The sequence below is a fragment of the Phyllobates terribilis genome, unplaced genomic scaffold (genome assembly GCF_046119375.1).
Source record: "Phyllobates terribilis strain yellow unplaced genomic scaffold, ASM4611937v1 Scaffold_197__1_contigs__length_3575590, whole genome shotgun sequence".
Lineage (NCBI taxonomy): Eukaryota > Metazoa > Chordata > Amphibia > Anura > Dendrobatidae > Phyllobates > Phyllobates terribilis.
Window position 1 is genome coordinate 3,120,185 of NW_027362957.1, and position 72,089 is coordinate 3,192,273.

Consider the following 72,089-nt stretch of genomic DNA (forward strand, 5'->3'; position numbering starts at 1 on the left):
TACTCTTCCATTGTTCTTGGGAATTCTGCTGAAGTTTAAAAATGTTACGGATCATTTCCATTGTTCTTCGGAATTCTGCTGAAGATTAAAAATGCTACGGAACTCTTCCATTGTTCTTCGGAATTCTGCTGAAGTTTAAAAATGCTACGGAACTCTTCGATTTTTCTTCGGAATTCTGCTGAAGTTTAAAAATGCTACGGAACTCTTCCATTGCTTTGCAGAATTCTGCTGAAGTTTAAAAATGCTACAGAACTCTTCCATTGTTATTCTTAATTCTACTGAAGTTTAAAAATGCTACGGAACTCTTCCATTGTTCTTCGGAATTCTGCTGAAGTTTAAAAATGCTACGGAACTCTTCCATTGTTCTTCTGAGTTCTGCTGAAGTTTAAAAATGCTACGGAACTCTTACATTGTTCTTCTGAATTCTGCTGAAGTTTAAAAATGCTACGGAACTCTTCCATTGTTCTTCGGAATTCTGATGAAGCCTAAAACTGCAACGCAACTCTTCCATTGTTCTTCGGAATTCTGCTGAAGTTTAAAAATGCTACGGAACTCTTCCATTGTTCTTCGGAATTCTGCTGAAGTTTAAAAATGCTACGGAACTCTTACATTGTTCTTCTGAATTCTGCTGAAGTTTAAAAATGCTACGGAACTCTTCCATTGTTCTTCGGAATTCTGATGAAGCCTAAAACTGCAACGCAACTCTTCCATTTTTCTTCGGAATTCTGCTGAAGTTTAAAAATGCTTCGGAACTCTTCCATTGTTCTTCGGAATTCTGCTGCAGTTTAAAAATGCTACGGAACTCTTCCATTGTTCTCGGAATTCTGCTGAAGTTTAAAAATCCTACGGAACTCTTCCATTGTTCTCGGAATTCTGGTGAAGTTTAAAAATGCTACGGAACCTTCCAATGTTCTCGGAATTCTGCTGAAGTTTAAAAATGCTACGGAACTCTTCCATTGTTCTTCGGAATTCTGCTGAAGTTTAAAAATGCTACGGAACTCTTCCATTGTTCTTCGGAATTCTGCTGAAGTTTAAAAATACTATGGAACTCTTCCATTGTTCTCGGAATTCTGCTGAAGTATAAAAATGGTACGGAACTTTTCCATTGTTCTTCGGAATTCTGACGAAGTTTAAAAAGGCTACGGAACTCTTCCATTGTTCTTCGGAATTCTGCTGAAGTTTAAAAATGCTACGGAACTCTTCCATTGTTCTTCGGAATTCTGCAGAAGTTTAAAAATGCTACGGAACTCTTCGATTGTTCTTCGGAATTCTGCTGAAGTTTAAAAATGTTACGGAACTCTTCCATTGCTTTGCAGAATTCTGCTTAAGTTTAAAAATGCTACGGAACTCTTCCATTGTTCTTCGGAAATCTGCTGAAGTTTAAAAATGCTACGGAACACTTTCTTTGTTCTTCGGAATTCTGCTGAAGTTTAAAAATGCTACGGAACTCTTCCATTGTTCACGGAATTCTGGTGAAGTTTAAAAATGCTACGGAACTCTTCCATTGTTATTCTTAATTCTACTGAAGTTTAAAAATGCTACGGAACTCTTCCATTGTTCTTCGGAATTCTGCTGAAGTTTAAAAATGCTACGGAACTCTTCCATTGTTCTTCTGAGTTCTGCTGAAGTATAAAAATGCTACGGAACTCTTCCATTGTTCTTCGGAATTCTGATGAAGTTTAAAACTGCAACGAAACTCTTCCATTGTTCTTCGGAATTCTGCTGAAGTTTAAAAATGCAACGGAACTCTTCCATTGTTCTTCGGAATTCTGCTGAAGTTTAAAAATGCTACGGAACTCTTCCATTGTTCTTCGGAATTCTGCTGAAGTTTAAAAATGCTACGGAACTCTTCCATTGTTCTTCTGAGTTCTGCTGAAGTTTAAAAATGCTACGGAACTCTTACATTGTTCTTCTGAATTCTGCTGAAGTTTAAAAATGCTACGGAACTCTTCCATTGTTCTTCGGAATTCTGATGAAGCCTAAAACTGCAACGCAACTCTTCCATTGTTCTTCGGAATTCTGCTGAAGTTTAAAAATGCTACGGAACTCTTCCATTGTTATTCTTAATTCTACTGAAGTTTAAAAATGCTACGGAACTCTTCCATTGTTCTTCGGAATTCTGCTGAAGTTTAAAAATGCTTCGGAACTCTTCCATTGTTCTTCTGAGTTCTGCTGAAGTTTAAAAATGCTACGGAACTCTTACATTGTTCTTCTGAATTCTGCTGAAGTTTAAAAATGCTACGGAACTCTTCCATTGTTCTTCGGAATTCTGATGAAGCCTAAAACTGCAACGCAACTCTTCCATTGTTCTTCGGAATTCTGCTGAAGTTTAAAAATGCTACGGAACTCTTCCATTGTTCTTCGGAATTCTGCTGAAGTTTAAAAATGCTACGGAACTCTTACATTGTTCTTCTGAATTCTGCTGAAGTTTAAAAATGCTACGGAACTCTTCCATTGTTCTTCGGAATTCTGATGAAGCCTAAAACTGCAACACAACTCTTCCATTGTTCTTCGGAATTCTGCTGAAGTTTAAAAATGCTTCGGAACTCTTCCATTGTTCTTCGGAATTCTGCTGCAGTTTAAAAATGCTACGGAACTCTTCCATTGTTCTTGGAATTCTGCTGAAGTTTAAAAATGCTACGGAACTCTTCCATTGTTCTGGGAATTCTGGTGAAGTTTAAAAATGGTACGGAAGTCTTCCATTGTTCTCGGAATTCTGGTGAAGTTTAAAAATGGTACGGAACTCTTCCATTGTTCTTCGGAATTCTGCTGAAGTTTAAAAATGCTACGGAACTTTTCCATTGTTCTTTGGATTTCTGATGAATTTTAAAAATGCTACGGAACTCTTCCATTGTTCTTCGGAATTCTGCTGAAGTTTAAAAATGCTACGGAACTCTTCCATTGTTCTTCGGAATTCTGCAGAAGTTAAAAAATGCTACGGAACTCTTCCATTGTTCGTGGAATTCTGGTGAAGTTTAAAAATGCTACGGAACTCTTCCATTGTTCTCAGAATTCTTCTGAAGTTTATAAATTCTATGGTACTCTTCCATTGTTCTTGGGAATTCTGCTGAAGTTTAAAAATGTTACGGATCATTTCCATTGTTCTTCGGAATTCTGCTGAAGATTAAAAATGCTACGGAACTCTTCCATTGTTCTTCGGAATTCTGCTGAAGTTTAAAAATGCTACGGAACTCTTCGATTTTTCTTCGGAATTCTGCTGAAGTTTAAAAATGCTACGGAACTCTTCCATTGCTTTGCAGAATTCTGCTGAAGTTTAAAAATGCTACAGAACTCTTCCATTGTTATTCTTAATTCTACTGAAGTTTAAAAATGCTACGGAACTCTTCCATTGTTCTTCGGAATTCTGCTGAAGTTTAAAAATGCTACGGAACTCTTCCATTGTTCTTCTGAGTTCTGCTGAAGTTTAAAAATGCTACGGAACTCTTACATTGTTCTTCTGAATTCTGCTGAAGTTTAAAAATGCTACGGAACTCTTCCATTGTTCTTCGGAATTCTGATGAAGCCTAAAACTGCAACGCAACTCTTCCATTGTTCTTCGGAATTCTGCTGAAGTTTAAAAATGCTACGGAACTCTTCCATTGTTCTTCGGAATTCTGCTGAAGTTTAAAAATGCTACGGAACTCTTACATTGTTCTTCTGAATTCTGCTGAAGTTTAAAAATGCTACGGAACTCTTCCATTGTTCTTCGGAATTCTGATGAAGCCTAAAACTGCAACGCAACTCTTCCATTTTTCTTCGGAATTCTGCTGAAGTTTAAAAATGCTTCGGAACTCTTCCATTGTTCTTCGGAATTCTGCTGCAGTTTAAAAATGCTACGGAACTCTTCCATTGTTCTCGGAATTCTGCTGAAGTTTAAAAATCCTACGGAACTCTTCCATTGTTCTCGGAATTCTGGTGAAGTTTAAAAATGCTACGGAACCTTCCAATGTTCTCGGAATTCTGCTGAAGTTTAAAAATGCTACGGAACTCTTCCATTGTTCTTCGGAATTCTGCTGAAGTTTAAAAATGCTACGGAACTCTTCCATTGTTCTTCGGAATTCTGCTGAAGTTTAAAAATACTATGGAACTCTTCCATTGTTCTCGGAATTCTGCTGAAGTATAAAAATGGTACGGAACTTTTCCATTGTTCTTCGGAATTCTGACGAAGTTTAAAAAGGCTACGGAACTCTTCCATTGTTCTTCGGAATTCTGCTGAAGTTTAAAAATGCTACGGAACTCTTCCATTGTTCTTCGGAATTCTGCAGAAGTTTAAAAATGCTACGGAACTCTTCGATTGTTCTTCGGAATTCTGCTGAAGTTTAAAAATGTTACGGAACTCTTCCATTGCTTTGCAGAATTCTGCTTAAGTTTAAAAATGCTACGGAACTCTTCCATTGTTCTTCGGAAATCTGCTGAAGTTTAAAAATGCTACGGAACACTTTCTTTGTTCTTCGGAATTCTGCTGAAGTTTAAAAATGCTACGGAACTCTTCCATTGTTCACGGAATTCTGGTGAAGTTTAAAAATGCTACGGAACTCTTCCATTGTTATTCTTAATTCTACTGAAGTTTAAAAATGCTACGGAACTCTTCCATTGTTCTTCGGAATTCTGCTGAAGTTTAAAAATGCTACGGAACTCTTCCATTGTTCTTCTGAGTTCTGCTGAAGTATAAAAATGCTACGGAACTCTTCCATTGTTCTTCGGAATTCTGATGAAGTTTAAAACTGCAACGAAACTCTTCCATTGTTCTTCGGAATTCTGCTGAAGTTTAAAAATGCAACGGAACTCTTCCATTGTTCTTCGGAATTCTGCTGAAGTTTAAAAATGCTACGGAACTCTTCCATTGTTCTTCGGAATTCTGCTGAAGTTTAAAAATGCTACGGAACTCTTCCATTGTTCTTCTGAGTTCTGCTGAAGTTTAAAAATGCTACGGAACTCTTACATTGTTCTTCTGAATTCTGCTGAAGTTTAAAAATGCTACGGAACTCTTCCATTGTTCTTCGGAATTCTGATGAAGCCTAAAACTGCAACGCAACTCTTCCATTGTTCTTCGGAATTCTGCTGAAGTTTAAAAATGCTACGGAACTCTTCCATTGTTATTCTTAATTCTACTGAAGTTTAAAAATGCTACGGAACTCTTCCATTGTTCTTCGGAATTCTGCTGAAGTTTAAAAATGCTTCGGAACTCTTCCATTGTTCTTCTGAGTTCTGCTGAAGTTTAAAAATGCTACGGAACTCTTACATTGTTCTTCTGAATTCTGCTGAAGTTTAAAAATGCTACGGAACTCTTCCATTGTTCTTCGGAATTCTGATGAAGCCTAAAACTGCAACGCAACTCTTCCATTGTTCTTCGGAATTCTGCTGAAGTTTAAAAATGCTACGGAACTCTTCCATTGTTCTTCGGAATTCTGCTGAAGTTTAAAAATGCTACGGAACTCTTACATTGTTCTTCTGAATTCTGCTGAAGTTTAAAAATGCTACGGAACTCTTCCATTGTTCTTCGGAATTCTGATGAAGCCTAAAACTGCAACACAACTCTTCCATTGTTCTTCGGAATTCTGCTGAAGTTTAAAAATGCTTCGGAACTCTTCCATTGTTCTTCGGAATTCTGCTGCAGTTTAAAAATGCTACGGAACTCTTCCATTGTTCTCGGAATTCTGCTGAAGTTTAAAAATCCTACGGAACTCTTCCATTGTTCTCGGAATTCTGGTGAAGTTTAAAAATGCTACGGAACCTTCCAATGTTCTCGGAATTCTGCTGAAGTTTAAAAATGCTACGGAACTCTTCCATTGTTCTTCGGAATTCTGCTGAAGTTTAAAAATGCTACGGAACTCTTCCATTGTTCTTCGGAATTCTGCTGAAGTTTAAAAATACTATGGAACTCTTCCATTGTTCTCGGAATTCTGCTGAAGTATAAAAATGGTACGGAACTTTTCCATTGTTCTTCGGAATTCTGACGAAGTTTAAAAAGGCTACGGAACTCTTCCATTGTTCTTCGGAATTCTGCTGAAGTTTAAAAATGCTACGGAACTCTTCCATTGTTCTTCGGAATTCTGCAGAAGTTTAAAAATGCTACGGAACTCTTCGATTGTTCTTCGGAATTCTGCTGAAGTTTAAAAATGTTACGGAACTCTTCCATTGCTTTGCAGAATTCTGCTTAAGTTTAAAAATGCTACGGAACTCTTCCATTGTTCTTCGGAAATCTGCTGAAGTTTAAAAATGCTACGGAACACTTTCTTTGTTCTTCGGAATTCTGCTGAAGTTTAAAAATGCTACGGAACTCTTCCATTGTTCACGGAATTCTGGTGAAGTTTAAAAATGCTACGGAACTCTTCCATTGTTATTCTTAATTCTACTGAAGTTTAAAAATGCTACGGAACTCTTCCATTGTTCTTCGGAATTCTGCTGAAGTTTAAAAATGCTACGGAACTCTTCCATTGTTCTTCTGAGTTCTGCTGAAGTATAAAAATGCTACGGAACTCTTCCATTGTTCTTCGGAATTCTGATGAAGTTTAAAACTGCAACGAAACTCTTCCATTGTTCTTCGGAATTCTGCTGAAGTTTAAAAATGCAACGGAACTCTTCCATTGTTCTTCGGAATTCTGCTGAAGTTTAAAAATGCTATGGAACTCTTCCATTGTTCTTCTGAATTCTGCTGAAGTTTAAAAATGCTACGGAACTCTTCCATTGTTCTTCGGAATTCTGATGAAGCCTAAAACTGCTACGGAACTCTTCCTTTGTTCTTCAGAATTCTGCAGAAGTTTAAAAATGCTACGGAACTCTTCCATTGTTCTTGGAATTCTGGTGAAGTTTAAAAATGCTACGGAACTCTTCCATTGTTCTCAGAATTCTGCTGAAGCTTATAATTTCTACGGTGCTCTTCCATTGTTCTTGGGAATTCTGCTGAAGTTTAAAAATGTTACGGATCAATTCCATTGTTCTTCGGAATTCTGCTGAAGTTTAAAAATGCTATGGAACTCTTCCATTGTTCTTCGGAATTCTGCTGAAGTTTAAAAATGCTACGGAACTCTTCCATTGTTCTTCGGAATTCTGCTGAAGTTCAAAAATGTTACGGATCTTTTCCATTTTTCTTCAGAATTCTGCTGAAGTTTAAAACTGCAACGGAACTCTTCCACTGTTCTCGGAATTCTGGTGAAGTTTAAAAATGGTACGGAACTCTTCCATTGTTCTCGGAATTCTGGTGAAGTTTAAAACTGCTGCGGAACTCTTCCATTGTTCTCGGATTTGTGCTGAAGTTTAAAAATGCTACGGAACTCTTCCATTGTTCGTGGAATTCTGTTGAAGTTTAAAATGCTACGGAACTCTTCCATTGTTCTCAGAATTCTGCTGAAGTTTATAAATGCTACGGTACTCTTCCATTGTTCTTCGGTATTCTGCTGAAGTTTAAAAATGTTACGGATCACTTCCATTGTTCTTCAGAATTCTGATGAAGTTTAAAAATGCTATGGAACTCTTCCATTGTTCTCGGAATTCTGGTGAAGTTTAAAAATGCTACGGAACTCTTCCATTGTTCTCGGAATTCTGGTGAAGTTTAAAAATGCTACTGAACTCATCCATTGTTCTCGGAATTCTGCTGAAGTTTATAAATGCTACGGAACTCTTCCATTGTTCTTCAGAATTCTGCTGAAATATAAAAATGGTACGGAACTTTTCCATTGTTCTTCGGAATTCTGACAAAGTTTAAAAAGGCTACGGAACTCTTCCATTGTTCTTCGGAATTCTGCTGAAGTTTAAAAATGCTACGGAACTCTTACATTGTTCTTCGGAATTCTGCAGAAGTTTAAAAATGCTACGGAACACTTCCATTGTTCTTGGAATTCTGGTGAAGTTTAAAAATGCTACGGAACTCTTCCATTGTTCTCAGAATTCTGCTGAAGCTTATAAATTCTACGGTGCTCTTCCATTGCTTTTGGGAATTCTGCTGAAGTTTAAAAATGTTACGGATCAATTCCATTGTTCTTCGGAATTCTGCTGAAGTTTAAAAATGCAACGGAACTCTTCCATTGTTCTTCGGAATTCTGATGAAGTTTAAAAATGCTACGGAACTCTTCCATTGTTCTTCGGAATTCTTCTGAAGTTTAAAGATGTTACGGATCATTTCCATTGTTCTTCAGAATTGTGCTGAAGTTTCAATATGCTACGGAACTCATCCATTGTTCTTCGGAATTCTGCTGAAGTTTAAAAATGCTACGGAACTCTTCGATTGTTCTTCGGAATTCTGCTGAAGTTTAAAAATCCTACGGAACTCTTCCATTTTTCTTCTGAGTTCTGCTGAAGTTTAAAAATGCTGCGGAACTCTTCCTTTGTTCTTCGGAATTCTGATGAAGTTTAAAACTGCAACGGAACTCTTCCATTGTTCTCGGAATTCTGGTGAAGTTTAAAAATGGTACGGAACTCTTCCATTGTTCTCGGAATTCTGGTGAAGTTTAAAACTGCTGCGGAACTCTTCCATTGTTCTCGGATTTCTGCTGAAGTTTAAAAATGCTACGGAAATCTTCCATTGTTCTTGGAATTCTGTTGAAGTTTAAAATGCTACGGAACTCTTCCATTGTTCTCAGAATTCTGCTGAAGTTTATAAATGCTACGGTACTCTTCCATTGTTCTTGGGTATTCTGCTGAAGTTTAAAAATGTTACGGATCACTTCCATTGTTCTTCAGAATTCTGATGAAGTTTAAAAATGCTATGGAACTCTTCCATTGTTCTCGGAATTCTGGTGAAGTTTAAAAATGCTACGGAACTCTTCCATTGTTCTCGGAATTCTGGTGAAGTTTAAAACTGCTGCGGAACTCTTCCATTGTTCTCGGATTTCTGCTGAAGTTTAAAAATGCTACGGAACTCTTCCATTGTTCTTCGGAATTCTGCTGAAGTATAAAAATGGTACGGAACTTTTCCATTGTTCTTCGGAATTCTGACAAAGTTTAAAAAGGCTACGGAACTCTTCCATTGTTCTTCGGAATTCTGCTGAAGTTTAAAAATGCTACGGAACTCTTCCATTGTTCTTCGGAATTCTCCAGAAGTTTAAAAATGCTACGGAACTCTTCCATTGTTCTTGGAATTCTGGTGAAGTTTAAAAATGCTACGGAACACTTTCATTGTTCTCGGAATTCTGCTGAAGTTTAAAAATGCTACGGAACTCTTCCATTGTTCTTCGGAATTCTGCTGAAGTTTAAAAATGCTACGGAACTCTTCCATTGTTCTTCAGAATTCTGCTGAAGTTTAAAAATGCTATGGAACTCTTCCATTGTTCTTGGAATTCTGGTGAAGTTTAAAAATGCTACGGAACTCTTCCATTGTTCTCGGAATTCTGGTGAAGTTTAAAAATGCTACGGAACTCATCCATTGTTCTCGGAATTCTGCTGAAGTTTAAAAATGCTACGGAACTCTTCCATTGTTCTTCGGAATTCTGCTGAAGTATAAAAATGGTACGGAACTTTTCCATTGTTCTTCGGAATTCTGACGAAGTTTAAAAAGGCTACGGAACTCTTCCATTGTTCTTCGGAATTCTGCTGAAGTTTAAAAATGCTACGGAACTCTTCCATTGTTCTTCGGAATTCTGACGAAGTTTAAAAAGGCTACGGAACTCTTCCATTGTTCTTCGGAATTCTGCTGAAGTTTAAAAATGCTACGGAACTCTTCCATTGTTCTTCGGAATTCTGCAGAAGTTTAAAAATGCTACGTAACTCTTACATTGTTCTTGGAATTCTGGTGAAGTTTAAAAATGCTACGGAACTCTTCCATTGTTCTCAGAATTCTGCTGAAGCTTATAAATTCTACGGTGCTCTTCCATTGTTCTTGGGAATTCTGCTGAAGTTTAAAAATGTTACGGATCAATTCCATTGTTCTTCGGAATTCTGCTGAAGTTTAGAAATGCTACGGAACTCTTCCATTGTTCTTCGGAATTCTGCTGAAGTTTAAAAATGCTACGGAACTCTTCCATTGTTCTTCTGAGTTCTGCTGAAGTTTAAAAATGCTGCGGAACTCTTCCTTTGTTCTTCGGAATTCTGATGAAGTTTAAAACTGCTACGGAACTCTTCCATTGTTCTCGGAATTCTGGTGAAGTTTAAAAATGGTACGGAACTCTTCCATTGTTCTCGGAATTCTGGTGAAGTTTAAAACTGCTGCGGAACTCTTCCATTGTTTTCGGATTTCTGCTGAAGTTTAAAAATGCTACGGAACTCTTCCATTGTTCTTGGAATTCTGCTGAAGTTTATAAATGCTACGGTACTCTTCCATTGTTCTTGGGTATTCTGCTGAAGTTTAAAAATGTTACGGATCACTTCCATTGTTCTTCAGAATTCTGATGTAGTTTAAAAATGCTATGGAACACTTCCATTGTTCTTCGGAATTCTGCTGAAGTTTAAAAATGCTACGGAACTCTTCCATTGTTCTTCGGAATTTTGCTGAAGTTTAAAAATGCTACGGAACTTTTCCATTGTTCTTTGGAATTCTGATGAATTTTAAAAATGCTACGGAACTCTTCCATTGTTCTTCGGAATTCTGCTGAAGTTTAAAAATGCTACAGAACTCTTCCATTGTTCTTCGAAATTCTGCAGAAGTTAAAAAATGCTACGGAACTCTTCCATTGTTCGTGGAATTCTGGTGAAGTTTAAAAATGCTACGGAACTCTTCCATTGTTCTCAGAATTCTTCTGACGTTTATAAATTCTATGGTACTCTTCCATTGTTCTTGGGAATTCTGCTGAAGTTTAAAAATGTTACGGATCATTTCCATTGTTCTTCGGAATTCTGCTGAAGTTTAAAAATGCTACGGAACTCTTCCATTGTTCTTCGGAATTCTGCTGAAGTTTAAAAATGCTACGGAACTCTTCCATTGTTCTTCGGAATTCTGCTGAAGTTTAAAAATGCTACGGAACTCTTCCATTGTTTTGCAGAATTCTGCTGAAGTTTAAAAATGCTACGGAACTCTTCCATTGTTCACGGAATTCTAGTGAAGTTTAAAAATGCTACGGAACTCTTCCATTGTCATACTTAATTCTACTGAAGCTTAAAAATGCTACGGAACTCTTCCATTGTTCTTCGGAATTCTGCTGAAGTTTAAAAATGCTACGGAACGCTTCCATTGTTCTCGGAATTCTGGAGAAGTTTAAAAATGCTACGGAACTCTTCCATTGTTCTCGGAATTCTGGTGAAGTTTAAAAATGGTACGGAACTCTTCCATTGTTTTCGGAATTCTGGTGAAGTTTAAAACTGCTGCGGAACTCTTCCATTGTTCTCAGATTTCTGCTGAAGTTTAAAAATGCTACGGAACTCTTCCATTGTTCTTGGAATTCTGTTGAAGTTTAAAATGCTACGGAACTCTTCCATTGTTCTAAGAATTCTGCTGAAGTTTATAAATGCTACGGTACTCTTCCATTGTTCTTGGGTATTCTGCTGAAGTTTAAAAATGTTACGGATGACTTCCATTGTTCTTCAGAATTCTGATGAAGTTTAAAAATGCTATGGAACACTTCCATTGTTCTTCGCAATTCTGCTGAAGTTTAAAAATGCTACGGAACTCTTCCATTTTTCTTCGGAATTCTGCTGAAGTTTAAAAATGCTACGGAACTCTTCCATTGTTCTTCGGAATTCTGATGAAGTTTAAAAATGCTACGGAACTCTTCCATTGTTCTTCGGAATTCTGCTGAAGTTTAAAAATGCTACGGAACTCTTCCATTGTTCTCGGAATTCTGTTGAAGTTTAAAAATGCTACGGAACTCTTCCATTGTTCTCGTAATTCTGGTGAAGTTTAAAAATGCTACGGAACTCTTCCATTGTTCTCGGAATTCTGCTGAAGTTTAAAAATGCTACGGAACTCTTCCATTGTTCTCGGAATTCTGGTGAAGTTTAAAAATGCTGCGGAACTCATCCATTGCTCTCGGAATTCTGCTGAAGTTTAAAAATGCTACGAAACTCTTCCATTGTTCTTCGGAATTCTGCTGTAATTTAAAAATGCTACGGAACTCTTCCATTGTTCTTCGGAATTCTGACGAAGTTTAAAAATGCTACGGAACTCTTCCATTGTTCTTCGGAATTCTGCTGAAGTTTAAAAATGCTACGGAACTCTTCCATTGTTTTTTGGAATTCTGTTGAAGTTTAAAAATGCTGTGGAACTCTTCCATTGTTCTCGGAATTCTTCTGAAGTTTGAAAATGCTACGGAACTCTTCCATTGTTCTTCAGAATACTGCTGAAGTTTAAAAATGCTACGGAACACTTCCTTTGTTCTTCGGAATTCTGCTGAAGTTTAAAAATGCTACGGAACTCTTCCATTGTTCACGGAATTCTGGTGAAGTTTAAAAATGCTACGGAACTCTTCCATTGTTATTCTTAATTCTGCTGAAGTTTAAAAATGCTACGGAACTCTTCCATTGTTCTTCGGAATTCTGCTGAAGTTTAAAAATGCTACGGAACTCTTCCATTGTTCTTCTGAATTCTGCTGAAGTTTAAAAATGCTACGAAACTCTTCCATTGTTCTTCGGAATTCTGATGAAGCCTAGAACTGCAAAGGAACTCTTCCATTGTTCTTCGGAATTCTGCTGAAGTTTAAAAATGCTACGGAACTCTTCCATTGTTCTTCAGAATTCTGCTGAAGTTTAAAAATGCTACGGAACTCTTCCATTGTTCTCGGAATTCTGTTGAAGTTTAAAAATGCTACGGAACTCTTCCATTGTTCTCGTAATTCTGGTGAAGTTTAAAAATGCTACGGAACTCTTCCATTGTTCTCGTTATTCTGCTGAAGTTTAAAAATGCTACGGACCTCTTCCATTGTTCTTCGGAATTCTGCTGAAGTTTAAAAATGCTACGGAACTTTTCCATTGTTCTTTGGAATTCTGATGAATTTTAAAAATGCTACGGAACTCTTCCATTGTTCTTCGGAATTCTGCTGAAGTTTAAAAATGCTACGGAACTCTTCCATTGTTCTTCGGAATTCTGCAGAAGTTAAAAAATGCTACAGAACTCTTCCATTGTTCGTGGAATTCTGGTGAAGTTTAAAAATGCTACGGAACTCTTCCATTGTTCTCAGAATTCTTCTGAAGTTTATAAATTCTATGGTACTCTTCCATTGTTCTTGGGAATTCTGCTGAAGTTTAAAAATGTTACGGATCATTTCCATTGTTCTTCGGAATTCTGCTGAAGTTTAAAAATGCTACGGAACTCTTCCATTGTTCTTCGGAATTCTGCTAAAGTTTAAAAATGCTACGGAACTCTTCGATTGTTCTTCGGAATTCTGCTGAAGTTTAAAAATGCTACGGAACTCTTCCATTGTTTTGCAGAATTCTGCTGAAGTTTAAAAATGCTACGGAACTCTTCCATTGTTCTTCGGAAATCTGCTGAAGTTTAAAAATTCTACGGAACACTTTCTTTGTTCTTCGGAATTCTGCTGAAGTTTAAAAATGCTACGGAACTCTTCCATTGTTCACGGAATTCTGGTGAAGTTTAAAAATGCTACGGAACTCTTCCATTGTTATTCTTAATTCTACTGAAGTTTAAAAATGCTACGGCACTCTTCCATTGTTCTTCGGAATTCTGCTGAAGTTTAAAAATGCTACGGAACTCTTCCATTGTTCTCGGAATTCTGGTGAAGTTTAAAAATGCTATGGAACTCTTCCATTGTTCTCGGAATTCTGGTGAAGTTTAAAAATGGTACGGAACTCTTCCATTGTTCTCGGAATTCTGGTGAAGTTTAAAACTGCTGCGGAACTCTTCCATTGTTCTCGGATTTCTGCTGAAGTTTAAAAATGCTACGGAACTCTTCCATTGTTCTTGGAATTCTGTTGAAGTTTAAAATGCTACGGAACTCTTCCATTGTTCTCAGAATTCTGCTGAAGTTTATAAATGCTACGGTACTCTTCCATTGTTCTTGGGTAATCTGCTGAAGTTTAAAAATGCTACGGATCACTTCCATTGTTCTTCAGAATTCTGATGAAGTTTAAAAATGCTATGGAACACTTCCATTCTTCTTCGTAATTCTGCTGAAGTTTAAAAATGCTACGGAACTCTTCCATTGTTCTTCGGAATTCTGCTGAAGTTTAAAAATGCTCTATGTGCAGACTCATATTGTATCTAAGTAACTATGTAGGGGCTCATACTGTATGTAGGTGGCAGTGTGTGGGCTCATACTGTATGTACAGGGCTATGCGGGGGCTCATACTGTATGTAGGTGGCAGTGTGTGGGCTCATACTGTATGTACAGGGCTATGTGGGGGCTCATACTGTATGTAGGTGGCAGTGTGTGGGCTCATACTGTATGTACAGGGCTCTCTGCGGGGGCTCATACTGTATCTAGACCGCTATGTGCGGGCTCATACTGTATATAGGGAGCTATGTGCGGGCTCATACTGTATATAGGGAGCTATGTGCGGGCTCATACTGTATATAGGGAGCTATGTGCGTGTTCACACTGTATATAGGGAGCTATGTGCGGGCTCATACTGTATATAGCGAGCTATGTGCGGGCTCATACTGTATATAGGGAGCTATGTGCGGGCTCATATTGTATATAAGGAGCTATGTGCGGGCTCATACTTTATATAGGGAGCTATGTGCGGGCTCATATTGTATATAGGAAGCTATGTGCGGGCTCATACTGTACATAGGGGCTATGTGCAGACTCATATTGTATCTAAGTAACTATGTAGGGGCTCATACTGTATGTAGGTGGCAGTGTGTGGGCTCATACTGTATGTACAGGGCTATGTGATAAAAGCCTTTCTCTATCCAGCATTTTTGCAGCAGGCTGGAGAATTACTTTCTGGATGATAACTTGCCTTAGTCTCAGGTGCCCATACACTAGTTAGCTTTACACCGGACGCTTGTCCACACAACACATCCCGACTCCCCCATATATATGAATGTGGTTATATGTGTGGGGGAGATGGCCCCATACACAGCACATGGTCGGCTGCTCCAGCAAAAATCCTTGGGTTTGACCTACCTTCCTGTAATATATATGGGGGGCCATTAGTTGGATGTTTGCAGGACCCCTCTTTGTCCGACAGCTTCCCTCCCCCACACATAGCAAGCAGTGTACATACAAGCTCCCTTCCCACACATACAGTATATATAGCATATAAAGAAAAAACCTAGAAGTCTGAACTGAAACATAAATTGATGTGCATGCAAAATGTAAATGCATGTTCACACAAGGCCACTAGACAAAGAAAAACCAAAGACAAGCAAAATACCCAAGTAACCGGAAGTGAATGGGTAAATCGCAAAGTGCAAAAATAATAAATAATGAAGGGTATTTAGTTAACATAATTTTGATAAAAATAATGCAAAAGCTATCCCGCCACATCACGGCAACCCTTATGGGACAGTCCTAACTCTAATATTAAAACCTTACCATTTGTCAAGTGACGTACATATGGATAAGGGCAGAGAGACTGACCCCCTAGTAGAAGCATAGACCTGAGGCAGAATAAACATTTCAGCTCAGACAAAGGGTGGCCACACCCTAATATGCACTAAAGCACACTGCACTACAAAGAAAAAACCTAGAAGTCTGAACTGAAACATAAATTGCAGGCAAAATGTAAATGCATGTTCACATAAGGCCACTAGACAAAGAAAAACCAAAGGCAAGCAAAATACCCAAGCAACCGGAAGTAAATGGGTAAATCGCAAAGTGCAAAAATAATAAATAATGAAGGGTATTTAGTAGTGAAGAGCGAGCACTAAAATGCTCGGGTGCTCGAAGTTCGGGCCGAACTCGACATGATACTCGGATGCTCGACCTGAGCCACGAGCCCAATGTTAGTCTATGGGAGACCCCAGCATTCTCGCGGCGGCATCCCCGGATGTCTTTTAAAAGACTAACAAGTGCCCAAAACGATAGTGACAGTGCTCAAATGACATGGGGACAGCATGGGGATCGCCCCAGGAAGCATTTCTGACCCCCAGGTCACTGCTGTCAACAATGTGGTCAGAGGTATTAAGCCACTTTTAAGGGCTCACAATAAAACGTTCAAAAACTAAACTGAAACTGCTTTCCTGTGAAATATGTTAAGGAAGTTCCTTTCCAGGGTAAAGACTTGTGTATAAGGTAAAATAAATAACCAAAAAAAAAATACTCCTCCACACCTTGGGCTATGTTCACAAGTAGCATTTTTAATGCGTTTTTGCACTTTTGTATTGCTTCAATCGTGACAAATGCATTCACTGGGAAATGTAATTTTAACATTTTACAACCTTATCTGGCCATGTGCTGTATGACACATGCATACAGTGCTGAAAAGACATGGGGACAGCATGGGAAAGACCCCTGGAAGCATCTCTGACTCCCCAGTCACTGCCTAAAAGTGTGCCCATCAGAAGTCATCCTTGCCGCATCAGAAGATGCAGACTTGCAACTATCCCCGTGCAAGTTCTTGTCCCAGGGCAGGGTTCAATTGTACCTCCCCCATTCCTTGCAATGCAAGCGCAAATATGCAGCCAACCACCCACCCACCCCCAGGCTGCAATACCATACTGCTTGCTTGCACTTGAACTTGGGCCTTTTAGGCATGTGGAGGTGGAATCTGGCCACCATGTCATGGCAGCGTTGGCGGCCTGGTATCCATACTCAGTCCCCAGCCGCCCGGCGGCGGGGTGTCCACACTCGGTCCCCAACCGCCAGGTGGCGGCCGGGTGTCCATACTCAGTCCCCAGCCGCCTGGGGGCAGCCGGGTGTCCATAAACGGTCCCCATCCGCCCCTATTTCTCCTTGGAACATCCCCTCACACACTTTTCTTAGCCCGGCCTGCATTAGGGCAGCATTGGACGAGCCCACCAGAGAACCAGACTCCTCCGGTGGGCCCTGGCTTCTCCATCAGGGGAGTTGAGAGTGACAAGGTGAGGACCATGATGATGATGATACAAGTTAGCATCTGCTTTGTTTTCTTGGAATGCAAGCGTAAGTGTGCAGCCTGCCACCCACCCACCGCCAGGCTGCATTACCATACTGCTTGCTTGCTTGCACTTGAAATTGGGCCTTCTTAGGCACGTGGAGGCGGAATCTGACCACCGAGTCATGGCAGCATTGGCGGCCTGTAATCCATACTCAGTCCCCAGCCGCCCGGCTGCCAGGTGTTCACACTCGGTCCCCAGCCGCCAGGGGGCGGCCGGGTGTCCATACTCGGTCCCCAGCCGCCCCGCGGCCGGGTGTTCACACACGGTCCCCAGCCCCCTGGGGGCAGCCGGGTGTCCATAAACGGTCCCCAGGGGCCCCTATTTCTCCTTGGAACATCCCCCCACACACTTTTCTTAGCCTGGCCTGCTTTAGGGCAGCATTGGACGAGCCCACCAGAGAACCAGACTCCTCCGGTGGGCCCTGGCTTCTCCATCAGGGGAGTTGAGAGTGCCAAGGTGAGGACCATGATGATGATGATACAAGTTAGCATCTGCTTTGTTTTCTTGGAATGCAAGCGCATGTATGTAGTAGCGACTAGGCCTGAGGTGGTCAGCGTTTTGGCGCATATCCTACCTCCTCCGAGGATTGCTGGATGTTTTCCTGCTACTATCCCAGTTCTATGACTCCCATTAAAACAAAGCTTCAGGTGATGAATGATGGATGAGGTGGTGGCAAAGGAGAAAGAGCAGGAGGAACAGGGACCATTCACATCAATATCAGGCCAGTCAACCACATATGTCTTGTAGGATATGTTTCTGTAACAAAAGGAGCGGTTTGGCTACACAGTTATAGGGCATACAGTGAGTGCAATGCCTACCAAAAATTTTGAGGCACTCGAATGTACCTTGGAAATGACATGGAGGTCAGAGGGCCTTAACTAAACCGTTTTTTCCATTTATATCAACTGGGTCTCCTGTACACTGTTGGCCTAAACAGTGAATGGAAGGCTTTCCAAAAATTATGAGGAACTGCAATGCCCCTTGAAACAGACGTGGATTACAGCATACTAAAAACCTTCTACCCACTATTGGGGAGTGGGTCTCCCTTAGTTTTCGCCTTTGCATTGAAAAGCAAAAGCTGACTAAAATTAGGAGGAAATGCAATGTCCGTTGGAAGAGTCGTGGAGGTTAGAGGTAATTAAAAACAACATTTCAATGCCCCTAGGAAGAGCTGTGGAGTTCAGAGTGGCTTAAGAAGACTTTTGATGTCCCTTTGAACAGACGTGGAGGTCACAGTAGCTTAACAAGATGGTTTTAATGCCCCTCGGAAAAGACGTGGAGGTCCCAGTAGCTTAACCAGACGTTTTGAATGCCCCTCGGAAAAGGGGCTTTTAATGCCCCTTCCAAGAGCCATACAGTACAGCATAGTACAAACATTATTCCCATTATTGGGGAGTGTGTATCCCATAGTCATAGCTTATGCCTTCCACGCAAAAGCTGCCAAAAATTAGGATGGAGAAACTTGCAATGCCCCTTACAAGAGCCATGCAGTACAGCATATTCCAAACATTATTCCCATTATTGGGGAGTGGGTCTCCCATAGTCTTTGCTTATGCCTTCCAAGCAAAAGCTGCCAAAAATTAGGACGAAGGAGCTTGCAATGCCCCTTACAAGAGCCATGCAGTACAGCATATTACAAACATTATTCCCATTACTGGGGAGTGGGTCTCCCATAGTATTTGCTTATGCCTTCCAAGAAAAAGAAGCCAAAAATTAAGAGGAAATGAAATGCCCGTTCGAAGAGTCGTGGAGGTTAGAGTTAATTAACAACAACATATCAATGCCCCTTGGAAGAGTTGTGGAGTTCAGAGTGGTTTAACAAGACACTTTTAATGCCCCTCAAAAGAGATGTGGAGGTCCCAGTAGCTTAACAAGACGGTTTTAATGCCCCTCAGAAAAGTGGTGGAGGTCACAGTAGCTTAAGAAGACGCTTTTAATGCCCCTCAGAAGAAACGTGGAGATCCTAGTAGCTTAACAAGATGGTTTTAATGCCCCTTGGAAAAGTGGTGGAGGTCGCAGTAGCTTAACAAGACGGTTTGAATGATCCTTGGAAGAGACGTGGAGGTCACAGTACCTTAACAAGACGGTTTGAATGCCCCTTGGAAGAGACGTGGAGGTCGCAGTAGCTTAACAAGACGCTATTAATGCCCCTCAGAAGAGACGTGGACGTCCCAGCAGCTTAACAAGACGGTTTTAATGCTCCTCAGAAAAGTGGTGGAGGTACCAGTAGCTTAACAAGATGATTTTAATGCCCCTCAGAAACGTGGTAGAGGTCCCAGTAGCTTAACAAGACTGTTTGAATGCTCCTTGGAAGAGACGTGGAGGTCCCAGTAGCTTAACTGGCCGGTTTAAATGCCCCTCGGAAAAGTGGTGGAGGTCACAGTAGCTTAACAAGACACTATTAATGCCCCTCAGAAGAGAAGTGGAGGTCCCAGTAGCTTAACAAGACAGTTTGAATGCCCCTTGGAAGAGACGAGGAGGTCCCAGTAGCTTAACAAGACTGTTTTAATGCTCCTCGGAAAAGTGGTGGAGGTCACAGTAGCTTAACAAGACGCTTTTAATGCCCCTCGGAAGAGACGTGGAGGTCCAAGTAGCTTAACAAGACGGTTTGAGTGCCCCTTGGAAGAGACGTGGAGGTTCCAGTAGCTTAACAAGACGGTTTGAATGCCCCTCGGAAGAGACGTGGAGGTCCCAGTATCTTAGCAAGGTGGTTTTAATGCCCCTCGAAAAAGTGGTGGAGGTCACAGTAGCTTAACAAGACGCTTTTAATGTCCCTCAGAAGAGACGTGGAGGTCCCAGTAGCTTAACAAGACGGTTTGAATGCCCCTTGGAAGAGACGTGGAGGTCCCAGTAGCTTAACAAGACGGTTTTCATGCTCCTCAGAAAAGTGGTGGAGGTCCCAGTAGCTTAACAAGATGCTTTTAATGCCCATCGGAAAAGTGGTGGAGGTCCCAGAAGCTTAACAAGACGGTTTTAATGCCCCTTGGAAAAGTGGTGGAGGTCGCAGTAGCTTAACAAGACGGTTTGAATGCCCCTTGGAAGAGACGTGGAGGTCCCAGTAGCTTAACAAGACGGTTTGAATGCCCCTCGGAAGAGACGTGGAGGTCCCAGTAGCTTAACAAGACGGTTTTATTGCCCCTTGAAAAAGTGGTGGAGGTCACAGCAGCTTAACAAGACACTTTTAGTGCCCCTCAGATAAGTGGTGGAGGTCCCAGTAGCTTAACAAGACGGTTTGAATGCCCCTTGGAAGAGACGTGGAGGTCCCAATAGCTTAACAAGATGGTTTTAATGCCCCTCGGAAAAGTTGTGGAGGTCACAGTAGCTTAACAAGATGCTTTTAATGCCTATCAGAAGAGACGTGGAGGTCCCAGTAGCTTAACAAGATGGTTTGAATGCCCCTTGGAAGAGACGTGGAGGTCCCAGTAGCTTAACAAGACGGTTTGAATGCCCCTTGGAAGAGACGTGGAGGTCCCAGTAGCTTAACAAGACGGTTTTAATGCTTCTCGGAAAAGTGGTGGAGGTCCCAGTAGCTTAATAAGACGCTTTTATTGCCCCTCAAAAAAGTGGTGGTCGCAGTAGCTTAACAAGACGGTTTGAATGCCCCTTGGTGGAGACGTGGAGGTCCCAGTAGCTTAACAAGACGGTTTGAATGCCCCTTGGAAGAGACGTGGAGGTCCCAGTAGCTTAACAAGACGGTTTTAATGCCCCTCGGAAAAGTGGTGGAGGTCACAGTAGCTTAACAAGTCGCTTTTAATGCCCCTGAGAAGAGAAGTGGAGGTCGCAGTAGCTTAACAAGACGGTTTGAATGCCCCTTGGAAGAGACGTGGAGGTCCCAGTAGCTTAACAAGACGGTTTTAATGCTTCTCAGAAAAGTGGTGGAGGTCCCAGTAGCTTAATAAGACGCTTTTACTGCCCCTCGAAAAAGTGGCGGAGGTCGCAGTAGCTTAACAAGACGGTTTGAATGCCCCTTGGTAGAGACGTGGAGGTCGCAGTAGCTTAACAAAACGGTTTGAATGCCCCTTGGAAGAGACGTGGAGGTCCCAGTAGCTTAACAAGACAGTTTGAATGCCCCTCGGAAGAGACGTGGAGGTCCCAGTAGCTTAACAAGACGGTTTTATTGCCCCTCGAAAAAGTGGTGGAGGTCACAGCAGCTTAACAAGAAGCTTTTAATGCCCCTCAGATAAGTGGTGGAGGTCCCAGTAGCTTAACAAGACGGTTTGAATGCCCCTTGGAAGAGACGTGACATGCTAATGGTAAAGGTGTGCTCCAGTGGCATGCTAACGGGAATAGGTGTGCTGCGATGTCATGCTAACGGGAATAGGTGTGCCCGGTGGCATACTAACGGGAAAAGGTGTACTACGGTGGCATGCTAGCGGGAAATGGTGTGCTTCTGGGGCATGATAATGAGAAAAGGGGTACTCCATTGGCACCACAATGGTAAAGGGACTTGGAAATGTCACATGTGAAGTCATACTCGCATAGTGTCTGTTGTTGCAGGGATCAAAAGAGCGACCCGGTGGAACAAGATGTGGACACTGTGCGGCAGATGGTGGTTTAAGGACAGCAAACAGCAAAATAAGACCAAGTAACAGCAAGAAAACAATCCAAGAATTACAGCAGCAGACAAGTGAGTGTGATTCTTTTAAACGGTGATGTATGATCAGATGAAGTGGAATGCAGTAAGTTTAGAAATATGATTAACATGTTAATAAAGTGTCTGAAATGTATGAGCGAGAAAGAGAAAAAGGTGGATTGTTACAGGGGGACAGCTGAGAGTAGGGAGTTGCAGAGAAAGTCCTTGTGACAGGTTTAGGATGTATATGGCTGTTTATTGTCTCCTCCACATACAAAGGCAGGAGATGAGACTATCAAACTATTGAACTTGGAGTTGTCAGTAATGTTGGAGGAGAAATTAATAAAGGAAGTAAAATGGGAAAGAAAATAAGGGGTTGTATGTTTGCCTGGTCAGAGGGATGTTTGCCTGGTCAGGGGGATGTTTGCCTGGTCAGGGGGATGTTTGCCTGGTCAGGGGGATGTTTGTCTGGTCAGGGGGATGTTTGTCTGGTCAGGGGGATGTTTGCCTGGTCAGGGGGATGTTTGCCTGGTCAGGGGGATGTTTGCCTGGTCAGGGGGATGTTTGTCTGGTCAGGGGGATGTTTGTCTGGTCAGGGGGATGTTTGTCTGGTCAGAGGGATGTTTGCTTCACGTTGGGGAAGAGGGATAGGACTGAATGATCCGGCACCTGTACTATCCACAGGATGGTCAGCTAGTGCCGCCATAGGGAAAGAGCTGACCTAGTGTCACTATCAATCATCAGAGTCTGCAGTACAACTGATTAGGGGTCCAGCAGGGGGGCGCTGATGACACAGGTGGACCTTGGGCGGTTTTCTGGTTGCCGACGCTGCACCTAGAGGGTTTTCTTCATGTAATTATCCTCCTCACATTGCAGACTTGTGAACTTTATAAATATTCTTCATTTGCTTATTTTCTTCCTTCTCTCCCAAACACGTTGCTGAAGTGCTGTCTCACCCCCACTGCCCCCATCCAGAAGCTTCTTGTAGCTGCTGTTCAGCGAGATTTGTCCTCTATATACCAGCAGTCTGTGTATGGGCCTGTCCCTGTCTGATCCTCTCTGCTCTCCACCCCTGCACTCAGACATGGGAAACCCTGTACTCGGATTACTTCACATCTTGGTGAACAACAGCTGAAAGGACCCTATAAAGGAGCCTGTACCAGGCAGGTGACAGCGGTGCAGCATTGTGCTTGTGAGGGCAATCGGGCGGTGGAGTCAGAAATTGGGGAATACTTGGGTGCTCTCTGGACGGACAATATTAGTGCTGCAGTAATTTCCCACAAGTTTTTGCACAGAGCGGCCACTAATATAGAATAAAGTAAAACAATTGTGCTCTGTAAATAATGGCTGTGCTTTGCTACAAATGCTTCATGTTTGCAGGAGGTTTTTTTTCTTTAATAAATTTTATTTAGTTTATAATTGATTTTTTCTCTTTCTGCTAGATATCAGCACATGATAGAGGCCGTACGGGACTGGTATAAGAAGTTCTTGGCTGAGAAGGAAAGAAGCTTCATTCCTCCATGAGCTGCAGTTCTTTGTGTCCAGTCGGGAGCTCTATTAGTAAGTAGATTTTATCACCGGCGCAGACATTTCCAGGAAGGTTCCAATTGGCCGAATACAAGACGTTCATTAAACTCTTCATTTGAAATAAACGTCTGGTTATCATCCACAATACTTAATACCGATCACTTGTCACAAATTTGTACATTTTTTACCTGTTATAAAATGCTGCTGATCCCTTGAATCTTTTCTTTTTTTTTGTCATTTTAGACAAAACATTACATATTTCTGACAAGTCCCAGGTCTTTTCACACCACTCGTTTTGCAGGTTCTTTAATACTACAGCACTTACGTTATTGGGGTCATTTTTGTGCAGTTTGCAGTTACATGATTTTTTATACATGTTTTTTTTTAGGTTTGTCTTGTTATTACATCACATTCATCTTTTTCCTCTCTTGCTTTCCTGGACTGAAGGAAACATATCTCCAAGTCATTCTGAGCTGCCGGCAGGAGAGATGGACCCTCAGGAGCCTCCTAGTCTTCAGAATCCACATGAAGGAGAAGTCCAAGAACAAGAAAGGCCTCCGACAGCAGAGCAACCTGTCCGCCAAAAAGTCCCAGAAGAAGAAGCGATGGTCCCGCAGCTCATCTGTGTTTTTCCTAAATGTGGATTATACTTTTACTGATTGTAATTTTCTTGGTCGATACCAGATAAAGTTTTGGATGACAACTGTCTGGACTTGTGTCTTATTTTACATTTCTCCTTTTTTCTTCTTGCTTCCCCTCCTGTGAGATCTGGCTTAGGTGATAAAAGCCTTTCTCTATCCGGCATTTTTTCAGCAGGCTGGAGAAAGACTTTCTGGATGATAACTTGCCTTAGTCTCAGATGCCCATACACTAGTTAGCTTTAGACCGGACGCTTGTCCACACAACACATCCCGACTCCCCCATATACATGAATGTGGTTATATGTGTGGGGGAGATGGCCCCATACACAGCACATGGTCGGCTGCTCCAGCAAAAATCCTTGGGTTTGACCTACCTTCCTGTAATATATATGGGGGGCCATTAGTTGGATGTTTGCAGGACCCCTCTTTGTCCAACAGCTTCCCTCCCCCATACATAGCAAGCAGTGTACATACAAGCTCCCTTCCCGCACATACAGCATATATAGCATATAAAGAAAAAACCTAGAAGTCTGAACTGAAACATAAATTGATGTGCATGCAAAATGTAAATGCATGTTCACACAAGGCCACTAGACAAAGAAAAACCAAAGACAAGCAAAATACCCAAGTAACCGGAAGTGAATGGGTAAATCGCAAAGTGCAAAAATAATAAATAATGAAGGGTATTTAGTTAACATAATTTTGATAAAAATAATGCAAAAGCTATACCGCACATCACGGCAACCCTTATGGGACAGTCCTAACTCTAATATTAAAACCTTACCATTTGTCAAGTGACGTACATATGGATAAGGGCAGAGAGACTGACCCCCTAGTAGAAGCATAGACCTGAGGCAGAATAAACATTTCAGCTCAGACAAAGGGCGGCCACACCCTTATATGTACTAAAGCACACTGAACTACAAAGAAAAAACCTAGAAGTCTGAACTGAAACATAAATTGATGTGCATGCAAAATGTAAATGTATGTTCACACAAGGCCACTAGACAAAGAAAAACCAAAGACAAGCAAAATACCCAAGTAACCGGAAGTGAATGGGTAAATCGCAAAGTGCAAAAATAATAAATAATGAAGGGTATTTAGTAGTGAAGAGCGAGCACTAAAATGCTCGGGGGCTCGAAGCTCGGGCCGAGCTCGCCATGATACTCGGTTGCTCGACCTGAGCCACGAGCCCAATGTTAGTCAATGGGAGACCCGAGAATTTTCGCGGCGGCATCCCCGGCTGTCTGTTAAAAGCCTAACAAGTGCCCAAAACGATAGTGACAGTGCTAAAATGACATGGGGACAGCATGGGGATCGCCCCAGGAAGCATTTCTGACCCCCAGGTCACTGCTGTCAACAACGTGGTCAGAGGTATTAAGCCACTTTTAAGGGCTCACAATAAAATGTTCAAAAACGAAACTGAAACTGCTTTCAGTTAAGGAAGTTCCTTTCCAGGGTAAAGACTCGTGTATAAGGTAAAATAAATAACAAAAAAAAAAATACTCCTCCACACCTTGGGCTATGTTCACAAGTGGCATTTTTTATGCGTTTTTGCACTTTTGTATTGCTTCAACCGTGACAAATGCATTCACCGGGAAATGTCATTTTAACATTTTACAACCTTATCTGGCCATGTGCTGTGTGCCACATGCATACAGTGCTGAAAAGACATGGGGTCAGCATGGGGAAGACCCCTGGAAGCATCTCTGACTCCCCGGTCACTGCCTAAAAGTGTGCCCATCAGAAGTCATCCTTGAAGCATCAGAAGATGCAGACTTGCAATTATCCCCGTGCAAGTTCTTGTCCCAGGGCAGGGTTCAATTGTACCTCTCCCATTCCTTGCAATGCAAGCACAAATATGCAGCCAACCACCCACCCACCCCCAGGCTGCAATACCATACTGCTTGCTTGCACTTGAAATTGGGCCTTTTAGGCATGTGGAGGCGGAATCTGGCCACCATGTCATGGCAGCGTTGGCGGCCTGGTATCCATACTCAGTCCCCAGCCGCCCGGCGGCGGGGTGTCCACACTCGGTCCCCAACCGCCAGGGGGCGGCCGGGTGTCCATACTCGGTCCCCAGCCGCCTGGGGGCAGCCGGGTGTCCATAAACGGCCCCCAGCCGCCCCTATTTCTCCTTGAAACATCCCCCCACACACTTTTCTTAGCCCGGCCTGCTTTAGGGCAGCATTGGACGAGCCCACCAGAGAACCAGACTCCTCCGGTGGGCCCTGGCTTCTCCATCAGGGGAGTTGAGAGTGACAAGGTGAGGACCATGATGATGATGATACAAGTTAGCATCTGCTTTGTTTTCTTGGAATGCAAGCAAAGTGTGCAGCCTGCCATCCACCCACCCACCGCCAGGCTGCAATACCATACTGCTTGCTTTCTTGCACTTGAAATTGGACCTTTTTAGGCACGTGGAGGCGGAATCTGACCACCGCGTCAAGGCAGCATTGGCGGCCTGTAATCCATACTCAGTCCCCAGCCGCCCGGCTGCCAGGTGTCCACACTCGGTCCCCAGCCGCCAGGGGGCGGCCGGGAGTCCATACTCGGTCCCCAGCCGCCCCGCGGCCGGGTGTTCACACACGGTCCCCAGCCGCCTGGGGGCAGCCGGGTGTCCATAAACGGTCCCCAGTCGCCCCTATTTCTCCTTGGAACATCCCCCCACACACTTTTCTTAGCCTGGCCTGCTTTAGGGCAGCATTGGATGAGCCCACCAGAGAACCAGACTCCTCCGGTGGGCCCTGGCTTCTCCATCAGGGGAGTTGAGAGTGACAAGGTGAGGACCATGATGATAATGATACAAGTTAGCATCTGCTTTGTTTTGTTGGAATGCAAGCACATGTATGTAGTAGCGGCTAGGCCTGAGGTGGTCAGCGTTTTCGCGCATTTCCTACCTCCTCCGAGGATTGCTGGATGTTTTCCTGCTACTATCCCAGTTCTATGACTCCCGTTAAAACAAAGCTTCAGGTGATGAATGATGGATGAGGTGGTGGCAAAGGAGAAAGAGCAGGAGGAACAGGGACCATTCACATCAATATCAGGCCAGTCAACCACATATGTCTTGTAGGATATGTTTCTGTAACAAAAGGAGCAGTTTGGCTACACAGTTATAGGGCATACAGTGAGTGCAATGCCTACCAAAAATTTCGAGGCACTCCAATGTACCTTGGAAATGACATGGAGGTCAGAGGGCCTTAACTAAACCGTTTTTTTCCATTTATAGCAACTGGGTCTCCTGTACACTGTTGGCCTAAGCAGTGAATGGAAGGCTTTCCAAAAATTATGAGGAACTGCAATGCCCCTTGAAACAGACATGGATTACAGCGTACTAAAAACCTTCTACCCACTATTGGGGAGTGGGTCTCCCTTAGTTTTCGCCTTTGCATTGAAAAGCAAAAGCTGACTAAAATTAGGAGGAAATGCAATGTCCGTTGGAAGAGTCGTGGAGGTAAGAGGTAATTAAAAACAACATTTCAATGCCCCTAGGAAGAGCTGTGGAGTTCAGAGTGGCTTAAGAAGACTTTTGATGTCCCTTTGAACAGACGTGGAGGTCACAGTAGCTTAACAAGATGGTTTTAATGCCCCTCGGAAAAGACGTGGAGGTCCCAGTAGCTTAACCAGACGATTTGAATGCCCCTTCCAAGAGCCATACAGTACAGCATAGTACAAACATTATTCCCATTATTGGGGAGTGGGTCTCCCATAGTATTTGCTTATGCCTTCCAAGCAAAAGCTGCCAAAAATTAGGACGGAGGAACTAGCAATGCCCATTACACGAGCCATGCAGTACAGCATATTACAAACATTATTCCCATTATTGGGAATGTGTCTCCCATAGTGTTTCCTTATGCCTTCCAAGCAAAGCTGCCAAAAATTAGGACGGAGGAACTTGCAATGCCCCTTACAAGAGCCATGCAGTACAGCATATTACAAACATTATTCCCATTATTGGGGAGTGGGTCTCCCATAGTCTTTGCTTATGCCTTCCAAGCAAAAGATGCCAAAAATTAGGACGGAGGAACTTGCAGTGCCCCTTACAAGAGCCATGCAGTACAGCATATTACAAACATTATATTAAGAGGAAATGCAATGCCCGTTCGAAGAGTCGTGGACGTTAGAGTTAATTAAAAACAACATATCAATGAGCTGTGGAGTTCAGAGTGGTTTAAGAAGACACTTTTAATGCCCCTCAAAAGAGATGTGGAGGTCCCAGTAGCTTAACAAGATGGTGTTAATACCCCTTGGTAAAGTGGTGGAGGTCCCAGTAGCTTAACAAGACGGTTTTAATGCCCCTCGGAAAAGTGGTGGAGGTCACAGTAGCTTAAGAAAAAGCTTTTAATGCCCCTCAGAAGAAAAGTGGAGATCCCAGTAGCTTAACAAGACGGTTTTAATGCCCCTTGGAAAAGTGGTGGCGGTCACAGTAGCTCAACAAGACGCTATTAATGCCCCTCAGAAGAGACGTGGAGGTCCCAGTAGCTTAACAAGACGGTTTGAATGCCCCTTGGAAGAGACGTGGAGGTCCCAGTAGCTTAACAAGACGGTTTTAATGCTCCTGAGAAAAGTGGTGGAGGTCCCAGTAGCTTAACAAGACGGTTTTAATGCCCCTCGGAAAAGTGGTGGAGGTCACAGTAGCTTAACAAGACGCTTTTAATGCCCCTCGGAAGAGACGTGGAGGTCCAAGTAGCTTAACAAGACGGTTTGAATGCCCCTCGGAAGAGATGTGGAGGTCCCAGTATCTTAACAAGACGGTTTTAATGCCCCTCGGAAAAGTGGTGGAGGTCACAGTAGCTTAACAAGACGCTTTTAATGCCCCTCAGAAGAGACATGGAGGTCCCAGTAGCTTAACAAGACGGTTTGAATGCCCCTTGGAAGAGACGTGGAGGTCCCAGTAGCTTAACAAGATGGTTTAAATGCTCCTCAGAAAAGTGGTGGAGGTCCCAGTAGCTTAACAAGATGCTTTCAATGCCCCTCGGAAAAGTTGTGGAGGTCCCAGTAGCTTAACAAGACGGTTTTAATGCCCCTTGGAAAAGTGGTGGAGGTTGCAGTATCTTAACAAGATGGTTTGAATGCCCCTTGGAAGAGACGTGGAGGTCCCAGTAGCTTAACAAGACAGTTTGAATGCCCCTCGGAAGAGACGTGGAGGTCCCAGTAGCTTAACAAGACGGTTTTAATGCCCCTCGAAAAAGTGGTGGAGGTCACAGTAGCTTAACAAGACGCTTTTAATGCCCCGCAGATAAGTGGTGGAGGTCCCAGTAGCTTAACAACACGGTTTGAATGCCCCTTGGAAGAGACATGGAGGTCCCAGTAGCTTAACAAGACGGTTTTAATGCCCCTCGGAAAAGTGGTGGAGGTCACAGTAGCTTAACAAGACGCTTTTAATGCCTCTCAGAAGAGACGTGGAGGTCCCAGTAGCTTAACAAGATGGTTTGAATGCCCCTTGGAAGAGACGTGGAGGTCCCAGGAGCTTAACAAGACGGCTTGAATGCCCCTTGGAAGAGACGTGGAGGTCCCAGTAGCTTAACAAGACGGTTTTAATGCTTCTCGGAAAAGTGGTGGAGGACCCAGTAGCTAAATAAGACGCTTTTACTGCCCCTTGAAAAAGTGGTGGAGGATGCAGTAGCTTAACAAGACGGTTTGAATGCCCCTTGGTAGAGACGTGGAGGTCCCAGTAGCTTAACAAGACAGTTTGAATGCCCCTTGGAAGAGACGTTGAGGTCCCAGTAGCTTAAAAAGACGGTTTTAATGCCCCTCGGAAAAGTGGTGGAGGTCACAGTAGCTTAACACGTCGCTTTTAATGCCCCTCAGAAGAGAAGTGGAGGTCCAAGTAGCTTAACAAGACGGTTTGAATGCCCCTTGGAAGAGACGTGGAGGTCCCAGTAGCTTAACAAGACTGTTTTAATGCCCCTCGGAAAAGTGGTGGAGGTCCCAGTAGCTTAACAAGACGGTTTTAATGCCCCTTTGAATAGTGGTGGAGGTCGCAGTAGCTTAACAAGACGGTTTGAATGCCCCTTGGAAGAGACGTTTAGGTCCCAGTAGCTTAACAAGACGGTTTGAATGCCCCTTTGAAGAGACGTGGAGGTCCCAGTAGCTTAACAAGTCGGTTTTAATGCCCCTCGCGAAAGTGGTGGAGGTCGCAGTAGCTTAGCAAGACGGTCAGAATGCCCCTTAGAAGAGACGTGGAGGTCACAGTAGCTTAACAAGATGGTTTTAATGCTCCTCGGAAAAGTGGTGGAGGTCCCAGTAGCTTAACAAGATGGTTTTAATGCTCCTCGGAAAAGTGGTGGAGGTCTCAGTAGCTTAACAAGATGCTTTTAATGCCCATCGGAAAAGTGGTGGAGGTCCCAGAAGCTTAACAAGACGGTTTTAATGCCCCTTGGAAAAGTGGTGGAGGTCGCAGTAGCTTAACAAGACGGTTTGAATGCCCCTTGGAAGAGACGTGGAGGTCCCAGTAGCTTAACAAGATGGTTTGAATGCCCCTTGGAAGAGACGTGGAGGTCCCAGTAGCTTAACAAGACGGTTTTATTGCCCCTTGAAAAAGTGGTGGAGGTCACAGCAGCTTAACAAGACACTTTTAGTGCCCCTCAGATAAGTGGTGGAGGTCCCAGTAGCTTAACAAGACGGTTTGAATGCCCCTTGGAAGAGACGTGGAGGTCCCAATAGCTTAACAAGATGGTTTTAATGCCCCTCGGAAAAGTTGTGGAGGTCACAGTAGCTTAACAAGATGCTTTTAATGCCTATCAGAAGAGACGTGGAGGTCCCAGTAGCTTAACAAGATGGTTTGAATGCCCCTTGGATGAGACGTGGAGGTCCCAGTAGCTTAACAAGACGGTTTGAATGCCCCTTGGAAGAGACGTGGAGGTCCCAGTAGCTTAACAAGACGGTTTTAATGCTTCTCGGAAAAGTGGTGGAGGTCCCAGTAGCTTAATAAGACGCTTTTACTGCCCCTCGAAAAAGTGGTGGTCGCAGTAGCTTAACAAGACGGTTTGAATGCCCCTTGGTGGAGACGTGGAGGTCCCAGTAGCTTAACAAGACGGTTTGAATGCCCCTTGGAAGAGACGTGGAGGTCCCAGTAGCTTAACAAGACGGTTTTAATGCCCCTCGGAAAAGTGGTGGAGGTCACAGTAGCTTAACAAGTCGCTTTTAATGCCCCTGAGAAGAGAAGTGGAGGTCGCAGTAGCTTAACAAGACGGTTTGAATGCCCCTTGGAAGAGACGTGGAGGTCCCAGTAGCTTAACAAGACGGTTTTAATGCTTCTCAGAAAAGTGGTGGAGGTCCCAGTAGCTTAATAAGACGCTTTTACTGCCCCTCGAAAAAGTGGCGGAGGTCGCAGTAGCTTAACAAGACGGTTTGAATGCCCCTTGGTAGAGATGTGGAGGTCGCAGTAGCTTAACAAAACGGTTTGAATGCCCCTTGGAAGAGACGTGGAGGTCCCAGTAGCTTAACAAGACAGTTTGAATGCCCCTCGGAAGAGACGTGGAGGTCCCAGTAGCTTAACAAGACGATTTTATTGCCCCTCGAAAAAGTGGTGGAGGTCACAGCAGCTTAACAAGAAGCTTTTAATGCCCCTCAGATAAGTGGTGGAGGTCCCAGTAGCTTAACAAGACGGTTTGAATGCCCCTTGGAAGAGACGTGGAGACGTGACATGCTAATGGTAAAGGTGTGCTCCGGTGGCATGCTAACGGGAATAGGTGTGCTGCGATGTCATGCTAACGGGAATAGGTGTGCCCGGTGGCATACTAACGGGAAAAGGTGTGCTACGGTGGCATGCTAGCGGGAAATGGTGTGCTTCGGGGGCATGATAATGAGAAAAGGGGTACTCCATTGGCACCACAATGGTAAAGGGACTTGGAAATGTCACATGTGAAGTCATACTCGCATAGTGTCTGTTGTTGCAGGGATCAAAAGAGCGACCCGGTGGAACAAGATGTGGACACTGTGCGGCAGATGGTGGTTTAAGGACAGCAAACAGCAAAATAAGACCAAGTAACAGCAAGAAAACAATCCAAGAATTACAGCAGCAGACAAGTAAGTGAGTGTGATTCTTTTAAACGGTGATGTATGATCAGATGAAGTGGAATGCAGTAAGTTTAGAAATATGATTAACATGTTAATAAAGTGTCTGAAATGTATGAGCGAGAAAGAGAAAAAGGTGGATTGTTACAGGGGGACAGCTGAGAGTAGGGAGTTGCAGAGAAAGTCCTTGTGACAGGTTTAGGATGTATACGGCTGTTTATTGTCTCCTCCACATACAAAGGCAGGAGATGAGACTATCAAACTATCGAACTTGGAGTTGTCAGTAATGTTGGAGGAGAAATTAATAAAGGAAGTAAAATGGGAAAGAAAATAAGGGGTTGTATGTTTGCCTGGTCAGAGGGATGTTTGCCTGGTCAGAGGGATGTTTGCCTGGTCAGGGGGATGTTTGCCTGGTCAGGGGGATGTTTGCCTGGTCAGGGGGATGTTTGCCTGGTCAGGGGGATGTTTGTCTGGTCAGGGGGATGTTTGTCTGGTCAGGGGGATGTTTGCCTGGTCAGGGGGATGTTTGCCTGGTCAGGGGGATGTTTGTCTGGTCAGGGGGATGTTTGTCTGGTCAGGGGGATGTTTGTCTGGTCAGAGGGATGTTTGCTTCACGTTGGGGAAGAGGGATAGGACTGAATGATCCGGCACCTGTACTATCCACAGGATGGTCAGCTAGTGCCGCCATAGGGAAAGAGCTGACCTAGTGTCACTATCAATCATCAGAGTCTGCAGTACAACTGATTAGGGGTCCAGCAGGGGGGCGCTGATGACATAGGTGGATCTTGGGCGGTTTTCTGGTTGCCGACGCTGCACCTAGAGGGTTTTCTTCATGTAATTATCCTCCTCACATTGCAGACTTGTGAACTTTATAAATATTCTTCATTTGCTTATTTTCTTCCTTCTCTCCCAAACACGTTCCTGAAGTGCTGTCTCACCCCCACTGCCCCCATCCAGAAGCTTCTTGTAGCTGCTGTTCAGCGAGATTTGTCCTCTATATACCAGCAGTCTGTGTATGGGCCTGTCTCTGTCTGATCCTCTCTGCTCTCCACCCCTGCACTCAGACATGGGAAACCCTGTACTCGGATTACTTCACATCTTGGTGAACAACAGCTGAAAGGACCCTATAAAGGAGCCTGTACCAGGCAGGTGACAGCGGTGCAGCATTGTGCTTGTGGGGGCAATCGGGCGGTGGAGTCAGAAATTGGGGAATACTTGGGTGCTCTCTGGACGGACAATATTAGTGCTGCAGTAATTTCCCACAAGTTTTTGCACAGAGCGGCCACTAATATAGAATAAAGTAAAACAATTGTGCTGTGTAAATAATGGCTGTGCTTTGCTACAAATGCTTCATGTTCGCAGGAGGTTTTTTTTTCTTTAATAAATTTTATTTAGTTTATAATTGATTTTTTCTCTTTCTGCCAGATATCAGCACATGATAGAGGCCGTACGGGACTGGTATAAGAAGTTCTTGGCTGAGAAGGAAAGAAGCTTCATTCCTCCATGAGCTGCAGTTCTTTGTGTCCAGTCGGGAACTCTATTAGTAAGTAGATTTTATCACCGGCGCAGACATTTCCGGGAAGGTTCCAATTGGCCGAATACAAGACGTTCATTAAACTCTTCATTTGAAATAAACGTCTGGTTATCATCCACAATACTTAATACCGATCACTTGTCACAAATTTGTATATTTTTTACCTGTTATAAAATGCTGCTCATCCCTTGAATCTTTTCTTTTTTTTTGTCATTTTAGACAAAACATTACATATTTCTGACAAGTCCCAGGTCTTTTCACACCACTCGTTTTGCAGGTTCTTTAATACTACAGCACTTACGTTATTGGGGTCATTTTTGTGCAGTTTGCAGTTACATGATTTTTTATACATGTTTTTTTTTAGGTTTGTCTTGTTATTACATCACATTCATCTTTTTCCTCTCTTGCTTTCCTGGACTGAAGGAAACATATCTCCAAGTCATTCTGAGCTGCCGGCAGGAGAGATGGACCCTCAGGAGCCTCCTAGTCTTCAGAATCCACATGAAGGAGAAGTCCAAGAACAAGAAAGGCCTCCGACAGCAGAGCAACCTGTCCGCCAAAAAGTCCCAGAAGAAGAAGCGATGGTCCCGCAGCTCATCTGTGTTTTTCCTAAATGTGGATTATACTTTTACTGATTGTAATTTTCTTGGTCGATACCAGATAAAGTTTTGGATGACAACTGTCTGGACTTGTGTCTTATTTTACATTTCTCCTTTTTTCTTCTTGCTTCCCCTCCAGTGAGATCTGGCTTAGGTGATAAAAGCCTTTCTCTATCCAGCATTTTTGCAGCAGGCTGGAGAATTACTTTCTGGATGATAACTTGCCTTAGTCTCAGGTGCCCATACACTAGTTAGCTTTACACCGGACGCTTGTCCACACAACACATCCCGACTCCCCCATATACATGAATGTGGTTATATGTGTGGGGGAGATGGCCCCATACACAGCACATGGTCGGCTGCTCCAGCAAAAATCCTTGGGTTTGACCTACCTTCCTGTAATATATATGGGGGGCCATTAGTTGGATGTTTGCAGGACCCCTCTTTGTCCGACAGCTTCCCTCCCCCACACATAGCAAGCAGTGTACAGACAAGCTCCCTTCCCGCACATACAGCATATATAGCATATAAAGAAAAAATCTAGAAGTCTGAACTGAAACATAAATTGATGTGCATGCAAAATGTAAATGCATGTTCACACCAGGCCACTAGACAAAGAAAAACCAAAGACAAGCAAAATACCCAAGTAACTGGAAGTAAATGGGTAAATCGCACAGTGCAAAAATAATAAATAATGAAGGGTATTTAGTTAACATAATTTTGATCAAAATAATGTAAAAGCTATCCTGCCACATCACGGCAACCCTTATGGGACAATCCTAACTCTAATATTAAAACCTTACCATTTGTCAAGTGACGTACATATGGATAAGGGCAGAGAGACTGACCCCCTAGTAGAAGCATAGACCTGAGGCAGAATAAACATTTCAGCTCAGACAAAGGGTGGCCACACCCTAATATGTACTAAAGCACACTGAACTACAAAGAAAAAACCTAGAAGTCTGAACTGAAACATAAATTGATGTGCATGCAAAATGTAAATGCATGTTCACACAAGGCCACTAGACAAAGAAAAACCAAAGACAAGCAAAATACCCAAGTAACCGGAAGTAAATGGGTAAATCGCAAAGTGCAAAAATAATAAATAATGAAGGGTATTTAGTAGTGAAGAGCGAGCACTAAAATGCTCGGGTGCTCGAAGCTCGGGCAGAGCTCGCCATGATACTCGGTTGCTCGACCTGAGCCACGAGCCCAATGTTAGTCTATGGGAGACCCGAGCATTTTCGCGGCGGCATCCCCGGCTGTCTTTTAAAAGCCTAACAAGTGCCCAAAACGATAGTGACAGTGCTCAAATGACATGGAGACAGCATGGGGATCGCCCCAGGAAGCATTTCTGACCCCCAGGTCACTTCTGTCAACAACGTGGTCAGAGGTATTAAGCCACTTTTAAGGGCTCACAATAAAACGTTCAAAAACTAAACTGAAACTGCTTTCCTGTGAAATATGTTAAGGAAGTTCCTTTCCAGGGTAAAGACTTGTGTATAAGGTAAAATAAATAACAGAAAAAAAAAAATACTCCTCCACACCTTGGGCTATGTTCACAAGTAGCATTTTTAATGTGTTTTTGCACTTTTGTATTGCTTCAACCGTGACAAATGCATTCACCGGGAAATGTCATTTTAACATTTTACAACCTTATCTGGCCATGTGCTGTGTGACACATGCATACAGTGCTGAAAAGACATGGGGACAGCATGGGGAAGACCCCTGGAAGCATCTCTGACTCCCCGGTCACTGCCTAAAAGTGTGCCCATCAGAAGTCATCCTTGCCGCATCAGAAGATGCAGACTTGCAACTATCCCCGTGCAAGTTCTTGTCCCAGGGCAGGGTTCAATTGTACCTCCCCCATTCCTTGCAATGCAAGCGCAAATATGCAGCCAACCACCCACCCACCCCCAGGCTGCAATACCATACTGCTTGCTTGCACTTGAAATTGGGCCTTTTAGGCATGTGGAGGCGGAATCTGGCCACCATGTCATGGCAGCGTTGGCGGCCTGGTATCCATACTCAGTCCCCAGCCGCCCGGCGGCGGGGTGTTCACACTCGGTCCCCAACCGCCTGGGGGAGGCCGGGTGTCCATACTCGGTCGCCAGCCGCCTGGGGGCAGCCGGGTGTCCATAAACGGTCCCCAGCCGCCCCTATTTCTCCTTGGAACATCCCCCCACACACTTTTCTTAGCCTGGCCTGCTTTAGGGCAGCATTGGACGAGCCCACCAGAGAACCAGACTCCTCCGGTGGGCCCTGGCTTCTCCATCAGGGGAGTTGAGAGTGCCAAGGTGAGGACCATGATGATGATACAAGTTAGCATCTGCTTTGTTTTGTTGGAATGCAAGCGCATGTATGTAGTAGCGGCAAGGCCTGAGGTGGTCAGCGTTTTGGCGCATATCCTACCTCCTCCGAGGATTGCTGGATGTTTTCCTGCTACTATCCCAGTTCTATGACTCCCGTTAAAACAAAGCTTCAGGTGATGAATGATGGATGAGGTGGTGGCAAAGGAGAGCAGGAGGAACAGGGACCATTCACATCAATATCAGGCCAGTCAACCACATATGTCTTGTAGGATATGTTTCTGTAACAAAAGGAGCGGTTTGGCTACACAGTTATAGGGCATACAGTGAGTGCAATGCCTACCAAAAATTTCGAGGCACTCCAATGTACCTTGGAAATGACATGGAGGTCAGAGGGCCTTAACTAAACAGTTTTTTCCATTTATAGCAACTGGGTCTCCTGTACAATGTTGGCCTAAACAGTGAATGGAAGACTTTCCAAAAATTATGAGGAACTGCAATGCCCCTTGAAACAGACGTGGATTACAGCGTACTAAAAACCTTCTACCCACTATTGGGGAGTGGGTCTCCCTTAGTATTCGCCTTTGCATTGAAAAGCAAAAGCTGACTAAAATTAGGAGGAAATGCAATGTCCGTTGGAAGAGTTGTGGAGGTTAGAGGTAATTAAAAACAACATTTCAATGCCCCTAGGAAGAGCTGTGGAGTTCAGAGTGGCTTAAGAAGACTGTTTTAATGTCCCTTTGAAGAGACATGGAGGTCACAGTAGCTTAACAAGATGGTTTTAATGCCCCTCGGAAAAGACGTGGAGGTCCCAGTAGCTTAACCAGACGGTTTGAATGCCCCTCGGAAGAGGGGCTTTTAATGCCCCTTCCAAGAGCCATACAGTACAGCATAGTACAAACATTATTCCCATTATTGGGGAGTGTGTATCCCATAGTCATTGCTTATGCCTTCCAAGCAAAAGCTGCCAAAAATTGGGACGGAGGAACTTGCAATGCCCCTTACAAGAGCCATGCAGTACAGCATATTCCAAACATTATTCCCATTATTGGGGAGTGGGTCTCCCATAGTCTTTGCTTATGCCTTCCAAGCAAAAGCTGCCAAAAATTAGGACGAAGGAGCTTGCAATGCCCCTTACAAGAGCCATGCAGTACAGCATATTACAAACATTATTCCCATTATTGGGGAGTGGGTCTCCCATAGTATTTGCTTATGCCTTCCAAGAAAAAGCTGCCAAAAATTAAGAGGAACTGCAATGCCCGTTCGAAGAGTCGTGGAGGTTAGAGTTAATTAAAAACAACATATCAATGCCCCTTGGAAGAGCTGTGGAGTTCAGAGTGGTTTAACAAGACGCTATTAATGCCCCTCAAAAGAGATGTGGAGGTCCCAGTAGCTTAACAAGACGGTTTTAATACCCCTTGGAAAAGTGGTGGAGGTCCCAGTAGCTTAACAAGACGGTTTTAATACCCCTCGGAAAAGTGGTGGAGGTCACAGTAGCTTAAGAAGACGCTTTTAATGCCCCTCAGAAGAAAAGTGGCGATCCCAGTAGCTTAACAAGACGGTTTTAATGCCCCTTGGAAAAGTGGTGGAGGTCGCAGTAGCTTAACAAGACGCTATTAATGCCCCTCAGAAGAGACGTGGAGGTCCCAGCAGCTTAACAAGACGGTTTGAATGCCCCTTGGAAGAGACGTGGAGGTCACAGTAGCTTAACAAGACGCTATTAATGCCCCTCAGAAGAGACGTGGAGGTTCCAGCAGCTTAACATGACGGTTTTAATACTCCTCAGAAAAGTGGTGGAGGTCCCAGTAGCTTAACAAGATGGTTTTAATGCCCCTTAGAAACGTAGTGGAGGTCCCAGTAGCTTAACAAGACTGTTTGAATGCCCCTTGGAAGAGACGTGGAGGTCCCAGTAGCTTAACTGGCCGGTTTAAATGCCCCTTGGAAAAGTGGTGGAGGTCACAGTAGCTTAACAAAACGCTATTAATGCCCCTCAGAAGAGACGTGGCGGTCTCAGTAGCTTAACAAGACGGTTTTAATGCTCCTCAGAAAAGTGGTGGAGGTCCCAGTAGCTTAACAAGACGGTTTTAATGCCCCTTGGAAAAGTGGTGGAGGTCGCAGTAGCTTAACAAGACGGTTTGAATGCCCCTTGGAAGAGACGAGGAGGTCCCAGTAGCTTAACAAGACGGTTTTAATGCTCCTCAGAAAAGTGGTGGAGGTCCCAGTAGCTTAACAAGACGGTTTTAATGCCCCTTGGAAAAGTGGTGGAGGTCGCAGTAGCTTAACAAGACGGTTTGAATGCCCCTTGGAAGAGACGTGGAGGTCCCAGTAGCTTAACAAGACGGTTTGAATGCCCCTTGGAAGAGACGTGGAGGTCCCAGTAGCTTAACAAGACTGTTTTAATGCCCCTCGGAAAAGTGGTGGAGGTCACAGTAGCTTAACAAGACGCTTTTAATGCCCCTCGGAAGAGACGTGGAGGTCCAAGTAGCTTAATAAGACGGTTTGAATGCCCCTTGGAAGAGACGTGGAGGTCCCAGTAGCTTAACAAGACGGTTTGAATGCCCCTTCGAAGAGACGTGGAGGTTCCAGTAGCTTAACAAGACAGTTTTAATGCCCTTCGGAAAAGTTGTAGAGGTCACAGTAGCTTAACAAGATGCTTTTAATGCCTCTCAGAAGAGACGTGGAGGTCCCAGTAGCTTAACAAGATGGTTTGAATGCCCCTTGGAAGAGAAGTGGAGGTCCCAGTAGCTTAACAAGACGGTTTTAATGCTTCTCGGAAAAGTGGTGGAGGTCCCAGTAGCTTAAAAAGACGCTTTTACTGCCCCTCGAAAAAGTGGTGGAGGTCGCCGTAGCTTAACAAGACTGTTTGAATGCCCCTTGGTAGAGACGTGGAGGTCACAGTAGCTTAACAAGATGGTTTTAATGCTCCTCGGAAAAGTGGTGGAGGTCCCAGTAGCTTAACAAGATGCTTTTAATGCCCCTCGGAAAAGTGGTGGAGGTCCCAGTAGCTTAACAAGATGCTTTTAATGCTCCTCGGAAAAGTGGTGGAGGTCCCAATAGCTTAACAAGATGCTTTTAATGCCCCTCGGAAAAGTGGAGGTCCCAGTAGCTTAACAAGACGGTTTTAATGCCCCTTGGAAAAGTGGTGGAGGTCGTAGTAGCTTAACAAGACTGTTTGAATGCCCCTTGGAAAAGTGGTGCAGGTCCCAGTAGCTTAACAAGATGGTTTGAATGCCCCTTGGAAGAGACGTGGAGGTACCAGTAGCTTAAAAAGACGGTTTTAATGCCCCTCGGAAAAGTGGTGGAGGTCCCAGTAGCTGAACAAGACGGTTTTAATGCCCCTCGGAAAAGTGGTGGAGGTCCCAGTAGCTTAACAATACGCTTTTAATGCCTCTCAGAAGAGACGTGGAGGTCCCAGTAGCTTAACAAGACGGTTTGAATGCCCCTTGGAAGAGACGTGGAGGTCCCAGTAGCTTAAGAAGACGGTTTGAATGCCCCTTGGAAGAGACGTGGAGGTCCCAGTAGCTTAACAAGACGGTTTTAATGCTTCTCGGAAAAGTGGTGGAGGTCCCAGTAGCTTAATAAGACGCTTTTAATGCCCCTCGAAAAAATGGTGGAGGTCGCAGTAGCTTACCAAGATGGTTTGAATGCCCCTTGGAAGAGACGTGGAGGTCCCAGTAGCTTAACAAGACAGTTTGAATGCCCCTTGGAAGAGACGTGGAGGTCCCACTAGCTTAACAAGACGTTTTTAATGCCCCTCGGAAAAGTGGTGGACGTACCAGTAGCTTAATAAGACGCTTTTAATGCCCCTCAGAAAAGTGGTGGAGGTCCCAGTAGCTTAACAAGACGGTTTGAATGCCCCTTGGAAGAGATGTGGAAGTCCCAGTAGATTAACAAGACGGTTTTAATGCTCCTCGGATAAGTGGTGGAGGTCGCAATAGCTTAACAAGACGCTTTTAATGCCCCTTACAAGAGCCATACAGTACAGCATTTTAAAAATATTATTCCCATTATTGGGGAGTGGGTCTCCCAGTCTTTGCTTATGCCTTCCAAGCAAAAGCTGACAAAAATAAGGACGGAGGAACTTTCAATAATGGCAACACGGACCACGGTCACCCTGGTGGTATAGTGGTGGTGGAGGCTGAGGATAAGGAGAAGAACATAAAACAGCCGAAATGAGGAAGCGTATACCCATGTGTGGGTGTGAAGCGGTGCATGTGAATACACCTTCCGAAATAACACAGTGGATTTGACTTTATGTTACTCTGCTGTCATTTGGTGGTGATGAGAAGTCTGGCCCAATCCAGCTACTGTTCATTTTGATAAGGGTCAGCTTGTCAGCATTGTCAGTTGACAGGCGAGTGCGCTTATCAGTTATAATTACCCCAGCAGCACTAAAAACACGCACCGATAACACGCTAGCGGCAGGGCAGGCCAGGACCTCCAAGGCGTACAGAGCGATTTCATTCCAAGTGTCCAGCTTGGATACCCAATAATTAAAAGGCACAGAGGAATCAAGGAGGACGCTGGTACGGTCGGCAAGGTACTCCCTCACCATCTTTTGAAACTTTCCACTGCTTGTGAGAGTACCCCGCGCCTCAGGGCCTGTAAGCTGGGCAGGTCTCAGAAAACTGTCCCAGAATGTTGACAGTGTTCCCCTGCCTCTGCTGGATTGGAGTTGCCTCTCTCTCGCTTGTACGCCTTGGTTGGTCAACGAACTGTGACCTCTGCCGCTAGCGTGTTCAGATGGGAATTTTTTTTTAACAGTTCTGCAGCAAGGGCCTTCTGGTACTGCCCCATATTCGTAGACCTCTCCACCTCAGGAATAAGAGAGTGAAAGTTCTCCTTGTAGCGGGGATCTAAAAGTGTCACCAACCAGTAATGACTGTCACCCAACATTTTGACAACGCGAGGGTCACGGTTAAGGCAGAGTAACATAAAGTCAGCCATGCGTGCCAGACTGGTAACGGGCAAGACTTCCGTGTCCTCACCAAGATGACGACTGACCATGCTCTCCTCCTCCTCCTCCCCCCCCCCCCTGTCCTCAGGTCACCCACGCTGAACTGACAGTATGACAGTTGTACAGGTACTACCGTCTACAGCGCATGATACAAGCTCCTGTTCTTCCTCCTCCTCCTCTCCCTCATTGTCCCCCAATGCACGTTGGGATGAGATGAGGCTGGGCTGTGTGTAATCGACCGCTACGGCTTCTTGATCCATTTCATCATACTCTGGCTGCAATGCCTCCTCTTTAATTCTCTGCAGAGAGCATTGCAAAAGACAGACAAGTGGAATGCTGACGCTAATGATGGCGTCATCGCCACTCACCATCTTGGTGGACTCCTCAAAGTTTGTCAAGATGGTACATACAGTACAGACCAAAAGTTTGGACACACCTTCTCATTTAAAGATTTTTCTGTATTTTCATGACTATGAAAATTGTACATTCACACTGAAGGCATCAAAACTATGAATTAACACATGTGGAATTATATACTTAACAAAAAAGTGTGAAACAACTGAAAATATGTCTTATATTCTAGGTTCTTCAAAGTAGCCACCTTTTGCTTTGATGACTGCTTTGCACACTCTTGAGAGACTGCCATAAAGACTGAGAGGAGGGGGCATCTTTGCATGCAGTATGGACAGGGGATTGCCATGCACACACAACAGGTGACACCAGCTGACACTGGTCATGGACCCTGGGGTTCGCCCCACAAAGTCGGGTGCTTTGCTGCCATGTGCCTGATCATGCTGGTGGTGGTCAGGCTGGTAGTTTTGTCACCCCTGCTGATGCTGGCATGGCAGGTGGTACAAATGGCCTTTTTGGGGATATCAGCAGAGTCTTTAAAAAAATTCCTGACTCTGGAAGACCTACAGGTTGTACTGGCAACGTCCCTCGTGTTGGTGTTACAGGGAACTGTTGCCGGCCTTCTGTGTGCGGCCACCACACTGCTTTTTTCTGCCTGTTGGGGTACTCTGCCTCCCTCACCCTGTCGGCTGCTGGCCTCGCTCTGCACGTCCTCCTGCCACATTGGGTCAGTTACTAGATCATCCACCACCTCCTCCTCTTCCACTTGCGCACCACGATCCTCCTCCTCACTTCCTGGCAATTGTGTCTCGTCATCGTCAACCTCTTGTGACAAATTGCCAGCGTTGACTTCCTCTGGCCGTGGCTGTTCAAATATTTGGGCATCTCTACATGGGATCTCCTCTTCCACCACTTCAAGCGGAGCAGGCGAGGGGCACAAATCTGGAAATGGACCAGTGAACAGCTCTTCACAGTGTCCAAGTGTGGGATCAGTTGCTGTCTGACGACACTCGACATGGTGGGAGGGAGGAGCATCAGGGTGAGGAGGAGTATGCGGTCGAGACTCATGGCTACTAAGAGTTGACCGTGTGGAAGACAGACCGGAGGTGGTGGTGCCCAGGTAACTGGAAGTATTATCTGCTATCCAATTAATAACCTGTTCACACTGATATGGTGTTGTTCTGTGCTTCCCTAGTAATTCGGTCAAGAAGTGGGAGCGAGAAGATATGGCTGTTGGTTGTGGCACATTTTCACCTTGGCCACGGCCCCGTCCTCTGCATGCACCATCACCAGAACGTCCACTTCCATGTCCCTTGCCACGCGCCTTGCCCATTGTAAAGTAAGTAAAATAGCTTACACTCGCACCATCAATGGAAAAAGGGTAATAAAGTAGATTAGAACCGTGGAAGAGGAAAACCACAGTTCTATTTCTCTGGCCTACACCCGACTCTTTTAAACAATCTGAACAATCAGGGAGAAACTATTACTGTTTTTCTTTACGGAAAAAATACCAAAAGGTGAATAATAGAGATTTTTTACCGTGGAACGGCAAAACCACAGTTATTGTTTACTGGGGTATACCAGAAAATTTTAAATAGATATATTTGTGTCTGAACAATCAGGAGACACTACTACTGTTTTTCTTTGCGGCAAAAAATGCCAAAAGCAGGATAATAGAGATTTTTTACCGTGGAACAGCAAAACCACAGTTATAATTTACTGGTGTATACCAGACTATTTTCAACAGATATATTTGTGTCTGAACAATCAGGAGACACTATTAGTTTTTTTTTTTTACGGTGACACATATTACTATAACTTGCACCCATAGTGCAAAAAAAAAAAAAAACCCTAAAAAAACACAATGGGTTCAACCGTACTCAAATTGTTAACTAGGAGCAATGATTAGTGTGAATAATATAATATTTTGATTGGAGATGATCCAACCTCTGGTTCCACCACTGATCCTGAGAATGAAGGAATGGGGAACCTATCAGCTTTTTTTTTTCCTGCACAGCTGTGCTCCCAACCACCCACAGTGCAAAAAAAACCCCTAAAAAAACAATAGGTATAACCGTACTCAAATTGATAATTGGGAGCAACGATTAGTGTGAAGGATATAATATTGTGATTGGCGATGTTCCATCCACTGATTCTGAGAATGAAGAAATGGGAAACCTATCAGCTTTTTTTCCTGCACAGCTGTGCTCCCACCCATTGCGCAAAAATACCCTAAAAAAATGCACGTACTCAAATTGTTAATTGGGAGCAATGATGAGTGTGAAGGGATATAATATCTTGATTGGCGATGGTCCGACCTGTGGTTCCGCCACCGATCCCAAGAATGAAGGAATTGAGAACCTGTAAGCTTTTTTTTTCCTGCACAGCTGTGCTCCCAACCACCCACCCATAGTGCAAAAAATAAAAAAAACAATAGATCCAACTGTACTCAAATTGTTAAATTGGGAGCACGAAAAAAATAATGCATCCACTTCTTTCTAAATTAGGCTGTCAGACCCCCAAGAATGACATCCTAGTAATATGCCATGACTTATACCTCTTTAAATGTATGCAAAGGATAAACCTGGATATCCAGGTATACGTTCTATTGATTGATTTCTATAAGGGCCTATTTACACACGTAAATGTGTATCTGCTACGGACATGAATGATCGGCTGCAGCCCTTCCACTTGGCCAGTCAATGGATCCGCAAATCACAACAAGTAATTCAAGGAAATGGAAAAGTAAAAAAAAAAATTCTAGTAACATTGCATAGCGTACCGGCGATTGCGCTATTTAACTTGCCATCAGTGATGGACGGCATATAAATGGTTAAACAGCAGTGATTGACGCTCCGCTCTGGCCGCTGCTGTTACAGCAAGATGTCAGCTGTGTAGGATGGGGGCTCTGCTCCTGAGCCCACCCGAAACAGCAATCCAATGGACGGTTTCACACACCACATTATCCAGTGGTGTTTAATTTGCTTTTCTATTTAGGAAACAAAACCGTTTTAATAACGTTTTCCTTCTCTGGTATCTAGGAGCCATTTCAGCTATTTGTAAAGGGAATCTGTCAGCAGGTTTTTCTTGGCTATTCTGAGAGCAGCATGATGGGGTGAGCGCCACACTAGGAGTAGGACCACCGAGCCCAGAGCTATTGCAAGACGTGCAGACAATATATACCAGGTATGAATGAATCCAATACAACATTATTGTTACTTGGGAATTAACCTACTTGGATATAATACATCCCTTGATATGTATATACCAAAAGGTCATTATCTTGGGAATGCCTATATTGGCTTTTATTATTTGGGATTATATCCTTTTACTATGTGACCTAGGATATACTATCAGTATGCATTAGCACAATTGGAGCTACTACTATTTAGCCCTGGTGTCTCTGCAATTCAAATATTTACATTATACCTCCTCACTATTATATGGTATTACTATATATATGTGTGTGTGCTCTTTTCTTTCCCGCCATGTACCCAAATTGTTATAATAAAGGTCTTTTTTAACACATTGACCCCTTGTCGGATGTACTATATATTGGTTGTTGTTGAGAGAAGCATGATGTAGAGACAAAGACCCTGATTCTAGGGACGTCTCACTTACAGGGCTGCTGGTTGTAGTTTTGATAAAAATCACACTTTTATTAGCAGAAGATTATCACTAGAGGACTAGTAAACCTGCAGCCAGGTAGTCCAACCACGCCCCCCACCACTGATTGGCAGTTTATATACAGTGTACACAGAAAGCGGCCAATCAGTGGTGTGGGTGGGGTTATTATACAGAGCTCAGCATTCAGAGATCTGCATGAGAAAAAAAACCTGCAATTTTATCAAAATAACACCAAGCAGCCTAGTAAGTGATACATCGTTGGAATCAGGGCCTCGGATTATGCTGCTCTCAAATGGGATAGCAAAAACCTGCTGACATATTCCATTTAAAGGGGCAGCTGCTACTAAATCCAGACATGGTGCAAAATGTAAATTCTGCTGCAGATTTACTGCTGTAGATTTTTAATTCCTAAAAATCCCTGTAGATTCAGAGGATCTCAACCTTTTCAATGCAAATTATTTTCAAGACTTATTCACAGATATTATGAAATATTACAGTAGAAATAAAAAAAAAAAAAGCACAATACCTAAACCCCTTCCTTGGGAAAAATATACGGCAAGTATAAGAAAGACAAAAATTTATTCTGGAGTCATATTGAAGTCTAAATAGAATTGTAACCATACAATGTAAACAGCAGCAAATGTAAGTAGGATCCACTGGATCTATATAAGAGGAACGCTTTCCAAAGCCGATCTTCTGAGCCCACCGCTATGCTGGCTGGACCGGCATTGTGATCGTCAGCACCTGGAATATACGTCACGTTTTACTGCAGCTCATAGAACCAAATGATAAGACGCAGAGCAGTGCGAGGCTTGTGACTCGCTATACACAAAATATACGACATGTTTGATGAATGGCATAAAGGAAAGCCGATGCATTCAGATGTCTCTGGGCAACTATATGTTGTGATAGATAAGTTCCTGTCAGGGTGAGGGGCAGCATCCTATCTGCTCACTCATCATGACAGGTTTACAACATGTTGACTCATGGACGTGATCAGTCAGTCAATCAATGACAGATGCACATTCTTGATTCCGACAGGTAGGTCAGAGATGTCCGTCTCAATCAGTTTACCTTCACCCATCTAGGATGGATGGCTGCTGACATCGTTGGCCATTATGTCCATATGCAATTATTATCCCCTAATTGTGATGTACAGTACAAATTTATATTGTGGTACCGTGTTAGCCAGAAAATTTGATGGAAATAATTTTATGCCCAAAAATGGCAAAAGTATTCTCGGAGTGATACCTTTATTGGCTAACCAGAAAAAAAATATATATATGCAAACTTACAGAGCACAGAGGCTCCTTCTTCAGGCAGGATTACAAATGTTATCAATTCATTTGTAATATTGCCTGAAGAAGGAGCCTCTGTGCTCTGAAAGCTTGCATATATTTTTTTTTCTGGTTAGCCAATAAAGGTATCACTCCAAGAATACTTTTGCCATTTTTGGGCATAAAAGTATTCACATAGAATTATCCACTAATTAAAATAATTTATTTTTGCTAAATAAATGTATACATTTTTTAAAATTTTATTTTATACATTTTCTCAGAGAACCTCTTTAAGAAGGAGATTTCAGAATGGGCTATAAGACATGTCCAGCTTTGCTTAATTGTCTCACCTTACTGTCCTTGTTGAACTGAGCTCCACTTTGTTCTTGGATGATATTGTAAGGAATGAAGACGTCTAGATGATACAAATCGGGACGTCTGACTATTCTGTCTTCACCCAAGTCCAACACAAGAGATCTAGCAGAAGACTGTAAAGAGAAGACCAGCGTGGTAACAACGCTTATGTCGCTGAATGCTTCTGTACGGGAAAGAAAGTTGTAACCAACAAGTGCACAAAAATCTAAACTTTTATCTTGATACGTGGCCAACTAGAAGTTACTGTGTAGCTCCACACGTCTCATACATTAAATCTGACACGTGGAGGAACTGCTCACAGAAAATGCTGAAAAATATTTTTTAGGATTCACACTGCATTAAAAGGGGTTGTCCACCACTTTAATACTAATGGAATATCCTTAGGATAGGTCATCAATATTAAAGTGCCAGGCAACCCCTTTAAGTGAGGCATAATGAATGGTACCAGAATTTCACATAATGTAGCCTTCATTAGGCAGAAGGCCCACTCGGTTATATGAAGAAATCTGGGGTCCCCAAAAGCAAACCCCGTAATCACCAGATTCCCGTGTGGTGACTACTTAATCTGCTTTTTGGGAAGACCAGAACTGACCCCTATATTTAACCAAGTGGGTCCCCTCAAGCTACATTATCCTGTCTGATGAAGGCTACATTAGCTGAAACATTCTTAATCTTCATTATGCCTCATTTAACGCAATGTGAATCATGGACATGAGAAAAATCAAATTAAAAAATAAATACATTTAAAGCATTTTCTGTGCGATTCCTCCAAATGTCGCATTAATATAGAAAAAATAAAGAGCGGTGTGTTCTACACTATTGCAACAAGCCTCTTTCATCATTTATATCATCATTATAACATCATTTATATGCACCAGCACCATGGAATCAATGGCACTATATAATTAAATAATAATAATAATATATACATCTTCCCACCAGCTTGTTTTCCCTCTATCTCCTCTCTGGATCTATGAAGCCAGAACTGTCAAAGAAGAGGTGATGGTGGAGATGGAGGGGAAACAAGCAGGGGGGGAGGCTTATATAAATGACTGGTCCCGCCGTGAAGCACTGGGTGTCTGTGCTTGGTTTGAACAGTCGTTCTCTGCTGACAGAGTCGTTTACAGAGATCTTCTTTCCCATTCCAACAGCTTGCAAACAACCCACCATGGTGTGAAAAAAAAATTAGATCATCATCATCCAGCAAATGTGTCACAGCTGCCAGCGATTGGCTACTGTGGACACATCAAAGCTGTGATGATAAAAGTTGGCAGAGGAGGACCGGTAGCACGAGGTTGGTACAGACTTTTAATAAGGGAAGACTATTGGAAATCACATGAAATACAAAAAGGTCACAATCCTAAACCACATCTGAGGGTCTCACCACTTTAGGTAAAGAGATTTCAGCCACCAGAAAACTTGGGTGTCCTACAGGAGGTTCCGCCACAATCATGTAATCTGGTTTCACGGGTGAACTGATAAAAAAAAGGAAGGCAGCAGTATATTGCAAGGGTACACCATCAATTTATGATCTGTTGGGGTCGATCTCTAATATAATAAAGGGGCACTGATGCTGGTAATGAGGAACAGCCCCTTTCACAGTCATTCCCTGCACATTGGCATCATGGCCTCCACTGTGCAGCGGAACGACAGCATAGATCCAGCAAAGTGAATGGGCTTAGCTGCAGTTCTCCTGCATAGTGAATATCCGGGTAGCTGCCCCACACCAGCATATTCTTTAAAAAGGGCAGCGGGGTTACTTCCAGGCTGCAGCCCCCTTATTCTTGGAGTCCAAGAAGTTGGATATCCTATATCTTTTGTAAGATGGGATTCTAAAAAAAGTAAATGCATGCATTAAACCTCAAAGAAACCCAAACCTTTCAACTTCTGAGATGAGGGACTTGCTTGGAGTTAGCTGGGAGGGTCTGTAGGAAAAAAATAAAGAACATAAAGGCATAATAGTTAAAACAAAAACAAAAAAAAACAATGTCCACATTGTTCTTGCACCATAACAAGCCATTCTGCAACTTCCCCCATCTGTTGGGTTTAACCCATCACCACGAGGAGTGGGGCTCCCCCATCTGTTGGGTATAACCCATCACCACGAGGAGTGGCACTCCCCCATCTGTTGGGTATAACCCATCACCACGAGGAGTGGCGCTCCCCCATCTGTTGGGTATAACCCATCACCTCAAGGAGTGAAGCTCCCCCATCTGTTGGGTGTAACCCATCACCACAAGGAGTGGAGCTCCCCCATCTGTTGGGTGCAGCCCATCACCACGAGAAGTGGCGCTCCCCCATCTGTTGGGTATAACCCATCACCACGAGGAGTGGCGCTCCCCCATCTGTTGGGTATAACCTATCACCTCAAGGAGTGGCGCTCCCCCATCTGTTGGGTATAACCCATCACCAAGAGGAGTGGAGCTCCCCCATCTGTTGGGTGTAACCCATCACCACGAGGAGTGGCGCTCCCCCATCTGTTGGGTGTAACCCATCACCACGAGGAGTGGCGCTGCCCCATCTGTTGGGTATAACCTATCACCAGGAGGAGTGGCGCTCGTCATACTTTGTGTCCCTAGGGGAAATGTGGTATTATAAGATATCCAATCAATTGAATGGCCGACTATGTACTGCATGGATGAGCGAGGAACATCAGAGAAGAAGCCGTCGATGCTCAACAGCACCCTACTCTGTCGTCTTTTACAGACTGTATGCCATAGACTTGTACCTTAGAGTTGGGACTTACCCCTATTATGAATCATCGGTTTTGATTTGGTTCTGATATTCTGTTCAAAAATGGATCCCAGGAACTTCCGATTTTTCAGCATTTTCCACTCTGAAGGGAAACCATAGATGATTAACAGGGTCGGACTGGAACTGAAACTCAGCCCTGGCATGTGAGAGGACGCAGGCCCGCCCGACGCGCGTTGAATGTGAAATATTTTCATGAATGATTTGGGTATATGTCACAATAAAAATTGCTGCAAACTGCACTTTATCATCGATAGACAAAAACTGACATAATGTAAAATATAAACTTCCCTCCAGGAAAATGTTAATTTCTTTCAACTGGAGGGACGGACATATTTGTAATATAGAGCTCCAAGTTCCCAAAAACGCTATGCTTGATAGTACCAGGAAAAGCAGGAAAAGTGAATCCTTGCAGATTTGAAGCAGTTTCATGTCTATTCTTTCAGTATTTTTGCAGCGTTTCTAAAGAAAGGGAAAAAAAAATCTCAAAAAACGCAACATCAACGGGATTTTCCTGCCGAGCGACACGTTTTTTGTGCAGAAATGTTCTTTCCTTTCTTTTTTGTTTATATTTTGTGTTATACACTAGTGGCCAAAATTGAGGCAACACTTTCAGTTTTTCACCATCACCAATATTTAATGGAGGATTTCACTGACCTACTTACTTGTACACACGCCCTCTTCTGCGATATGTATTTTATGTTGGTTTATAGTGACCTGGGTGTGGGTTGTAAGACAGATATTGTGCGATTAAAATGCGGTTTTTATATTTTAAAGCCAGTTTGTCATCAGAAGGTAAGCAATTACATGTTTTCGTTCTCAAAGTGTGCAAGCGGTTTCAAGAGACTGGTTCGATAAAGAATAAACCAGGTAGAGAAAGGAAGAAGGCTACAAGTCCTCAGACTGATAGAAGAATTGTTAGAATCGCCCTAAATAACAGGGAATAAACTGCTGTTAACATCAACAAGGAGCTTGTCAACACCGGAGTGACAGTGTCTGATCGGACGGTTCGACGACGATTGGTAAATGCAGGGTTAAGAGCCAGAATACCAGGTAAAAAGCCATTTCTGAATGCCTCACAGCGTCAGAAACGTCTGCAGGGGCCAAAGAACATTGTAAATGGACCATTGAACAATGGAGAAATGTTATATGGAGCGATGAGACACGCATATCCATCTTTGGCAGCGACGGTGTCCGCTACGTTCGACGACGACCTGGAGAGGACTGGTTGCCAGAGGGTACAGTACCCACCATGAAGCCTCCTCTGAGTGTTATGGTAGGGGGCTGCGTGTCCAGAGATGCAGGTGGTCGGCTGCAGGTAATTGAAGAAACAGTTAATGCTGAAAAGTACATCAAGGAAGTCCTTCAGCCTAAACTCATTCCTTCGGCACGTGATGTATTTGGTGAAGGGACACCGTTTATTTTTCAGCAAGATGGAGCCCCATGTCATACAGCTAAAAAATGTCTCTCTTGGTTCAAGGACAAAAATGTCCAGCTATTGAATTGGCCAGGAAACAGCCCAGATCTCAATCCTATTGAGAATCTCTGGGCTCGGCTCAAAAGAGCGGTGTCAAAACAGCGGGCTTCACACAAGCAGGAACTCATTGCAGCCATCATCAAATCATGGCTTCATATCATCACAACATCTGATTTACACAAACTGGTAGATAGCATGCCAAGTAGATGCCATGCCGTCATCAAGGCCGAGGGCTGTCCAACTGAGTATTAACATTTAGTGTTAGATATGAAAATAGGACAAATCAATGGCTTTTCTCCCACAGTCATCTGAGTGACAATAGTCTCCAATTTGTTGACAAATGAACAAATTTCCTGCTAATATTGTGTTTCTATATGAGATTTTATTTCTACTTAAAAACTTTACTGTGAAATCAAAAACATTCATGAAATTTGTATTTGTATTGGCAAAATGCTAAAAATTTATAAACCTTGGGGGTGTTGCCTCAATTTTGGCCACTAGTGTATAGAGTTCCTCAGTATATTTATATGTTGTCCCCCATCACCTTTTTCATCTCTCCTTACAAGTATGCCTTGTATCTTAGCTAAACCATGGTAGTAAGTAGCATATGAAACCCTTTTATAATGGGTAGTGTAGAATCGCTGCATATTTCAGGGTTATGCGCTCCTGAGGACTCATTAGTGCTGCCCTCCTCAGGCGAAACCTGGTTGTGACCTTGTATAATATGGGGCTAGCCGGTCTCACCTACCAGTTTGGGTCACAAACCCTTTTTCGTTTGCTTTGATGTTTTACTCATTGTTTATTACGTTTACACCCCAAATCTCTCCTAATCCTGGAGATCAAACCTATGAAAGCAATTTATGAATGATCATAACACCTCTATGAAGGGTAATTATCATCTCCTTCATAAATATACATTTATATGTATAAATACATATGTGGTCAATGCATAGTACTGGCACATGACTTATCACTTTCCAGGACCTTACAAAGCACCAGGAACATTCATAACAAGCGGAGGAGAAGCAATTCTGGCAACTTAATAGGAAAGGATTCTTTACAGTTAGAGCAGTCAGACTGTGGAATGCCAACCACAAGATATAGTAATGGCAGATAGTATAACAGCATTTATAGAAGGGCTGGATACTTTTTTAACAAAACATGACATTGTGGGTTATAAATAATCTAGTAATAGAAAATGTATAACTTTGGAGATAGACCAAGGACATTAAAGTTAAAACTTTTTCAACCTATGTAACTATGCAAGTATGCAGAATGCACATTAGGAAAATGCTTGAAATGCAATTCCCTATAATATTATTTTACAAGTACTTTCCTCTTAATTTTCCGCTTTGTAAAGTGCTAGTTATAAGCCCAATCTATGCATCTAAAAAGTGCAAAACACTCCTGAAACACTTGTACGTATGTTCTATAATCTTTATTTCTTATGGTGCCTAAGGGAAGCCGTAATGATAAGACTCCTGCTTGGTAACAAGTGCAGTTATTTGCCTCCATAATGAAAGTGAATTACCAATGATGAAAGGGTTAATACTTGGACCCTGCATCAGTAACAGCCCTTGTAGTAACCATGACAACTATTGTGAGGGCATAAACAAGTGTCATAAAGAAGATTCCATAAAAGAATGCCGCGCTGCCATGATCAGCGCCATAACTGATGATGCGCCTGAGGACCTTGAGCTTGACCACCCCACGTAATGTGCCAATGTTGGTGTAATTTGGAGGTTCTAGCAGGGAAAGGGGTTGTCTTCTTAGACACCCCGGGGGGAAGGGAAGGTAACAGAGGGGGGGTCCCCAAAACAGGATCCCCTTCTGTTACTATGTACAAAGAGCTGCTCTTCTTTGGGAGTTCATAGATGGATCCTTGACTTTAATGGGTGATAAATTGGGAGGGGGAGGGGATACTCATCCTATTAGGGGTTATCCATAATGAGCAACCCCTGTAACCAAGTACCCAACATCTTGAGAGACGGAGCTGGATCTGTAAGGGAGAAGTGGTAGATCCACCTGGGAAATCAGATCAACTAAATTCGTTCCAGCAATAAATGTGGTGACAGATATCGCAGCCAGATCTCTCCCACATCCAGTTTATCACATTAATAGTCTATATTTGTTATGTCGTTCTCTGTAAATATGTAGAAATTCTAAAACTCCGTCATATATCGGCACTAACTCTCTAAGCCCAAGGGAAGGGCAGCCCTCCAGCCATGGTTCCCTAGAGGTTTCCTCCACAGGGGGTTTTCCTCTCCTGAGAGCTGGAGGGTGACTCTTCGTGAGTCGAGGGTTGTGCCATTTTCGGTGTCATGTAAATTTAAATAAAGTTGAGAACGTTTGACACCTAATTGCAATGATTTGTGTATTTATTTTGTATGTGTCTGATTCATTTTGTTTGGGAGTCGGGGTCCATCACACATCACTGAGTCATACGTCTGGACATCTGCCGCCAGAAGTTTTGCTCCAGGGGTTGCCCCTGCTCTGGGGAGTTTGATGGAGCAGAGAAGACAAGAATTACAGAACTCATCCTCAGAATAAGGACTTCTATTACAGTACTACAAGCAGCTTCCTCGTCTCATTCACACAGTGAGTATTTTGGGCACTAATTTACATCAGTATTTGTAAGCTGAAAACCAGAGGGGAACAAACACAGTGAAACATAGTAACTGAAACACTTTCAACTCTTCTGTTTTGGATCCACTCCTGGCGTCTGCTAACAAATACTGATGCAAAATATCGCCATGGAAGTTCCCTAAATTCTTACTGACTGATTTGACTGTTTGAGTAGCAGTCAAGCAACAGAGGTTGCAAGCGTTAAAGGAGTTTTCTGGTATCAAAAACCCCTGTCCCCCTTGCCATTTTTCTCTATCCTGAACTTGTGCTTCCTGCCCTGATCTCGGACTGTCTGACCTAGTCCTTGTCTTCGCTCTCCTGAGTCTGGCACCCTGGTACCTCCGGAATGCTGCTGCAGTCCCGGGAACTGCACTGAAGTGGTACCTGGTGTCTACCGGAGGCCCAGTCTATCCTCACCACCAGAGGTTCTAGTGGAGACCCAGTAGACACCTAGTCACAACCCTCCCGTGGGGCAGTGGGTCCATATCCACCAGGGTTACACCCACATAGCAAATGTGGTACCAATATTCAAGAAGGGGATAACATCTGAGCCTGGAATTTATAGGTCGGTAAGTTTAACTTGTACTGTGGGCAACAACTTTGAGGGTTTTCTAAGAGATACTAACCTGGAGCACCTCAATAAGAATAACCTAAACATATGATTATGAGGGATCTGTCCTGCAAACTAATCTGAAAAGATTCTATGGGGAGGTAAGTTCAGGTTGGACCAGGGAAACTTAGTGGATGTTGTCTATCTGGACTTTTCAAAGGCATTTGATACGGTGCCATACAACAGGTTGGTACATAAAAATGTTCAATATATTATATGGTAAACTTGCTCCACGAAAGAACAAGTCCTTGTGTGGTCGATGGAAAAATCAAGGAAAAGATCAGTGATGCGGTCGTTACCTCTTGACAGCTCCATTTCGTACTTGTTCTCTAGTCCCTCCATGGCCACGGTGATAAAAAATTCCCTGAAAAGCTCATTATTCTAATAAAAAAAATACAAAGTAAGGAGCTGACACAAAGGAGAGCAGACAGCTCGTATGTCGGAATAAGCAATTGCAGTTACCGTAATTTTCTCAAAGAAGGTGCCATTAATCACTATGTCGTACGCCGAGCAGCCGCCTCTACCTGTAGGACAAAGTGCACCAGGACTTAGATACTTTGCGGTGCCGACTCAATCCATTGACCTTAGTAGGGCTGCTATGAATAAGTGGTATAAGTTCTTAAAGGGGAATCCAAGTAGTGGACAATCCCTCTAAGTCCCAAATCTAAACCAAAAAAGTTCAAAAGTCAACAACAAGATGTCAAACTTTATTCCGCAGACTGGAAGTGGACCTACCAGAACCTGTGGAGATGGCACCTTTGACCATTGAGGATTAGTAAGTTGTAATACTTGCTATTTTAACCCCTTCAAGGATATCTCTGGACTATCCCTTTAAAAAGAGAAGCGCTGTATTAAAAAAAAACGTACTATTATCAACTTCAACGTGGGGCTCTCCAAGGCTCATGGGGACTCGATAGCCGGAGGGATCATCAGATTCCAGGATGCTGACTAACTCCTGCTCCGTCAGGTCCGGGGCCGCTGGGATCTGGTTCGACTTGCAGATGTTAATAAAGATTTTGGTATTTTTGGATGTGCGAGTTTTAATGCAGAAACCTAACACAGAAATAAAAACAAAAAGTGAACAAAAACACAATAAAATCGGCAAAAGCCAAGCAGCATTTACATGTAATCAACTGCATAAGAAATTATGTGACCCCCCCACGTTGGTTGCATCATGTGACCGTTGCAGTCAATAAGACCCCACTGCCCCGCTGTGGTATCTGTCACATAATATGCACAAAGTAATCTGGATAATAATCAGAGGACGCCCATCTCACCCGGCTGGGGTCTGATCTCTCTGCGTTCTGGTAAGCTCGGTATTCTGCTCTGTATCTCCTGTTTGGCCTGAAATGAGGCAACAAGTGTGAATCAGTGAGTAACATGAACAGGATGGTTCTGCAAACTGATTTTTCCTGCACCAAAATAGTACAACTGTGAGGGGTCTAAAGCCAACAATACACATTAGGTAAATGTTGGAGACTGCCGCGCCCCCGGCGGCTGACGGAGGAGACATTCACCCGGTGATTGCTGGCCTCTCCAATTCATCTTTCGTACCTTCATCAGCATCTGTTCATACAGCGCTTCCTCCATGTTTGTGTTCATTTCTGCAGACAGCAGCGACTTGTCAGAGGCCATTTTTTCGGTCAAAGACAGAAGCTCAGAGATCTTGTTTTATAAGAGAAAACCTGAAAAATGAAAATATGTATTAATCTTCTCCACAGACAACGACAAGGGGAGAGTGCGGGAGCCTGACAGCCGACGACATAGGGGGTGCGGGAGCCTGACAGCCCTCGACACGAGGGGGTGCGGGAGCCTGGCAGCCCACGACAAGAGGGGGTGCGGGAGCCTGGCAGCCCACGACAAGATGGGGTGCGGGAGCCTGACAGCCCACGACACGAGGGGGTGCGGGAGCCTGACAGCCCACGACACGAGGGGGTGCGGGAGCCTGACAGCCCATGACACGACGGGGGGCGGGAGCCTGACAGCCCTCGACGCGAGGGGGTGCGGGAGCCTGGCAGCCCACGACACGAGAGGGTGCGGGAGCCTGGCAGCCCACGACACGAGGGGGTGCGGGAGCCTGGCAGCCCACGACACGAGGGGGTGCGGGAGCCTGACAGCCCACGACACGAGGGGGTGCGGGAGCCTGACAGCCCACGACACGAGGGGGTGCGGGAGCCTGACAGCCCACGACACGAGGGGGTGCGGGAGCCTGACAGCCCTCGACACGAGGGGGTGCGGGAGCCTGACAGCCCACGACACGAGGGGGTGCGGGAGCCTGACAGCCCACGACACGAGGGGGTGCGGGAGCCTGGCAGCCCACGACACGAGGGGGTGCGGGAGCCTGGCAGCCCACGACACGAGGGGGTGCGGGAGCCTGGCAGCCCACGACACGAGGGGGTGCGGGAGCCTGGCAGCCCACGACACGAGGGGGTGCGGGAGCCTGACAGCCCACAGCGCGAGGGGATGCGGGAGCCTGGCAGCCCACGACACGAGGGGGCGCGGGAGCCTGACAGCCCACAGCACGAGGGGATGCGGGAGCCTGGCAGCCCACGACACGAGGGGGTGCGGGAGCCTGACAGCCCACGACACGAGGGGGCGCGGGAGCCTGACAGCCCACAGCACGAGGGGATGCGGGAGCCTGGCAGCCCACGACACGAGGGGGTGCGGGAGCCTGACAGCCCACGACACGAGGGGGTGCGGGAGCCTGACAGCCCACGACACGAGGGGGTGCAGGAGCCTGACAGCCCACAGCACGAGGGGATGCGGGAGCCTGGCAGCCCACGACACGAGGGGGTGCGGGAGCCTGACAGCCCACGACACGAGGGGGTGCGGGAGCCTGACAGCCCACGACACGAGGGGGTGCGAGACCCTGACAATATTGGGAGTGGGATTCTGCACACCTACAGCTAGCTACTTATTGTCCTGAATGTAGTAATCACCTTGGCACATTCCCATCTTCTTACCTGTAGTGCAGACACCAAACACCACTACTCTGACTGCAATCACCCAGCTACAGCGTCACCACGCCTCAGCAACAGGGGAGCGTCTAGATTGGAGTTGATTTCTTGAGGGGGAGGAGTGATTTCATGGAACCATGATGTCACCGGAAGGGGCGGGGCCTTCTCAGTCCAGTGGACACTATTCCCCCTGCAGCTGCAGCAGTGCGCACATTGTGCCGGGACAGGAGGACTGGTGATGAGGAGCTCGTGTTCTGCGTTGTGCTGTGAGGACTGAGGCGGGGAGAACACAATATTAATTATAATAATTTTTTTTAGGCTGTGTGCCCACTATGCGTTTTTTAAGCGTTTCCGCGGTGGCAATTCCGCTGCAGAAACGCTTAAAAATGCTTGATAGAAGGTCGGCCATGTTCCCCAATGATAATCCGCATGTGCTGTGCACATGCTGTGTAAATTTCCGCTGCGAATTATCATTGCGGAAAAATCCGCTGCACTACCAATTATTTTGCGGAAGCACGGCGCTTTCGCCGCCATTGACTTGCATTAGAACACATGGAATCCGCATCACTGCATCTGTACATGCAGAATCCATGCGCTTCAATGTGCGGATGGTACCCGGGTTTGGAGAAGAGGAGACTGTCCTCCGGACCCGGGTACCATAGAACCTGTAAAAAAAGAATAAAATAAAAAATAAATATTATACTTACCTTCTGATGGCCCCCGGTGTCTTTAACCGATGCGTCCTGGCTTGCCAGCAGCTCGCGATGGTCTGAAAAGGACCTGCCGTGACGTCATTTAGTCATGTGACGGGTCACGCGACCGCTGACGTCGGCAGGCCATCAGAAGGTAATTATATATTTATTTTTTACCATTCTTTTATGGTCACACTATATAAATCCATGCCGGTTGCATGTATTTATATAGTGTGACCAAGTTGTCAAGCACTTTTCAAGTGATGCTAAAATCGCTTGGAAAGCGCTTGTCAACCCGCATGCGGAAATGCAAGTGAAAAACGCTTCACATCAGCAAGTCCCAGGCAGGAAAAAAGCATGTACAATCCGCATGTACAATCCACATGCGTTTTTTCTGCCAGGGAGATGCGGAAACGCTCAAAAAAAATCCGGAGCATTTCTGCATCGTGGGCACATAGCCTTACATTAATTGTATGACTCAATATTGAGCACACGTAACCATCTATACACAGCTGGAGGCCGCACGTAGCCATCTATACACAGCAGGAGGCCGCACGTAGCCATCTATACACAGCGGGAGGCCGCACGTAGCCATCTATACACAGCGGGAGGCCGCACGTAGCCATCTATACACAGCGGGAGGCCGCACTAAGCCATCTATACACAGCGAGAGGCCGCACGTAGCCATCTATACACAGCGGGAGGCCGCACGTAGCCATCTATACACAGCGGGAGGCCGCACGTAGCCATCTATACACAGCGGGAGGCCGCACGGCGCCATCTATACACAGCGGGAGGCCACACGGCGCCACCTATACACAGCGGGAGGCCCACAGCGCCCCCCCCAGAGAGAGCAGGAGGCCGCACGGCGCAATCTATACACAGCGGTTGGCCGCACAGCGCCCCCCTCACAGAGACAGCAGGAGGCCGCACGGCGCCATCTATACTCAGCAGGAGGCCGCACGGCGCACCCGACCCCAAATACAGCGGGAGGCCGCACGGCGCCATCTATACTCAGCAGGAGGCCGCACGGCGTCACCTATACACAGCAGGAGGCCGCACGGCGCCACCTATACACAGCGGGAGGCCGCACGGCGCCACCTATACACAGCGGGAGGCCGCACGGCACCACCTATACACAGCAGGAGGCAGCACGGCGCCACCTATACACAGCGGGAGGCCGCACGGCGCCACCTATACACAGCGGGAGGCGCCACCTATACACAGCGGGAGGCCGCACGGCGCCACCTATGCACAGCGGGCGGCGCCACCTATACACAGCGGGAGGCCGCACGGCGCCACCTATACACAGCGGGAGGCCCCACGGCGCCACCTATACACAGTGGAAGGCCGCACGATGCCATCTATACACAGGGGGCCGCACAATGCCATCTATACACAGCGGGAGGCCGCACGGCGCAATCTATACACAGCGGGAGGCTGCACGGCACCATATATACACAGCGGGAGGCTACACGGTGCCCCCCCCCCCCAAGAGACAGCAGTAGGCCGCACGGCGCCATCTATACACAGCGGGAGGCCGCACGGCGCCCCCCCCCAGAGACAGCAGGAGGCCGCACAGCGCCATCTATACACAGCGGGAGGCCGCACGGCGCCCCCCCAGAGACAGCAGGAGGCCGCACGGCACCATCTATACTCAGCAGGAGGCCGCACGCAGTCACGCACACACAAACATATACAGACATATACATACACGCATAAACACATTTGAAACATAAAAATACATATAAACAGACATCACACAATGACATCTGCCTGCACACACACACACATACATACATATACATACACACACACACACTCACCATCCCCCGACTCGGCTCCAGCTCTTTTCCGGTGCGCACTGCGTGACGTCACAGCTAGGAGACACGGCCGCACACAGGGCCGTGTCTCCTAGCAGTGACACGGCCGGGCCAGCACAGGGAAGTTAACTGCTGCAGTGCTGGCCCGGCCGAAGAAGCAGCGGCTGTGTGCCGCTGCTGGGGGAGCGATCCTGGCCCCCCCCCCCCACTGTCTGCCGGTATGTGCCGTGGCGCCGCACATATAATGAGGACAATCTGGCCATAGACACCCCGGAGCCCCCTGGAGGTTCGGGGCCCCGGGCGGTAGCCCAGATCGTCCTCATTATAATCCGCCTATGCTTATATACATGTAACACTCACTACCCCCTATTCCTGTGTATTGCTGTAATATGTAACCTATACTCGTTATCCATCATTATAAATTAAGAAGATTTTCCACTTTATCCGATATATCCACACTCAATCAGTAGATTAGATGTCTGCTGAAGAGGCAATACACATGAACGTCTCCACATCATCCTCCCCGACTGTATCTATATGTGCCCCGTGACCACCGATCAAGTGTCTCCATCACGTGCTTGCAGCATCACAGGTCACATAGTTTCCTCGTAGCGTTGGTGCGCGTTGTGTATCGCGCCACGCCTCCTCAGCACCCATTGGTTGGTGGAGACATACCTCCATCCTGATTGGCTATAGTTGGCCGTTTAACTCTTAGCTCTTTCCGAATGATGCCACCCCCTGACGAAGACAAGAAGCCGAAACATACGTCGGGTGGACGCCATTCAGGAGTGGGATCTGCATCTGCTAGAGCGTGAGTACAATGCACATGTGGTCACCTTTTTTAAAAACGCTTAAAGTGGATACAAATACAGATCTGTCAACAGCACATATGCCCAAGTCAGTGCACTACTCTCTACAGGATTCACACCGACCTCCAAATAATAAGGGACCAGCCCTTGTATATATACATATACAGGTGCATCTCACTAAAATAGAATATCATCAAAAAGTTAATTTATTTCAGTTCTTCAATACAAAAAAGTGAAACTCGTATAGCCATAATCATCAGCATTAACAGAAATAAACAATAACTTTTTGATGATATTCTAATTTAGTGAGAAACACCTGTATTTGTTCACATATGAGATATATAATTTATGTAGATTTATTCTTTGGAGGCACTTGCACTTTATGTAAAGTTTATGATAATTAAACAATCATATGTACAGATATATCTAGCTAATGATATGTATATATATTTTTATATACTGGATTAATTTGTGGCTTGATTCTCTGTATTATCCCTTTGCTGTTCTAATCATGATCCATTCCCACTGGTGTTAATTGTAATTCCTGTCTCGACGTCCCCTTTGCGTATAGTTAATTCCCCCCTTTTTTTGCATTTCCTCCTCTTCCACCTGGTTATCAATATAATAATTATGTGCATCACCCACATGCCTGGACTCTTCTGGTCGATGTCTCCTTTCTGCTATACACTAGAGTGGTAGACTATGTGCACAGATACATGGAGTGCCATATACTTCTCAGGAGGTGCGCAGCGTCCACCTCCTCACCGCACAGGCCCACAAGCTCCTCTCCGGCAGGAAGAAGATGCATTCAGGCGGCTCCTACCACTGCAGCAGACGGCAGTGCACAAGTATACAGGGTGCAGTGTGGATGTGTCTGCACCACAGGGATGTGGCCGACCTGCATGTATACATATGCCCCTCTGCAGGGGGGACTGGCCCACCGGAGGATCGGGAAAACCCCGGGTCCCGATGGCCCCGCCCCCTACACCCCTGAACAGAGGGCCCCCCCCCGATTCGCAGCACTGCCGATATGATTAGTGATGGGCCCTCTGCCTCCTCTGCGCAGCGCGACACTGCCGGCGCGTGCGCAGGAGGTCAGTCTCAGTGTGATGACGTCATTGCCCTGGGACTGCTTCCTGTGCGCGCTGTGGCGTACGGACCCGGCGTCGCTCCAGGCAGCGGCTGCAGCTCATCTCGACGCGTCAGTATGAAACGGGGAGGGGAGGGGGGGAAGGGATAGGGTGGAGGGGTGACTGGGAGGACCCCTGGCCGGGGCTGGCAGTAAATACTACTGGGCAATGGGCATGGTTCTCATCAGGAAAACATGGTCGGCGGCTGGAGGCCAGCTGAGCACTTCTCTGACAACTGGGTTCTAGTGTTATTCTGTGCCTGCTCATCTCTGATATTTGTCTGATGGCAAAGATGTAGCAGAGCTGGAGACAGAAGATCCGTGGATTACGTCAGAGCGAGGGTTTTGTTTTTAATTAAAGATGGAGTCCCTACATGTGTTTTGTGTTTTATTTTTATTAAAAAAAAAATTCTGTGTTGTGTTTTTTCTGTTTACTGGAAATTCATGGTGGCCATGTGTAGTTTGGCGTGATGCCATGAATCGCAGGCTTAGTGCCAGCTGATAATACAAAGCTGGTACTAACCCCATTATTACCCAGCGTGCCACCCCCCACCAGGGCCGTTGGAAGAGCCGGATAAAGTGCCTGGAAATGGCGCTACGATGAATGCACCAATTCCAGGGGTGGCTGCAGGCTGCCGTTTTCAGCATGGGGGGCCCAGAATGCTTGGGCCTTACCATGCTGAGAATCCCAGCCCCCAGCCCCCCCGATCAAAATATGGCGGGAGCCCACGCATTTTTTTTTTTAATTATTTTTTTAAATAATTTAAAAAAAACATTGGGCTTTCCTGACTTTTGATCGCCAGTCAAGGTAAAACCAGGCAGATAAAGCAGACAGCTACGGGCTGCCACCTCTATCTGCGCTGAGAATCAAAATTTCTGCAGAGCGATATGTCATTTTTGTTTTATTATTTATTTATTTTCACACTTCTATATGTGTGACAGTCCCAACAGCCAATCACAGACGCAGACACAGAGAATGGGTGTCTGTGATTGGCTGCTTGAGTAACCTGAAAGCAGCCCATACATAGTACCATACTAGAATGTATGGGCTGATTGTTCATTACTCAAACAGCCAATCACAGAAGCCCATCCTCTTTGACAGCATCTGCAATTGACTGTTGGGTCTGTCTCATATAGAAGTGTGAAAAGAAATTTTTAAAAATGAATTTTTGATTCTCACCGCAGATAAAGCAGACAGCTACGTACTGCCACCCCCAGCTGCCTGGCTTTACCTTGGCTGGCGATCAAAAGACAGAGAAGCCGAATATTTGTTTTAAACTACTTAACTTTTTTTTTTCCCGCCATATGTTGATCGCCAGCCAGATAAAACCAGGCAGCTGGGGGCTGGGATTCGCAGCATGGTAAGGCCCAAGCGTTCTTGGCCCTCCACGCTGAAAATCGCAGCCCACAGCCACCCCTGAAAATGGCGCATTCATCATAGCACCATTTCCAGGTGCTTTACCCGGCTCTTCCAGCGGCCCTGGTGGTGAGTGGCACCCTGGGTAATAATAGGGTTAGTACCAGGCCAGCTTTGCCTTATCAGCCGGTACTAAGCCCGAAATTCATGGTTTCACGCCAAATTAGACATAGCCACCATCAATTTCTAGTAAACAGAAAAAAAAATACAGAATTTTTTTTTTTATTATTAAAAATAAAACACATTTAGGGACTACATCTTTAATAAAGAAAAATCCTCACTCCCAACGGAATCCATAGGTCTTCTGTCTTCATCTCTCTTAGATCTTTGCCATCAGACAAATATGTCTGCTGACAGATGAGCAGGCACAGAATGACACTGGAGCACTGTTACTGTGTAGTGCAGTGCTATGTTTCTTTTTTTGTCATTTCATGCAGTGTAGAAATCTTGGGAAAAGTGTGGATTGTGCTCTGGAAGTGATCAGTTATAGCTAACTATGTTATTTTCTGCAGAGATAAGTACTGTATAGAAGATGTGATATATCGGTCTGCAGTTAAAGAACTTCACCTAGAGACATCACTGGTGAGTATGTGTATTACCTATACACACACACACTGACACTATATACAGAGCTCCTGTGCATAATGACACTGGTGATCACTCTATTACCTGTACACTGACACTATATACAGAGCTCCTGTGTATAATGTCACTGGTGATCCCTGTGTTTCCTATACACACACACACACTGACACTATATACAGAGCTGTGCATAATGTCACTGGTGATCCCTGTATTACCTGTACACTGACACCATACACAGAGCTCCTGTGTATAATGTCACTGGTGATCACTATATTACCTGTACATTGACACTATATACAGAGCTCCTATGCATAATGTCACTGGTGATCGCTATATTACCTGTACACTGACACTATATACAGAGCTCCTGTGTATAATGTCACTGGTGAACACTGTATTACCTGTACACTGACACCAAACACAGAGCTCCTGTGTATAATGTCACTGATGATCCCTGTATTACCTGTACACTGACACTATATACAGAGCTCCTATGCATAATGTCACTGGTGATCACTATATTACCTGTACACTGACACTATATACAGAGCTTCTGTGTATGTCACTGGTGATCACTGTATTACCTCTACACTGACACTATACACAGAGCTCCTGTGTATAATGTCACTGATAATCTCTACATTATCTGTACACTGACTCTATATACAGAGCTCCTGTGTATAATGTCACTGGTGATCACTATATTACCGGTACACTGACACTATATACAGAGCTCCTGTGTATACTGTCACTGATGATCACTGTATTACCTCTACACTGACACTATACACAGAGCTCCTGTGTATAATGTCACTGATAATCTTTACAGTATCTGTACACTGACTCTATATACAGAGTTTTTTTACATTTTCATTATCATTCACTATCTGGTGCCATTATGTGCCATGGTCATGGCGTGGCGGTATTTGTCCCTTGTATGTGTTATTATTCAGACAGTCACTATTTTGTGGTAATATGTGGTCTTCTCATGGTGTGGCAGTATATATACCTTGTACTTGGTAGTATTTGATCACTATGTGATGGTATGTGTTCTGGTCATGGTGTGGTGGTATTTCTCTCTTCTATATGGTATTATTAGTCTAGGTATAGTGGATTGTTGTCAGTCATTTGTTTTTTCGGATATTAAGAATGGGAACATTCTTTATTTGCAATACATATTAAATACTTGGATGTTTAACCTCTCCCTGTGTTGTGACTACTACACAGCAGCAGAGATTTATTGGTTAATAAAGTTGATTCATTTTGAAAGAGTTTGTGGACTTATGTTATTCCTATATACGGTAACTGCATGGTGCTGGTGGGCCCCAAGATTGATTTTTTCCTGGTGGGCCCCAGGTACTCCAGTCCGGCGCTGGTCCCAGACAGTTACCTCCTCATCTGTCCTGCTGCCGGCTGGGAGTCCTGTACAGTGCAGCATGTAGTGTGATGTGAATGCCACACTATGGAGATGCTGCTCCTACTACTGCCAAGTGAGGATCTCACCTCCCCAGTATGGTGCCCTCAGGAGCTCCCACAGGGCATCACAGGCCTTAGTATGAAGCAATTCCACAAGTCTTCTAGTATTGCTTCATACTAAGGCCTGTGATGCCCTGTGGGAGCTCCCTGAGGGCACCATACTGTGGAGCTGAGAGCCTCACCTCATAGGGCCCCATGATCTCTATGTACGATCCCTGACTGGACCCCATGATCTCTATGTACACCGCTGACTGGGCCCCATGATCTCTATGTATGCCGCTGACTGGGCCCCATGATCTCTATGTACGCCGCTGACTGGGCCTCATGATCTCTATGTACACCCCTAACCTGATTGGCCCCATGATCTCTATGTACGCCGCTGACTGGGCCCCATGATCTCTATGTACGCCGCTGACTGGGCCCCATGATCTCTATGTACACCCCTAACCTGATTGGCCCCATGATTTCTGTATACGCCCCTGACTGGGCCACATGATTTCTATGTACGATCCCTGACTGGGACCCATAATCTCTGATCTCTCATGATTTTTTTTTTTATTAAAGATGGAGTCCCTAAATGTATTTTGTGTTTTATTTTTACTGTGTAGTGAGGCACTATGTTGCATTTTGTCATTTCATGCAGTGTAGAAATCTTGGGAAAAGTGTGGCTTGTGCTCTGGAAGTGATCAGTTATAGCTAACTATGTTATTTTCTGCAGAGATAAGTCCTGCATAGAAGATGTGATATATCGGTCTGCAGATAAAGAACTTCACCTAGAGACATCACTGGTGAGTATGTGTATTACCTATACACACACACACTGACACTATATACAGAGCTCCTGTGTATAATGTCACTGGTGATCACTATATTACCTGTACACTGACACTATATACAGAGCTCCTGTGCATAATGTCACTGGTGATCACTGTATTACCTGTACACTGACACTATATACAGAGCTCCTGTGTATAATGTCACTGGTGAACACTGTATTACCTGTACACTATATACAGAGCTCCTGTGTATAATATCAATGGTGATCATTGCATTACCTGTACACTGACACTATATACAGAGCTTCTGTGTATAATGTCACTGGTGATGACTGTATAACCTGTACACTATATACAGAGCTCCTGTGCATAATGTCACTGGTGATCACTGTATAACCTGTACACTGACCCAATATACTGAGCTTTTTTACATTTTTATTATTTTAGCATTATTTGTCACTATGTGGTGGCATTATGTGCTTTGGTCATGACATGACGATATTTGTCCCTTGTATGTGGTATTATTCAGTCACTATGTGGTGGTAATATGTGGTCTCATGGTGTGTCAGTATTTATACCTTGTATCTGGTAGCATTTGATCACTATGTAGTGGTATTATGTGCTTTGGTCATGGTGTGGCAGTATTTGTGCCTTGTATGTGGTATTATTTGGGCACTATGTGGTGGTAATATGTGATCTGGTCACGGTGTGGTGGTATTTCTGCCTTCTATCTGGTAATATTGGTCTTGGTAGAGTGGATTGTGGTTGGTCATTTGTTTTATCTGATATCAATAAGGGGAAACCTCTTTATTTCCAATAGATATTAAATACTTGGATGTTTAACCCCTCCCTGCCCTGTGACTATTACACAGCAGCAGAGATGCAGTTACAGAGGTTCACCAGAGAAAGCAAGTTGGCATTTAGTGAGATTTTCACCTCTGTATTTATAAGACAAAACCAGGAGTGGGTGAGAAATGCATAAAACATGACCTCGGATTGCTCCACTCCTGGTTTTGTCTTATAAATACTGAGGTAAAAATCTCACCAAATACTCAAGTGCCACAATCTTCTGACAGTGCGGATTCCACCAATAAATAAGTGATCCCCTTCCCAACCTGTGCATCGCTGATAACTTGTTTTCACCAATAAAAACCCATTAATGCAAACTACAGTAATTGTACATCGCAGTTCTGGTGAGCGCACAGTGATGGGCAGGAGCCGCCAGTATAATGGGTATAACGGCTAACAGGTATTTGCAAATAGCTGAAGGGTGGGTGGGCCCCTGGAGTCAATGTCCCTGGTGGGCCCCAGACACCCCAGTCCGGCTCTGCCCCCGCCCCAGCCCGCCCCTGATTTGTCACGCACGGACCCGAAGCGACTGTGCACTGCGATACACACATCCTGTTGAAATTTCTGCTGGCGTTTACAAGCCCCAACCCCCCCTGGGCCCGGTCGCAGTGACTGCCACTGCGACCGCGGACATTACGCCCCTGGCTACGTGAATCATATGTCCCATTTTGGTGCTCCTCACCATTTGCATGGCACAGTCATGCATGCTTCTCTATCACCATAGCATGCTGCAAACAATCAGGATGGCTTCTGCTACATCTCTATATAAAAAGATAGTACATCTGTATTTCTATGATACGTAGAGTGGATGGAAATCATACATCTTGCTAATATTTATTATATTACATTCATCTGATGCTCTGTAGTAACAATGTAAATTAAATTGGCGACTTAGTGCAGTTCTATTACTATTACTAAATGTGGCACCTTGTGTTCCACAGAATAGCTGAATATTACCTGAATATTTAATCTCAGCTAATGTTCATTTATCTCTTAAATATCATTGGTCAGATGCTGATCACATGACCAGTGGTGGTGCATGCATGATGATTCCATATGAAGTGCACTGAGTGACAGTTGGAAGTGACAGTTGGAATTGACCAACAACAGTGGAAGAGATGTCGGCTAACTCTAAGCAAAGCAATAATATGAATATAAAAGAGGAGGAGATTGTGGTGAGCAGAGAAAGAGTGAAGACACGAAGACCTTCCCATGACACATCTGATGATGAGAGGAAGTCTTCAGTCAACAGGACAAAACCACCAGTCCAGAAGAAAAAAGAAGTAGAGGAGAACGTGGTGAGGAGAGAAGCAGCGAAGAGACTAAGACCTTCCCATGACACATCTGATGATGAGAGGAAGTCTTCAGTCAACAGGACAAAACAACCAGTCCAGAAGAAAGAAGAAGTGGAAGAAAAGGAGAAGGTAGAAAGTCAGAAGATGGGAGCCAAGAAGAGAGGAGCCATCTTCATCTCATCAGGGGACAAAAAGGAGAAGAAAAGAAGAAGGATTACATCAGGACAGAAACCCATGGATCTAAAGCAGAAGGCTGAAGAAGCTGAAGGAAGCAGCGGTGTTCGGCCAACCGGCTCCAAAAGCACAGTCTCTGATACCATCAAGAGGAGATTATTATTCCATCAAGTGCTTGGCCGGGGATGCTATGGAACGGTCCTTCTGGCGGAAGATTCATCTACCCGCAAACATTTTGCTGTTAAGATCATCGGCAAAAGAGCCCTGCTTGCTGACGGTGATGAGCGTGTGATGGTGGAGCGACGGGTTTTACAGCTGGCATCTGGGAGCCCCTTCCTTGTCCACGCAGACTTTGCATTCCAGACCAAGGTACAGTATTGATTGCTCGATATTAGGAAATGTCACACGTACCACACACTGCTCTGCCTCATGGACCCCACTGATATCATCTTACATTTCAATATAGCATGTCCCAAGGTAACCGCAGACAATAAGATGAATGTGATGACTATACACATGGGATATTGTGGCCCCTACTGTAATCAATAACATTTATGGCGGGGCTTGGTACATTGGGAATCATTTATTAAAACAGCCTTTTTGCTTATCCCAGCCAATCACAGAACAGCTTTTACTTTTCCAGGTCAGTTAAAACAACCTTAGCTGAGCTCTAATTGGTTAGGATGGGCAACTAGTTTTCTAGTGAGCAGATTTATTAATGAGGCCCAATGTACCCCGCTCTATAAATGATTGAAAATATTAGATGTCATCATAGAGGTCAATGAACTGTAGAAAATCACTTGCCCGGACCTCATGTGTCTAATTGGGTGACTGGTAATATTTGTATCATTTGCAGCATTAGCTGGGCATTATCTTGTTCGTAGGCATCATCGCCATGTAGTAGTCTCTAGCTCATTTCTTTGACACTGTAGAATTTTACATATTATTATCTTGCATAGACATGGGATTTCAGAATAGATTAAATGTATTTGTTATTTTTTGTTATTTCCTGGATGACATTGTATTTTGTGTATACCATGTGGGGGGACGGGACCCTGTGTACACTATATGTCAGGGCTATTGACTTTTGTGCACTTTATATACAATTTGAAATTGTGTTAATATTTTTGTATACAAGTATTATCTGTATCTTAAAGGCTTTTTTTAATTAATGTTGGGACATTTTTATGCACGTGCATCTACTTGTTTTTCATTGCCATGTTTTCTATGTATAAATATACTGGAATAAAGTACAAAATCCACTGTCTTGGAGTGAAATTTCTTCTAACCTCACCAACTAATGAAAAAGATGGCATCATATTGACCAGGGGCGAGGTGGGCCAGAGGGGCACATGCCCTCCAAGCCGGTGGCCAAGCAGCTGCTTCTTTACAGACTGCAGGGCGGCCCTGTATCTTTCATTGTGTACATGTGCCAGCTGGGCATCTGCAGCCCAGAACAGCCGGCACAGGCCACGTTCTTATGCCTGCCGGAGAGAAGCTTCAGCCGCTGAGCAGTACGAGAGGGCAGACATCTTTGATTCTTGTAAGGCCACGACCCCACTATCAGTATTTGGTCAGTATTCGGTCAGTATTTTTTCTCAGGAGTGGGAGACAAAACCAGGAGTTGGTGATAAATGCAGAATTGGTGACTTGTTTCTATTATACCTTTTCTCTGATTGTTACTGACCTGGTTTTGGCTCCCACTCCTGAGAAAATATACTGACCAAATACTGATAGTGGGGCCGTGGCCTTAGCCTGAGCTCCGGATAGTGGTCAGGACAGGAGATTTATACTTTTTGTAGAGTGTGGAAGTGGCAGGATGCTGCTCACCTCCTGACAAGTCCAGGGCCAGATCCTGAATGTTATCTATGGTCGCTCTGCTGAGGATCAGAAAGATTTATTGTAGCAGATGGACCCTTCAAGCAGGTTGGGGTCGCGCTGTCAGTGTGAGATCATCGGCTCTCGATCTGTATGAATGTTCAAATCACATCGGACCTGAGATCGAGACACTTCAGACCTTACTATACAGACCCCTGCCCCAGACTGATCCTGCACCAGCTACAGGGCCAGAGCCGGCATAACCACCCATTGCACTAGGGCAAGTGCCAGGGCCCTGGGCAAGAGGGGGGCCCCACTCACAGTTGGGGACACTGGAACGCTATTGGGCCTGTGAGTTGGGGGGGCCCGGTGTAACCCCCCCCCGTGCTTTACGGTGTTTGAAATATTCACCTCTCGTCATACCCTGCTGGCCGCAGGTCCAGTCTCCTCTGCGTCTTCTGACTCTGTCACGTCTCAGTGTTGAAGAGACAGGACCTGTAGCCAGCAGGGTATGAGGAGAGGTGAGTATTTTATTATTTATTTTTTATGTATGGAGCCCATTCTCTATGGAGCATTATATGGGGCCCATTCTCTATGGAGCATTATATGGGGCCCATTCTCTATGGTGCATTATATGGGGCCCATTCTCTATGGAGCATTATATGGGGCCCATTCTCTATGGAGCATTATATGGGGCCCATTATTCTGTATGGCATATTACATGACGCCCATTATTCTTCATGGAGTAATATATGGGGTCAATTATGGTGTAATGAGCATTATATGGGGTTCATTATTCTGTATAGAGCATTATATGGGGCCTATTATTCTGTATGGAACATTATATGGGGTCCATTATTCAGTATGGAGCCCATTCTGTATAGAGGACTATGTGGTGCCCATAATACTGTATGGAGTGCTATGTAGTGCCCATAATACTGTATGGAGGACTATGTGGTGTCCACAATACTGTATGGAGGACTATGTGGTGCTCATACTACTGTATGGAGGACTATAATGTACAGTCTAAAATGAAAACTTTTGAATCCCCCCATGACACGCCCCATGCACTGTGAGGATTCGCCGGTTTCTGAGCTATTATAGAATTTACAATAGATATCACTCATGTAATGTAAGAAGTACCGTATTTTTCGGACTATAAGATGCACCGGACCATAAGACGCACCTAGGTTTTAGAGGAGGAAAATAAAAATAAAAAAATTTAAGCCAAAAATGTGTTCCTGATGCACTTTTAAGGGGGAGGGGGTCTTCTGCTGACACTGGTATAGGGGTAATGTCCTCCAATTCTGACAATATCCCCCATCCTGGTATATATGCCCCCCCCTTCCTTTTATACGTGGTCCCCATCCCCATCCTGGTATGCATGGCACCCCTCATCCCTATCCCGGTATGCATGGCACCCCTCATCCCTATCCCGGTATGCATGGCACCCCTCATCCCTGTCCCGGTATGCATGGAACCCCTCATCCCTGTCCCGGTATGCATGGCACCCCTCATCCCTGTCCCGGTATGCATGGCACCCCTCATCCCTGTCCCGGTATGCATGGCACCCCTCATCCCTGTCCCGGTATGCATGACACCCCTCATCCTTATCCTGGTATAGTGGTATGCATGGCACCCCTCATCCCTGTCCTGGTATAGTGGTATGCATGGCACCCCTCATCCCTGTCCTGTTATGTATGGCACCTCTAATCCCCATCATGCTGCACATGGCCCCCTCAGCGTTACCCTGGTATGTATGGCCTCCTCATCCCCCATCCTGGTATGCATGGCTCTCTCATCCCCAATCCTGGTATGCATGACTCTCTCATCCCCAATCCTGGTACATATGGCCTCCTCATCCCCCAATCCTGGTATGCATGGTTCCCTCATCCCCCAATCCTGGTATGCATGGTTCCCTCATCCCCCAATCCTGGTATGCATGGTCCCCTCATCCCCCAATCCAGGTATGCATGGTCCCCTCATCCCCCAATCCAGGTATGCATGGTACCCCTCATCCCTATTCTGGTATGCATAGAACCCCACTTTCCTATCCTTGTATGCATGGTACCCCTCACCCCCCAATCCTGGTATGTATGGCACCACTCACCCCCCAATCCTGGTATGT